Source organism: Tubulanus polymorphus, chromosome 11 (assembly GCF_964204645.1).
Source record: "Tubulanus polymorphus chromosome 11, tnTubPoly1.2, whole genome shotgun sequence".
Taxonomy (NCBI): domain Eukaryota; kingdom Metazoa; phylum Nemertea; class Palaeonemertea; order Tubulaniformes; family Tubulanidae; genus Tubulanus; species Tubulanus polymorphus.
This window is the reverse complement of record NC_134035.1, coordinates 2148644-2199537: the sequence shown is the minus strand read 5'-3', so window position 1 is coordinate 2199537 and position 50894 is coordinate 2148644. Positions and strand designations below refer to the sequence as shown.

The following is a 50894-nucleotide window of genomic DNA, read 5'->3' as shown; positions in this document are numbered from 1 at the left end:
CAAAATCTGAGTCTATTGTATAAAGTTTCAAAGAATTGATTATTGATTCACTGTTAACAATGGATATTACAAATGAATTGCAGCTTTAACAAAGACTTTGAGGATATCTTTTTATTAGAGTCAAATTAATTTTCCAATACGCGAGAAAATACGATCAGTTCCAGTACACTCTCAGACATTCAGAGCACTCTCATTTGTTCTGCATGAAAAATGAATTCTACTCAGATGCAAATCGGCCGAACTTATAACAGTTACATTGTCATCATGTCTGTAGCGAACAGGTCTGGAATCTACCGTACTGTGTCACTGGTCATTCTGCTGATCCTGTTCCTTTTTGGAGCCTTTGGAAATTCAGCTACTTTCCTGATAATGATAAGTCGCAGATTTCGCAGTTTATCTTACGCTAACTATCTTATCATTTTGTCGTTCAGTGATTTCACGTACTGCTTCAATTTTACTCTGATGCCTGTTTTACAGTTTGTTCTCTTGCACGTTGACGATGGTCCTATATTCATGATGAACTCGGTGATCAGTTGCCAAAACTATGAATTTATGATGGCGCTTGCAGCCTGCAATAGTTCGTGGTTAATAGTAGTAATAACTCTAGAACGTGTGGCAGTTGTGCTCTTCCCGTTCAAATCTCGTTTGATATGTACACCGAGATTCGCTAGATTGACTTCATTGATAATAACCGCAATTAATGCGCTGTTTCTATACCTTTTTCCTACTTTATCAATACATTTTACCGACCAGTCTTTCGGATGTTTCCACGAATTATTCGACCAATTGAAACTGTTCGTCATACTGGCCATCCATATTAACTTTTTACCGTTAATTTTGATTCTAATATCAAATACAGTTATCATGATTCAGCTATTCAGAGGTTCAAAAATAGTTTCGACCGATAAGAAAACTACAAAATCAAAACGGACAACAATAATGCTTCTAACAGTTTCACTCGCATTCGCAATATTCACACTTCCAAATACTATTACTTCATTTTTGCCCATTCCACCGGAGCAGAGAGATTTTCTATATGACATTACAACTCAGTTTGCAACGTGTAACTATGTGGTAAATTTCTACATATATCTTTTACTGGGACGAGAAATTCGTGAATATTTCTGTGTGAAAATCCGCTGTAGAAATTCAGTCAAAAATAACCATTGATTTCAAGTTTGGAGTCATGTTGTTGGAGTCAAGGAGTTGATGCATGATAAGGTGCAGGTGCCTCGTAGGAGCATTATTTATTCAAATCTGGCACATACTAGAAAATAATAGTGATAACCGATTTGGAGGACATAAGGAAATAAATACTACGACGCGAGAGGTACTTAGGTTCTCGGCCTCTAGAACACCAGTTACTACAAACAATTCTTTTCTTCTTCACCATTTTACTAAATTCGCATGTTATAAATTTTGTTGCTATATGTTTTTAATACCTTTGAATAAACATATATAAACGTTATTTCTGTGAAGTAAAGATGAACTCGAGATTGGTTAAGTCAATATTTGAATCAATTAGAACGACAGAGGAAACACGGATAGAACAACTGAGGAAAGAGGGGAGAGGGGGAGAAGAGAGGGGCGGAGAGGAGAGGACAGAGGCGAGGGGAGAGGGGAGAGGGGGAGATACGAATGTTAATGATACGAGTGTTTAGAGAATTATCCAAACTATAAAAACTGATTCTGAAAGTGATTCACTTCACTTCGTTTTTCTAAGCATTTTTCAGTATTTTTGCATGATTGGTTTGCGCGCTCTCTAATTAGGCACGGGCCAAATTTTAGTCCGGTCCAAATTGCGGCTTATATCTTTGACAGTAGATATTTGTATAAGAAATAGTTGTGATCAATTTTGTTGGGGGTAGGGTGTTATTCATAGCGCCGTGAATTCACTAGATCAAAAGATCACCTGGCACGATTGCCATCCCCAATGAGGACTGTATCTCTCCTGTATCATCACGCACAAGCAGCGGAAATACTAACAAGCTGTCAGTGTACCGTACATCTCGGAATTATCACGTACGGTAACACCTTTTCCCCAAGATCTGTAGTGGACCATGGACTAAAACGCCTGTACATATAGGGCGAAATTGAAGCAAGTAGTATACCACTACCTCAAAGCTCGCCCGAATTGAGCAACTCCTTGCGTCACCAATATGCGGCAACGCAGTCATAGACGCAGTAAAATATCAAGATCAAGATCTGAGAATTGTTTAAGATTGAAGACGGCGTATTTCGAGGCTAACTTGTGTGAACTTTTCGATTTCAATAGTATTTTGATTTTCACACGCAGCAATAGCGCGTTGAATTTAAATCTTATTTCCGACAGCTAGAAATGAATACATCTACATATTCAATATCTTTATTGGGGTCTGAAAATGAACTAGATGGAACTCTTTATAAAAACTCGGTTGTAGTGATGATATCATATTTTACATTATAAGATCTATAAATAAAAGTTATTTTCACATTTTGCTCTCGTACAGGATTTTGAATAAAACTTTAACGTTATGTCTATCGGGAGAAAGTTGCTAACGAGATACAAATTGGAACGGATTAAATTCAGTCGTCCATCGATTCTGAGCAAATTGACCAGTGAATAGAACCATTCAATCTTGAACACAATAGAGACATCCTTACAGTTTCGCTGATATTCATTGAATTCATTCAGCAATTTGTCTTCACTGAGATATGAACGCAACAACTTACGGAGGTCTGTTTTGCCCGGAGAGACCGAGTCGGGAAATCATTTCGATGTTGAACATTTTCTACATTGGACCGATTTGTGTATTTGGAGTCGTTTTGAATATCGTGAACATCATTGTTTTACGCGCTTTTCAATCTCCTATCGTATCGTTTCACTTGCTACAACTTTTGGCCGCTGCTGATATTCTGTATTTGATATGTTCCTTTTTCTATTTTGCTGTAAGATTTGCGGCATACTACTTTCTGAAAGGAACTATGGTATTCCGCCTCGGAGGAGCGAATGTCTATCCCGCATTTTTTATACCATCTTTGTATGCTTATGGGACATCCCTACAATTCAGGAATATGTTTATTCCCGCTGTATCGGCCGACCGAGTGATCAATTTATATTTTCCATTTTTTGCTCGACGTTGGATCAGTAAAGCAAAATTCAATATCGTCTTTGTCATTTTGTTACTGGTTGCAGTTATTTGGCGCTGTCACGGCGCAATTACTGCAAAATATGGCTACAGACCAAACATATGTGACAAATCACTAGAAATCTATGCATTACCCAAGTCAGTTAAAGATAATGTGCGATATTACGTTGCTGTAGCTTTTGGTCCGATGTTAGCGCTGATAATATTCAATTTTCTAATCATATTCAAAGCCGTTAAACTCACGTCGAATAAGACCGAACTCGGCGCTACACGGAAAGAATCTAAATCCGTTTCGCAGGCGACGACTACCGTTTTAATGATCGTGTTTCTGTTTATTATCTGTGAAATATCGCCCTGTATCGATAGACTGGCTTCTTTAGCCGGTAGTAAGGCTGCATGGCGAGGTACGTTGCGAAAGTTTTCACTAATGATGTCGGTGAACGATTCGTTTCTGAACTTTTTCGTTTACGTCGCGGCCAACTCGAAATTTCGCCGTATACTCTTTGATTTGGTTACACGGACAAAACATCGTCAGAAATAAGATTTTTGATGACGGTTTACACAAGGCCTTTTCCGTATTTTAAGCTTATTTCAAAGTGGGATTTGTACGCCTTATGATGAAGCATGGACGTATAAACAGTAGTTCATACGTCCATGGATGTTGTAAGTGCACCTCTGTTGGCTAATGAGAGAGCCCACACATGAGGTCAGGCCTGAACTTTTATTAATAGTTTTAAGACAAGCACATGTTAACTAATATATATCATTTAATGGAAACATTCGATGTTAGAAATAATTATTGATATAAACGTATAACACGCTGAAACGAATTTTCTTAATAGAATTTAAAATATGCACTGTTTATCCATGGACTCTGAATCTAAGAGTCCACGTCTATCTAACACATGAACCAACTCGGGCAGAAACAAAAGAAATCATTTCCTTCCTGAGCTCGGACTTTCACTTAACTCGGATCAGTTTTTTGCCGGTCCAACTTCACAAGAGCTAGGTAAGGTTTGCTGTAAGTGTATATATGGACTTTCTGCGAAAGTAGAAGCTTGGTTGACATTGTTTATTAGGTTTATAAATATCAAACTAATCGGCTGTTTGAAAATGCATTAGAACTTCTTAAGCCCTGCGATTATGTACGGTTTTGATGAAACCAGGATATAGAGAGACTCCTCTTTACTCGGTTGCGGGCAGTTCGGTATAAACCGCTCAAGTCAATTAATCAAGAACCTCTTAACCATTGATCATTATGGTTTGGATAGCACCAGGATATAGAGAGACTCTTCTTTACTTGATAGCGGGCATTTTTAAAATTTTCTATTTTTCTAATTCTCAACTCAGTGTTACATTTATAGTTCTGCTTACACTATACGAGGTAAGGCGCAGTTTCCGAGACAAAAAACTTACTTATTTTAAGGTGTTTTTATGGATGGATTCGACTGACTTCAATCTTTTTAATCTTGAATATTTATACCTCAAAATATCAATGGCTGCTTGTCCGAATACTTAATTTGTGACAATATACATTTATGAATTCTAATGACGAATCGGAAATGGAAAATCCCAACGCTTATGCTGGGATTTCCTGCGCTCATTGAACGGTTCACGAATCTAACATCTAACATCTTTTTTAAGTAAATGAATAACAAATTAAGCTAATGATCTACACATTTATCATAGTACAGTGCTTTGCGGTGACCTTTTACCAATCGAAAGATAATCATATATACTATTGTAAAAGAATGCAAGATCTCGCTTACGACATGACTATATTTTATGACCTAATCCGTAATCGGATACATTTCATGGTTTTATGGCTTTAATTGAAACACAAACACAATGAATAAGAGGAGCCTCTGTTGGTATTTTTATCTATTTCTCCTGTTACGGCACAACATGTTCCGGAGTTCTTTTTTGAATGTAGGGTTTATAAATGAAAAAACTATAAAATTGACGATACCGGTAAAGGAACCGATGTTCCGTGTACAAGCATACAGCCACGGTCGCTTGTACAGGGCCTTCAGAGCTTTACCCTGTGGTGTGACACCCTGATAAACATGTATCATAGCAGCAGGTCCCTTCAGTAACAGGTAGCTGAACACAATTGAAAGTACGACGGCGGTTGCCCGGGCATTGTGAGATTTAGGAACACTGACATTTCGTTTAATGGAAAGGGCGCTTTTGGAAACTACAATCAGAATACCAATATTGAACATTGCTATGATTGATACAGGTATTAACACACCGTATATGCCAATGCTGAATCTAGATAGAAATTTCTCCAGGTTATTTCTCCTCCAGACTGTTTCATAACCGGGTAATCCGTAAGGGCAACTGACTGGGACCAAGTCAATACTGGTCATTGGTTTAAATGCAGGAAACGGTATGAACAGTAAAACTCTCTGAAATGCGGAACAAAACAATACAAAGCTGAAAATTAATGAAAAGTTGAATTTGCTGGTCCACCGTGGTGCTCGGAACGGATCGTAAACGTGTAAGAATCTATCAATTGTAAGCATCGCGATCATCCATGGCTCCGTAGTCACGAGCACCGAGCCGACTCCAGCTGGACCAGTCAGGAAGAAATATGGAAAAATGTTGCCTTTGTGAATGTGAAATGCAAGCTCACCATGAGCAACTAGCGCAGCCGCAAACTGCAGTGAGGTACCCAAATAACTCGTAGAAAGCGCCACTGCGTCAAACCCAGCCCACAACTGCATGAGCCAAGTGGAAGAGTTAAAGCCTTTGTTCGATTGGGCTCTAGCAATGCGTCGATAGACAAATACAGTGATCACATCCAGTATAACACCTAAAATTCCTGTCGGTAAAATTGCCACGGATGTTATAATGATCGGCGTGAACGGCTGCAGCGGACACTGATTGGAACTATTAGCTGTCATTGTAGCCACCACCGCCGTATCTACGGTTGAATCGATAGAGGCTGAATTCACGACATGCCTGGTAACGATTTTACAATCATGAAGCGATCATGATGATAGTTTTAAGCACACTGCAATCATCACGGGAACACTCATCAAGGGCATCTCACTTTTTGTAAAATAGATACATTTGAAATATATTTGAATCGACGTTACGTTGCATCATGTAAAATGCTCGTCAAATGGAAAATCCGGAAAAGGCATTTGATATTTTGAGGAAATATTTGAAAACAGTAAAATTGTACAATTAGATATTTGAAATGAACGAAAACGAACTCTTTAAAAACTCGGTGGTAGAAATGATATTACATTTTGCATTTTCAAATATATACTTTCATTAATCTCTTGTGCAGAAGTTTGCCGAGTCGAATAAAACGTTTGCGTTATTTCTATTTGGAGAAACTTGTAAATGAGATACAAATTTCAACGGATTAGATGTCTAGTCGTCCATTGGTTCTGAACAAATTGGCCAGTGAATAATACCATTCAATCTTGAACATACATCCATGCAGTACCGTATTCTGAAAGGCTGAAATTAATTGAATTTATCTTCAGTCTCACAGTCTGGTGAATTATGAATTAAACGCTGATGCAGATTGGTCGACCATTCAACAGTTACCTGTCTCTAATGTCTGTGGCAAGCAAGTCTGATAACTCCCGCACCATATCATTGGTCACTCTGCCTATCTTGTTTATGTTAGGAGCCTTTGGAAATTCGGCTACTTTTCTCATTATGCTAAGTCGCAGATTCCGCAGTTTATCTTACGCGAACTATCTGATCGTTTTATCGATCGCTGACTTTTTGGTTTGTATCAGTTTTACTTTGATGCCTGTTTTACAGTTTGTTCTCTTGCGCGTAGAAACTGGTCCGAAATATGTGATGATTTCACTGATCAGTTGTCAGATCTACGAATTTACAATCGCACTTGCTTCTTCTACCAGTTCCTGGCTGATAGTTGCTATATCTCTAGAACGTGCGGCAGTTGTTCTCTTCCCGTTCACATCTCGTTTGATATGTACACCGAGATTCGCTAGATTTGCCACATTGACAATTACTGCAGTGAATGTACTAATTCTATGCATTCTTCCTACTGTTTCGATGCATTTCCCCAACTCCTACTTCGGTTGCTACTACGACCTATTTGACCAAATGGCTGTTTTCATCACTTTCGTTGTCTACGTTTGCTTTTTTCCATTGACTTTAATAATTACATCTAATTCCGTTATAGTATTTCAGTTGTTCAGAGGTTCAAAAATAGTCGAGAAAAAAACTACTAAAGCAAAACGCACAACAATAATGTTAGTAACAGTTTCACTCGCATTTGCAATATGTACCCTACCATCCTCTATTATTGTACTCGCACCGATCTCTACAGGACGGAAAGAATTTATCATCGATACACTTACTCAGTTCCAGGTTTTCAATTATTCGATTAATTTCTACATCTATCTTTTACTGGGACGAGAAATTCGTGAATATTTCTGTATTAGATTTATACGTTGTGGAAATTCAAGCAAACATTGATCACTTTAAGTTTGTTAGTTAAACCACGCCAAAGCGTTGCTATTCTACTTAAATAAAAATATGGCGAATATGTGAAATATACAAATATCTAGACAGGTCGACATTGTAATCAAATGTGTTCGGAATAGAAATATAGGAATCGTCTGGTTCAGATTGCCCGTAGTACTTTTAGATGTGCATCTTTATAGAAATTCGATATCCCCGTCGAGAAGGAACCAACCAAACAATCAAACCAGCAGAGATTCCTTTTTTATCATATTCGTCTCGTATTTTTGTTGTTATCAATCGTTTTTTTTTTTTCATATCGTGAAAACTTTACGTTTCCCGCACAGGTTTTAATCGCATTTAGTTAAATATGTAAATCTATCTAAATGAATTCAATGGTAAAAAACAATAGAACTTCTGTGCGTTTTTACAAAAGCCAATTCACCAATTTCGTCGTTGTGTCGATCAAGAGGTGACGATAAAATGACACGCACTCGCCGTGGGTCGCAAAGAGCAAGCGTGCTAACCAGTTGACTCATAGAATAGTCCACTCTGGCTAGCAGCGATACAGCTTCTTCGATATGCGTAACAGTTAATTCAGTTAATGACGGTCACCCAGAACTAATAGTCATTGATACTTTGACGGCCACAAAAATCTCAAAGCTTGTGGTATCGATGGCATCTCCAATGAATCATGAAATTTGACGAAGATGTATTACTGCCCATTCTAGTGTGTTTATCTAAAATCATTATTACGCTTTTCAAAGAAAATAGTAACATTGAGGACCCGGACAACTGTTTGAATCACCTGATACCCATAGAAACCGGTGGCCGCAGATTGAACGAATGGACAGAATCTGTCAAAAGTTTTTAATTAAGCAGCAACTCTAAGAGATGAATTCCATTTTCTTTTGGTTTGCCCGTTTTTCCAAGTACTCAAAGAAGTAAATATTTCCCAAGTTTCTATTGGCGATACCCAACTGACGTTACCATACGGCTGCTACTAATAGATTCAAATAGAAAACTAGAAAATAGAAAAGAATTCTTACTTTCCTTCGCTTGAAATTATTCTTATCATATTAATTATTAGCATTCGAATTAGTTGATGTAGAAATCTAATGATTACGTTATTGAGATGCACAGAACGCACTACGCCATTAGTTGAGGGTCTCTGAAGCCACGGGTAAAGTTCAAAATAACGATTATCGATATCATTATTTGTCTGAATTTCTGCAGCATAATTTTGAACAAAAATATTCGCGAATTTCGCGTCCCAGTAAAAGGTATATGTAAAAATTGATTGAAAAGTTACTCAATAGGAAAAGATCGAATATGTCTAAAAGAAATTCTCTTCGTTCTGCGGAGATTGGTATTAGAATAGTAATAGCAGTTGGAAGTGTGAATATTGCAAATGCGAGTGAAACTGTTAGAAGCATTATTGTTGTACGTTTTGATTTTGTGGTTTTCTGGTCGGAGGAAACCAATTCCGAACCCCTGAATAACTGAATTATTATAACAGTATTCGAAATGAATATCACCGCTAACGGCAGCAGGTAAGCATAGACGACGTACGTCATAAAGATCATGAATTGGTCGAATAACTCGTAATAACACCCAAAGTGGTCAGAAAACTTGATCACTGTAGCTGGAGGAATGCATATTACTAGTGCATCAACTGTGACGATAATGACAATCGCGCATCGGGCGAATCTCGGTGTACATATCAAACGAGATGTGAACGGGAAGAGAACAACTGCCGCACGTTCTAGAGATATAGCCACGATTAACCAGGAGCTATTCGGCGCAGCGAATGCCATAAAAGCTTCACAGATTTTACAGATGACCAGCGACTCCATCATAAATACAGGGCCGATGTTTAGCTGCACGAGTATAAACTGCACTACTGGCATCAGGGTAGAACCTACGCCAACCAGAAAATCACTGAGAGCCAAAGCGATAAGATAGTTAGCGTAAGACAAACCTCGAAATCTGCGACTTATCATTATCAGGAAAGTAGCTAAATTTCCGAAGGTCCCTAGCAGAAACAAAATAAGCAAACTGACTAATGAACGCGTGCGATAGATACCCGACTTGTTAACCAATGACATGAGAACGATATAAGTGTTGTAAGGTCTAGCAATGTGCAACTGAGTGGAATTCTTCATTATTCACACGCGACATTGATGGATCTTCCGTGTATTAAAGTGTATTAAATGAAGTCACATATTTGCGTAGGCATTGATTTCACTAATTTAATCTCTGAACATGAATTTATTGTCGTCTTAAGATTAAATCAATTCTCTGAAAGTTGTGCGTGAATGAAATAATTTCTTACCATTCACTGCAATAAACAGTTTCAAATTGAACCTGACGAGGTAACACGGTCAATATATTGTTCAATTTAAATATGCCAGGGCTATAGTATGCAACATTAATTGCCGTTGAATCTACGCGTATTAAACTGCAAAACATTTATATCTGTAGTTGTTAAACTATTTTCAATCTCGAGAATTTTTAGAATCTTCTTAAGTCGTTGGATCATAAGATGCTATATGATATAGGGTTCCGTAGTGAAATTCCTAGCTCAGAGAATTGACAAGAACCGTGGTTGTTAGTTAATTCAGTTTATTGAGCCGACCGAGCTGTTGTGAGAGCTAGAACAAGAGAGTCTAGCACAAGAGAGAGAACCCTCGAATGAGTCCACGACAAGCGTATTTATACTCTCAGATGGCCACGTCAATTGGACAATGACCATCTGGATTAATCACGAAGGCCATATTTACTAATGTAGAGTTTCAAATATGTGCTCAAATTTCCGGAGCATATGTTTCACTGTAAGCTATCTAGCTCATCTTCTATATATCATATACTTGAAATCTGATCATCTAGCTCGAACCGGCACATTCGACCAGCCATAAACCTAGGGCCGGTTAACTTAACTCAAAAATCATTCAGTTTGAGTTCGCATCCGGATTAAAATGTTCGGACGCTATAGCAGAGATTAAAGGCGGCGTTTTCGTTATCATCATCTAAACTAAAACAACAAATGAAATTTACGCGTATCCCGATGTGAACACGACATAATGATACACCAAGCACCTGTGAGAAAATCCACATATACGCAATCGATTAATTCGTCATTAATCTCATAATATTTCATGTCCGGCTAATCTTTCAACGATAGCGATTCAGCATAAATACTGACTGACCACGGGTAGATTATTGTTACTTGTTGCACCAAGCTTCTCACAAGATGACGTCGTGGATTGCAATAATCGTTGCGGCAGCCGTTTGCGCAAATGTCTACTCGCTGGTACGTACTATAGGTCGTGTTAAAGATGAAACTAGGGTTCATATAGAACCCACAATATCGACGATCAACAACGAAAAGAAAATCTATAATAATAGTGTTTCGGTTAGATCGTCCATTTTCAGATTTTTGTTCAAAATTTAAAGATGGCTGGAGCTAACCGAAACATCAATACAACTGATTCTTAAATGTCGTAAACATTGTCAACGCCTTTTATAACGCCACGGCTTTGACCAATAAAAAGTGAAATAAAATTGAAAGATTCTTCAAGTTTGGCGTATAAATCATCATTTCCTCAGTATCAGTGAAGTTGACTTATTAGGATAGTCGAAAAGTTGGATAAACTATTAGCTCAAGTAAACATTTCAGACTGATTTCCCTTTTTTCGCAATGTGGGATTTTTTACCTAAATATCATTGATAAATTTCTGCGCATTTCAGCTACATGATAATAATAATAATGATAATAATAATATGTGTCTTATATAGCGCTAAATACAGCCAGGCTGTTCAGAGCGGTTTACATTTTCGGTATTATCACCCCGGCCAATGATGATTATTTTTTCGATTGTTTTTCAGAATAAATCCGAATTCGAGGAATACAAACGTAAGTTAACAACGGATAAATAGTATAATAACAAAGGACTTTTTCATATAAATGTCTTGTAGCTAACTATTCAACTTAAAGCTTACCAATTTCCAATTTGGACGAATTATACAATTTTTAAAGCGGTTTTCTCTATTTTCCCTTGAACAGCGATGAGTAATTTTACTTTTGTTTCTTCATTCGATTCAAATGCAAAATAAATATGAATTTTTTTTCACGTCCCGGAATGCAGAAATACGAACTGAGTACAGTGAGGCTGTCAGAATTTCTACATCGAGTTATTCTGAGGAAAGTTAACTACTGCTTCGTGTCTTGCAGGAACTCATTTAGAAGAATTTTCTGGGAAATTTGAAGGAGATATGGCCGGAGTCCCGAATTCATTTAGAAACGCGGCTAGTCGTTTGCGCAAATGGACTAATGGAAAGATTTACTACGATATGTCACAAATGAGTGCGTATTAGAGAAAAAATACTTCAAATTTACTTCACGTCAATTCTGTCCAATTTAGCTGATTTAACATTTTCTAAATTATTATCTAAGGTACCTCCGCTCAAACACGTATTCGCGGTGCTCTGAAAGAACTGCAGGACAAGGTCGGTTCGTGCATCGAGTTCATAGAAAGAACAGACCAAACAAATTACATCTCGATCTACAGCGGTTCCGGGTAAACCATTTAGTTTTTTCACTTGTTTTGCTGCTTTTTGCGAAGCTCCTAAATATGAGATGTGTTTAATGAAACGCTGTTGTCAATATGCTGTAGTCGCTAATCGTTTCGCTAAACGAGTCACCAAACAAGCGAAACAAGCAGAGAATGCTTCTTTGTTTCCCGTTCATTTCGTGCACCAAAACCTGGTGGTCTATAGTGGTTAGATACAAGGCTGGCAGACGAAAGATCCAGGTTCAAATCCCAGGTTCTAATTCCTAATAAAGAAATAATAAGAAATAATCACGCGTTACCAATCGCTTTTGTTTAGATAGCAAAACATATTCAAATCGAAAATTCAGTTAGTGAGTCGTCTGAATGTTTGTAGATGTTGGTCGTACGTTGGAATGGTCCGTAATAAACAGATGATGTCACTGAAAGAACACGGATGTCTCGGAGCCGGAACGATTCAACACGAATTTCTACACGCTCTCGGATTTCAACACGAACAATGTCGTTCCGATCGCGACAAATACCTGACCATCAACTGGGAGAATATCCCCGAAGGTCTGTAGATCATTATTCGATTTTGCAGTTAAAGTGACATTCGAAAAACTCGTTTTAAATCTGAACTCCATTTCCAGCGAAGAGACACAATTTCAACATAGATAACACCAACAATCAAGGGCTTCCATACGAATATGCATCGGTCATGCAATACGGGAAATACGCGTTCAGGTATGTGGAGGATTTTATCACGGGGAGATTTAGGGAGTCGTCTCGGGAGTCTGGACCCCTACGTTCCCTTTTCGTCAAGATAGATATTGTTAAAACATGTTAATTTGTCACACGTATCCTCTCAGAGATTGCAAACTTTGGAATGTATTTCTTCAAAAATGTCTTACTAAAACAAAGGGCGGAACCCCAATAGAGGCCTTTGATTTGGCTGATTTATTCGAGAAATTCTCTTTCATCTATTCCGGACCCCGGCCTTCCAATTGTCATTTTTATTCAATTTGAACGTCATTTATAAAATCTTATTGAAAACACCATATGAAATAACGACATCATCACGGGAACGCTTCCATTGGGAATTTCATATTCTGATCAACACGTTTATTTTCATAGCTCTAACGGAAAACCTTCGATGACTCCTAAAGATCCCAACGCACGACTCGGCATTCGAAAACTGCACAGTCGTGACATCAAAATGGTACAGAAATTGTACGGCTGTTCGGTAACCGATGGAGGAGACAACGGGGGCAACGGGAGTGGAGGCAACGGCGGAGATAACGGAGGATCATGTGAGTTGAGTCAAAGAAACCCGGATACATGGATGCGTTTAGATGTAATGAATGATAATTCATAGAAAATATTAGAAAATTAGTAAATTAATAAGACTGTCATAGGCTTAATATTTGAAGGCTGCCAGTTCCGACCGCACATAAGCTGATAAGACCCGCATCATTGCAAAATGCTTTACATGAATGTAATATTGTTAACGCTGTCGTCACCGACAGGAAAAATATCAATCTTTGATCGATATCAGTCCACGTTTTCCCTTTATTCAGAGATCGATGCTTCATCGCTGGCATCATTTCTAATCTAATTACGCTTTGATTTATCGCAGCTTGCGTCGATGCCAACTCATCGTGTAGCGGATGGGCCAATTACTGCAGCACCAACGCTTACGTAAAGAAGAATTGTAAAAAAACTTGTAATCTCTGCGGGTGAGTTTAAAGACACGATTCAACTCAAGCGTTTACAATCGTAAAACAGTTCGACCAAATTTCATTACGCACACATCACGAAACAAACATAAAACCTGAATGTTATTGATGTTCTTTAGTAGGAAAAACCATTTACCAGAAAAATAGTTTTCCCATTGTGCGAGACATAAGAAATTGCTATAACCTTGCTATATACTGCTATAAGCTATAGCAAGAAACGGCTACTGACCTATACTGTAACTGTACTGAACAATCATGGATACTATTTATTTCAAATTTAGTCATCTATAATCATGTGTATCATCTAAATCTAAATTTCTATTTTCAGCGGAGGTTCAGGAGGAGGATGTAAGTAAAAATCTGGTTTCAGACTCGTAGTCATTTACCATACAAAACTTGTAAAACTGTCCGATCACACAATAAGAATGATTGTCTACGATGAGTTTCCTATTATTTTCAGCGTCATCGTGCAAGGATACGAACGTCAACTGTTCCGGTTGGACGAAATATTGTACTGAAAGTACTTATATCAGTTACATGAAAAAGAATTGCGAGAAAACTTGCGGCTTCTGCCGATGAAAATCCACCATTTTCAAATATGAAATAAACGAATGAATCGATAAAGAATTAGAATCGTGTTTTCTTGATAATTTCGAGGAAGAGACAATCTTATTTACACCTTTGTCCTTATCAATTTAATGTTGATCGGTTTCTGCAGCGCCCAGGACAAACTCTTTCTGTTGCATGTAGTCTAAATAGTTTATGGTACTGACTTGTTTCCGAACTGGAAACATCGGAATGTGTTGGCACAACAACAGCCTTTGTGAACGAAAATCCAATACTACCTCCGAATACAAACATTTCACAAATCTCAATAAACCCTCTTCTCATTCCATTCAGGATTATCTTCATAATCTAGTTCGATAATATCCTATACATTACTAAACATTTCGTAACCTGAGTTCCTAGTAAGATTCTCTAACAATTAACGGATTCATTCGCAGTCGACAATAATTAAGTAATAGTAACGTTGATTTTATTTATCTCTTAACAAAAATATGAAAGCTACCACGAAATAGGACATTATTATCAATTCATTCCAGGATAAATCATTATCAAATGTTCGCGAGGTTATCACGAGTTATTACGGTTGTTATCCTCCAACAGAGATACGTTTTGTACCGAACATTAACAGAGATACGAATTAACGCCCCCCCCCGCCCATTTAGAAATAAAGATTGATTGCCTTTTAGAACTCCTGGCTACGGACCTGTCTATCTATGTGGTTGAATAATGAACTGATGTTATTTTTACCTGTGGTTTCGCTGTGTAGAACTGATTTCCGACCAGTTCAGATGTGTTATACTATCAAATATTTCACAATATACGATGAACTGTTGTACGACATCGAGTATTGATATTTAATTTAGATAGACCTACGTTTATTCGTGACACAATAATAAACTTTCAAAAGAATCTGAGTAAACTATGTGAGATTTCTGAGAATCGATTTTCTATTCGCTGTTAACAATCAATCTTACAAAGAAACTGTAGCTGTAACAAAGACTTAAATGACATTTTCATATTGAAGTGAAATCAATTTTCCGATACGCCAGAGGACACGGTCAGTTCAGGAACGTTTTTAGACAGTTAGTTCAATCTCGGTTAGTCAGTACACTCGACAGTCAGTACACGCTTCCATTCGATCTGTATGAATCATGAATTCTACTCGGGTGCAAATTGGTCGTTCTTACAGCAGTTACATCGCTCTCATGTCTGTAGTGAACAGGTCTGGAATCTACCGTACTGTGTCACTGGTCATTCTCCCTATCGCGTTCATTTTGGGAGCGTTTGGAAATCCAGCTACTTTCCTGATTATGATGAGTCACAGATTTCGTAATTTATCATACGCAAATTATCTTATCGCTTTGTCTCTCGGTGATTTTGTGTTTTGTATTAACTATACATTGATGCCTGTTTTACAGTTTGTTCTCTTGCGCGTTAAAGACGGTCCCGTGTTCTTGATGAACTCGGTGATCAGTTGCCAAATCTATGAATTTGTAATGGCGCTTGCGGGCGTCAATAGTTCGTGGTTAATCGTGGCTATATCTCTAGAACGTGCGGCTGTTGTGCTCTTCCCGTTGACATCTCGTTTGATATGTACACCGAGATTCGCTAGATTTGTTACATTGATAATTACGGCTGTGAATTTACTGTTTCTATATCTCACGCCTATTCTGTCGTTAAGATTTACGAATCAGTCGTTCGGATGTTACTATGAGTTATTTAACCAAATAACATATTTCTCTATGATTGTCATCTACGTTAACATAATACCTTTAACGTTGATTCTAACGTCGAATTCTGTTATAATATTTCAGTTATTCAGAGGTTCAAAAATGGTTTCGTCCGATCAGAAAACCTCAAAATCAAAACGTACAACAATAATGCTTGTAACAGTTTCACTCGCATTCGCAGTATTCACGCTACCGCCTACTATTGCTGTGTTTTTACCGCTCTCCGAAGAAGTAAAAAATGTATTATACGACATGTTTGCACAGTTTCAAATGTGTAACTATGTCGTAAATTTCTACATCTATCTTCTACTGGGACGAGAAATTCGTGACTATTTCTGTATGAAAATCCGCTGTAGAAATTCAGTCAAATAACCATTGGATTCATGTTTGCTCGTCATAAACTCAAGAGATTTCCGATTAGTCCGGGGGGGGGGGGGTGGGTCGGTTGTATTCAAAGAATAAATCTTGAAATGACTTCTGCTTTTTTACAGTTTTCCCGACAGTTCCTGCAGCACCACTATCGGCTGGAGATTTATGATTTATATCTATAAAATTCATTACATAGAAAATATGTAGAGATCAGGTTTTATTGTTTTTTTTTTGTTTTGGTTTGTTTTTGTTTTGTAGTTGAGATGTTTTATTCACAAAATTTACAGTTATATTTATATAAAATATACAGCAAATATAACACAGTGTATTGGGTTATTTTACGACTAAATCTGGATGTGGGATGCAGGAATGATAAAGGCGAACACCCTTAATGCCTTGAGACACTCTGTATCTAATTATTCTAATGATTTCGAAGGGTTTCTCTTTCATCGTGACGGAATCACACGAGTTCCCTGATGAGATGTTGTGATCGTCGAGTAACATTCGAGAAAATGACAAAATGTAAAACTTGAAATATGCGTGAAAATAGAAATATAAATTTCGAGAAAGTTTGATACAAATTGATACAAACATCATTAGTTTGAGTTAACACATCTTTCGTTGCGTATTGGGCCGATTGATAGAAATCTAGGGAATCAGGAAACACTTTTTCTGCATAGGTTTATCGCTGCTGACCGAAATGATCTGCTAGCGACCAGATAGATTACGCAATTAATCGCCGAGTCGATCGGTGTTAGATTATCGGTAACAACAAATATAGACCTGAGCAGCACCTCGTCCCAACCTTTCTTAACGAAATAGTTCCATACCCTCGAGACGAGCGTCGGTAACTCGCACACTACATAAACAAATGTCGTGATTAAAACTAACTGCGTCGCTTTGTTTTTAGCTGCGGAAGATCTATCATCTTTTTTGGTAGCCATTGACTTTCGCAGCTTACTGGACCTATACAATGACCACAAGAGAATTACGTTGGCAAACAGAATAAACACGACTGGGATGGATATAGTTAATAACATAAACACCAAAGTGCTAAACTTGTCAATCGAGCGACTTTTGTAGAATTTCGGGTGACGAGGAAAGCTGCGTGGTGAACCGTTACATTGAGTCATGCCTATGTGCGCACCAAAATAACGAGGGACATAAGCAACAACAGAAATGATTATGATGATTAATGTAGAAATATGAATCTTTTTCCTGTCAATACAGCGCCGTGACCAGAATGGAAACAAAACGTGAAGACATCGAACTACCGCGGCGAGAACTATCATCCAATTTCGAATCGTTACCGTCGACTTATAGGACGCAATTCGAATCCAGTTCCACAGTGGAAACACCTCGTAGTCGTATCGACGAAACGTCAGGTCTCCGTAGATGGCTCTATGTATCAGGTGACGGAGTGGACCGTCTAGGAATGTATTTGTAAGATAGATTATATCCGATAGCGCGACGAGGATAAGAAGGTGAATGGCTTGCCCGCTGTCAGACAATCTCCGCAAAACAATGATACTGAAAATATTGAGAATCACACCGATTGCGAATACAGGAAAAATGAAATAGACTAGAATATTATGTTTCCGTACTTGGAGATCGAGTATCGGGCAAACGTAAGTTTCAGTAACACTTGCAGATGCGGCAGTGGTACCGGTGGTTGCGTTCCTGCCCATATCATAGGCTGTTCAGCGATTTCAAGGAGTGAATCGATGGGCTGTAATCACACGTACGACCTACAGCGATAATATGACAGTATTCGTATTGTAGTATACACTGTCGTTGAAGTTCTGCTGCTATTTTCGTTACTTGCAAACCTGATATAGTTTCATACATTGTGCGTCGCTTCTCTATTCACGCACCCCAATTCCATATAATGAGAGACTTAGTCAGTTATGTAACATGAATGAAGTAGAAGACGAATTGCATTTACTTCTAATCTGCCCTTTCTACGGAGAAGAACCGGGGAGATTTATTTCGAGAAACATACGCAGTAATCCTAATACTTCCAACTTTAAGTAAATCATGTAACATGAACATCCTCCACCAGTACTTATATAGAGTTAAAGTCAAACGGGGGTCTGTTAATTTATAACTCTAAAGATACAATGTTATCTATTATTTCCTGTACGGATAGTGGAAATAAGACCTCTTTCTACCATCCGCACCAATATACACAAAATCCTTGTATGCGGTTATCCGTCATCGTTGTTAATTATGTTATTATGTTATCATTGTCTTCTTCTTTGACAATAAAGTTAATATATTCATAAATGATTGCATGATATCCATTAGGTCTGCAGGGACACAGTCGTTCATGGAAGTTGATATTTCATAAATTACGTGATTATTTCTTTATTATTGCTGAGAATGCCGAATTTATCGACATCATTCCGCACAGCGCGTGAAAGTCAAAGTAGAAGAGCTTTTTTGGCTCGTGTGAAACCCGTCTAGTGGTCAGTTAGCAGGCCCGTAGAAAGGGGGGTTAGCTATCTCAATAAGATACACATGTATTTTCCTTCGTTATATCAACGGAAATCGTTCATACCTTGGCATCAAAATTGGCATTCAATTTTTTTGCGAGGAGAAAACTATTCTCACACAAGTTTCTAATAAAAAAAAACAAATTGATAATGCCGAAAAAGTTGCATATAGTTTATGTACTGATAAAATAATCGATCTCATGAATTCCAACATATAATTGTAGATTTTGCCATTGTGTAAGATATCTATGTTCAATTTGGCTAATTACTGTATAAGAATAACCGCAATTGTCGAAACATCCATCTGAATGTTGATTAATGCGTTTGCAGAAGGTCATCTCTTCGAGCACAGCTCGGAAATTACATCCTACATACAAATCTTGACTGCGTCAGCCCATTGAGTTATCCTCGTACCTAGATGTTACCGAGTTTCGTGAAGCATAAACCCTTTTCTGGGTTCGTTATATATTCAATGTCCGTATATGATATAATGTATGTATGTTTATAAATTTAAAAAATGGCATTACATTTTCAAAAACTTGCAACAAATTTTGGTAATAACTTAATGTGTAGTTTCAAGTCCGATATGTAAATAAATATAGTTTGAAAACTCTTTGTTTTTGTTTTTCCTTTTAAATTCGTTTAGTCTATGCATTGGTATTGCAGGTAGTAGAAAGATTGACGTCTTGACAGAGTAAAAAGTGATTTTTGATTATTCATGGAAGCACCGAAAATCTCATTTTCTGACGGCCTCTGACAACACGGTATTAAATATTGGTAAATCAAACTTACAGTTCTAAATGATTATTTGTTTGAATTTCGACAAAGTAATCGTGTGCAGAAATATTCACGAATTTCTCGTCCCAGTAAAAGATATATGTAAAAATTTACGACATAGTTACACAATTGGAACTGAGTGAACACGTCATAAAGAAAATCGGTCTGTTCCAAAGGGATCGGTAGGAATACTGCGATAGTTGTTGGAAGTGTAAACATTGCAAATGCGAGTGAAACTGTTACAAGCATTATCGTTGTACGTTTTGATTTTGTAGTTTTCTTATCGGTCGAAACCACATCAGAACCCCTGAATAACTGAACGATTATAACAGAATTTGATGTAATTATCAAAATTAGAGGTAGAAGATAAAGGTGAATGACAATTATGATGAAATATGTTAATTGGTCAAATAATTCATAGTAACATCCGAAAGACTGGTTAGAAAAATGCATCGACACAGTAGGTAGAAGATAAAGAATCAGTACATTCACTGAAGTTATCGTCAATATGGCGAATCTAGCGAATCTAGGTGTACATATCAAACGAGATGTGAACGGGAAGAGAACAACTGCCGCACGTTCTATAGATATAGCCACGATTAACCAGGAACTATTACAGGCCGCAACTATCATTACGAATTCGTAGATTTGACAACTGATCAGTGAATTCATCAGAAATATCGGACCGATGTTAACGAATAAGAAAACAAACTGCAAAACGGGCATCAAAGATAGGTTGATGCAGAACATAAAATCCCCGATCGACAAAACGATCAGATAGTTAGCGTAAGATAAACCCCGAAATCTGCGACTTATCATTATCAGGAAAGTAGCCGAATTTCCGAATGCCCCTAACAGAAACAATATAGGCAGAATGACCAATGACACAGTACGGTAGATTCCAGACTTGTTCGCCACAGACATGATGACGATGTAACTGCTATAGGTTCGACCGATTTGCATCTCAGTAAAATTCATTTCCATGTCTTGAGTGGACTGGACCGACTGTCGCGTCTGACTGTCTGACTCACACATTGTGAGATTAATTAATCATTAATCAATATATTCTTGCGCGAAATAAATCTGCATTGATAAAGCCTTATTCATGATTCACTCAAACTCATGTCGACACATTTAGAAAATCTATTTTGTAAAATCTGGCACAATAGTCGCATTAGTGAAAGTGTATTGCGAAACTAGTCAATATTCCATTAGATATAATTTACGAACACGGGTTTACAAATAGAATTTGCAGAAAATAGGTAGAAAGTTAAATGCGAAAGACATACCTGTAAAATGAAGTTGTGAACTGTTAGTAGTAATATGGAGATACGTAAGCTGCTCAATATATAGCTTATCTCTTTATAAGAACATCTTCCAAGGCCTGGGATCGTGGTGGGTATGCGGTCAGTAAACGGCGTTACGTCTCACTTACACCGGTCATCCACCATGCCCCAATCCTGGCAGCGATCCGAATCGTTCAGTGATCCTGTAGTAAGTAGACTTGAAAGCCACGAATAGTAAAAAGGAAACTCAAAACAACGTAATTGATGACCACGAGCTACTTATTGAGAATTTCCCAAAATGGGAATGAACATCATCATACTATACAGTCAACATTTAAGTGGTTGAAAAACAATATTGCAAAATAGTTCACTTCGACCGTTTCAAGTTTGATCACCGGACCGCTGCCGGAATCGAACAATAAAGTTAATTTAAATTGTAATAAAGCTAATGTTTATTGCATTGAATAAAATTTGATTGACGTTTCATACGTTCATATACGACAAAAGAAAATTTATTGAACAAAAATTTTTTCGACTGCAAAACCGTCCGCTGCTGAAAATGGGGGAATATTTATGGGCCATCAAGAACGGAGACTTAGAAAAAGTTGAAAAAGAAGTCGAACAACTTCTACAATCGGTAAATCGTTTACTATTTTACGTATTTTGTCTTGTCAATCAATTCAATCAATGTCTGATCGAGTTTTCCGTTTTTGTTGTTGGAGTATTCCAGGAAAAATATACAGGCCTGCTGCTGCTGCTTCGTAGGACCAACTATCTACAAAGTGGATATTTATTTAACACCATATAGAACGGCAAAAAAGTGTTAACTTCCGCTATTTTACCGTACATAATTACTATATATTATAGTTTTAACTAATTAAAGTAACATTAAAATCATTTTATTTGGTTTAGGGTTAGGGTTCCGATGGGTTTAGGGTCTAACGACCCAGAGGGTTAGGTAGGATTAGGGTTAGGGTCCGTTCTACCCCTAGGGATAGAATTAGCCAATCAGCGACGACGTAAAATATCCACTGCCCAAAAACAAATTTTCATTAAATTAAAAAAAAACAGGGATGCTGGGGTTGGTCATTGATACTGGGTTTATTCATTCACTATCAAGTGTGACAAGTCCCTGTGAACTGGACTGGAGAAATGTAAGAAGACATGTATCGGAACTAGGATTAGGAAATGGCCCGGCCCTAGGAAATGTTAAATCTATTGATCTGTTCTGTCGTTAGGGAGGTACGGTGAACGACGATTTGGAAAGTGGACGCGTTGCTCTCCATCTAGCCGCCGACTACGGACAAAAAGAAGTGCTCGAATATTTAATAAGTAAAGGTGCTGATATCGACGTAAGTGGATCTGCCGCTAGTGTACCAAATAAATTAACGCATTCAAAAATTTTCCTCAAATTCTGTTGAAAGGTGGCCACTTTAATTTAGCCTTGCTTTATCCCTGACATTCACTCCATTTTCCCTGATTTTACCTGCTAAGAATTCGATCAAAGACACAGTCAAAAAAGTAAGTCAGAAGTTGGGATTTTTAAATTTACTATCTCCAGCACTTTCTGGAATTAATTAGTCAGCATTGAAAAGGGTTAAATAAATTCCCTGACCTTTCCCTAATTTCCAAGTAAGTGGCCACCCTGGCGTAAGCTTTACAACGAATTACTAGATTTTAAAGACGCTGTTTTGAATTTCGTTGCAGAAACTAGACAAATACGGAATTTCGCCTCTGTTGGCTGCGATATACGAAGGTCACACGTCCTGCGTCAAGCTGTTGATATCAAAGGTAGCCGCGAAAATCGAGTTTTTGCCTTGTTTCCGCCTTCACATTTCTGTCGTAATCGTAGTAGTTTTCACCATAATTTAGAGTTATTTGATATAGAAAATAGAAGTCAAATTGAAAATGAATAGTATTCTGAGATTGAGGGTTTTTTGATATTTTTGGGCGGAGTTGAACTCTTAACCCTTTCAGTGCGTCTACACCGCAGTGCGGTGTATAAATCAGTGATGGATTTTGCTAGTACACCGCGCTGAGGTGTATTGATTTAATTAGTAATTATCTCTCTTGAAAGATGGCAGCACCTGTCAAACGTAGTGAAATATTAGTAACTAATGATACACCGCGCCGCGGTGTAGACGCATTATAGTGCTATTCCCGTTATTCAACAGACTACAGTGGAATTTTCCCAAATTTTCACATTTTCTCCAGCACTATAGGGTATTAATTAGTCAGCACGGAAAGGGTTAAAAGAGTAGAGACCGCTCTCAAATAGTAGTCAGTTGTGAGGTCTGACTGGGTCGACCCTTCAGAAATATTTGTGATGTCGCCCTGTTTCATCGTTGGTTTTCCTATTTTTCAGGGTGCTGAATACAAGAGCGTAAAAGCTCCGTCTGGCGATTCGTACTACGACTGCGCGGAGAAGGACGAAATAAAGGCTTTGCTCAAGTAGTGCGCGCGAGACACGACTTCAATCACGTTTAAACTTATATACTCGTTTAAATCAACATTTATCATATAACGAACTCTGAGTGTCTCATTTCGTGTGTGTATGCGACTTAACGTCAGTAAAGGAAGGACGTAGTTTTAGTTTTGTATCACTCGGAATTCCTGATATGCACTCACTATTACGCGGCCTATTTCGATATACATTGGAACCTTATTGCATTTTGAAAAAAACCGAAAATATCGAAAAGTAGCTTTAAATCTTTTGCGTCGAACGAGTAGGTCTATCCAATCTTCAGAGATTAACTTAAAATGAAAACGCAAAATGAAATGGAAACGATGAGGTTCTAGATAGTCGACGCTATTTTCCAGTCTTGATGGATATCAATGAGAAAAGATACATAACTCTGAAGGCTAGTTAGAGGATACGATAGCAGTCGTTTAAATTGATAGATTGGGTTTCTTTAAATGATACTAACAATGAGGTTCCATTGTGTATAGTAGAACACGTGGTCGGATTTTTTCGGGACTGGAAGTTTTGAAATGATATGGAATGCTTGTATTTGTTGAGTTATGCTATTAAATGAATAATTAGTGCGTTATGTCGGGTGCTTCATCGATCATCGTTTCTTAGAGATGTAGCCTAGTTGTCCATCTTACGATCGCGTGCCAACTCCTGATATTCTAGGGGCGCGAGATTGATGTCAAAAGTTCGCTTTACGCGGATCTCATCTCTTAAGGCGACGTTTAGATGATCAGTTTTGAAATTTAGGAATGTTTCGTGAATTTAGAAAAAAATTGGTAGAATGGTGACTAAGAGTTGGATTGTCTATGGGTCCGGGATGCTGATTAATACTTGATTAATTATCACACGCTGCGTATGATAGAGATTTTATTTTTAAGCTAGTATATCTCATCCTACTAAACTATAGTAGTACGATATGTGTAGCAATTATGTGAGTAAATCATGGATTTTTATGTCATAAAAATTAAGATTTATCAAATTGCGGAATCATGTATATAATATCATAGAGAAGGATATTTTGGACCGTTTAAACAACAGTTCCAACTTGCACTGTCTTTTCGTCCGGGTCTTATGGTCCGAGTAACAATTGGATCTGAATTTGGATCTAATCCCGATGTCATGTGCAGTACATTATTGTAAAATACAATTGATTGATAACATCATTACAAATAATCCGTAACAGAACTTCATGAATAAAGATGATCAGAAAAAATATCCAACTCAATCGGAGTTTACTTCAGTACTGTTTATGGATGGAGCGAATCATTATAATTTCATTCATTTACATGTACAGTACAAGTCCTTTATAGCGCCACTGTTAGAACCAATCATTCACATGTCCTTATAAAGAATTTAGCATTATAAAGAATGCCATTTGCGTTCGAGTTTGCATATTTATTCCCTTAGAAGTGCATTAAAAAGAATGGCAGTATAAAGGACTTGGTTGGTACATTTACTTCTCTTAATTTTACATAGGTTGTGTGTGTTCGTGACGCTAGTACGCTTGAGAAGATTAAAGAATATCTGCATTGTTCATACACATCATAATAATAATTATAATATATCTCGGGCGCTTCTTGTAACGTGTGCATGTGTACAAATATTTTTGTCGATAGAATTTTCACAGAATTAAACGATAATTAATTTATTCACAGTACGATTCGTGTCGTTTTGTTGTCTAGTTTTCTGACTTATAAATTGGTCCAAGTTGGTCTTTTTTATAACTCGCTTATCCAAGTATACCTTGACAACTTATCCCAAATGATTTTCACGTATGCTATTTTAAGTAGAATTTTAAATATGAATTGGTACTCAAACTCTCAGAGTTGCCACTTCTCCGGAATTCCGGATTTAAAAAAAATCCAATTTCATTTTTGGGAGAAGTCCAATACTCTGGACACATTTTAATGGATGACTGATTGAATGACTACTTGTAAGGAGGTTGACTGTTAGTGCTGTGTTAGATAAGTTTTAGCGGTAATCACACTTACAACCCCGCTATCGCACTATCCAGAAGTATACCGGAAAAAGATGACTACCGGCAACTGCAAACCGTAGGACTGAAGAATGTGTGCCCCGTCATGCCCTAGACCGAACTCGTTCTAGAACATGGCCCCTGCAATGGTCAATCAAATACATCGATAAGAAAAGTTGGTGCCAATTTATATATCCGATGCAGTTGTCAATCTGCTGTCCGTAGACTGCACTCACTTGGGACAATCTGCTGTCTATACAATACAAGGCTTAGAGTCCAGTATCTTCCTAATATACGTGTACACGATAATAATACAGACATTAACGTATTTAAATCCACAACCAACAAGAACACAGTCCAGATGATGACAATCGCAACAAAAAAGAATCACAGTAGTACAGTTTGCTTAGAAGAGTTTCGGGGAAAATTTATTTTGTAAAAAAATTATCATCCCTTAAACCGAATAAACAATTCACACGTGTACATTTATGATGGAGCAGACAAAATTGAACATTTTATGTTACCAGAACTTGAAATACCTAAATTATATATTTACATAAATGCATTTGCTTCACGCAGAAAGAACAAACTTCTTCATGATCACTAAAGTTACGTTCTGGCCAGCAAAAAATAATACAATCACATTCACATAATCGGACACAAAATAAATACATCGTATTATCATCAACAAAATTAGTTCGAATCCATTATCATTACAGATCTTCATCAATTTAAACATCTGGAGCTGCAGTTGCTCGAAGGTCGGTTAAAAATAACTGGCTGATAAATACCATAGTGACAATGAACTTTTGACTGTCACTACGTCAACTATCCACTGGTTAAATCTAACCAACTTTTGAGCAACTAGCCCTGGGGCTGGTTTAAGTTAAAATATGCTTTTAAATCATAAGACTGGTCTTAAATTGTTATACTGGCTATAATACATAAGTGAGCTTAGCCTGGTCTTAGATTGGCTATAGAACCAAAGTCAGCGTAGACTAGTCTTAGGGTGTCTGATTGGCTGCAGAACCAAAAATGAGCTAAGCCTGGTCTTAGATTGGCTAATGAGCCGGAACCAAAATGAGCTTAGCCTGGTCTTAGATAAAATCTATGGTGATATACGAAATTTTAACTTAGCATTATTAGAACTTAAACGAGTTCACAATAAGACCTTCGACATAACACAGCACGTAAACATTTTTAGGTTAGTGGGTAGTCAAAATTTAGAACAGCTCAGATTTTGAAAACAGGGCACTGTTCTGAAAAGGGAGGGGTTCAGCCCCTCTTGATCTACCACTGCCAGTACCGAGTAAGGCTGAGTGTACTGATTACGTTGAATCGAGTTTAATCGCTATCCGAACTGCTGCTGATTTCGATGACTTCGGTTTCAGCCAGCTGGGTATGAAGTGGTGGAGTGTGCTTACGTTGTTCGATACGGGCGCCAGCACTCGCTGATATCGTCACTAATGGAAGACTTGAAGGTACGTGTTTTACCTGTAATTAAACGAATAAAACATATATCAACATCATTTACTCAAATCTTGGAGTTATCATCTTGGAATTATCAAGGACTTACTTTCACAGCCGACGAGGCAGGAGCCGTTCGTGCGGTTTTAACATTCGTCGCCGCCTTAGACGAGGCGGCGGCGGCGTTCGCGATGGAAACTCGCTGCGACACCGGCGACATGAACGGCTGAACGCTGAATATCTGCTGCCCTGTCGAGGACACTAAATGAACGGGATTCGTCGTCGCGTTGAATTTATTACGCACGACGCCCGACGAGCTTCGCTGTGAGATTACTTTAATCGGTCTCGCGCCACTCGACGCCGCGGCAACCGAAGCTCGTACTCTGACGGTCGACGTCGCCGCCCTCATCGTCGTCGCCTGTTGTTGTTGCTGTCGGAATTGTATCGCCGATTTGGTAATCTGTTTTAGTTTAGGTGCCGCCGCTCCGGGCGATGATTTACGTATGATAGAAGACGGGTTGGAAACATTTATTCCCTGCGCGGTTAATTGCGCCTTCATACCGGACACCGGTAGATACGCGACCGGGCTTCGATTTTTAACCGATACCCCCGCCGTTTGCTTATTGACGGTTTGTTGCTGCGGAAATCGCGGCGACGTGGAAATTATTCCCACCGGTGATGATTTTCTGTGAGCTTGCTGCTGCTTCGCGAGATTCGTCGAAACGTTACCCGTGGACGACCGAGCGATGACGGTTTTACCGCCACTTGAAATGATCGCGCCAGCGGGTGGCGTATTCGAACTGCGCTGACCGGGCGTTACTTGCACTACACGTTGACCGGCCGCCGTTTTAACAACGCACATTTTACCACTCTGTACTTTCTGCGAAAGTAACCGCTGACGTTGCTGCTGCTGTTGCTGCTGTTGCTGTAGCTGCAGTCGACGTTGCTGCAGCTGTTGAGGGCTTATCGTCTTGCGTTGCGGTATAACGTTCGGCGCCGACCGCGATTTCGATGCAACGATACCGCGTTCGCGCAGCGCGACCAACGCCGGCGGTTCGGCATCCGTCGATGTCTGCGTCGCGCTTAAAAGCTTGATGAACTCCTCGGTCGTCATCGGTCGTTGTTTCTTCGTCGTCGTCGCGCTCTCCATCAACAACGGGTTCATGATCGATTCGACGATTTTCTGAGACTTTTCTGACATTCGATTCGATCTGTCGGCTGCAGCAGACGACTCAACCTTTGATTGGTTCGGTAGCTGCTGCTGCTGCTGCTGCGGTTTATTCGCCAATGCATTAAACACGATCGGATTACCGGCGACTTTCCGTTGTTTTTCAGACCCGTCAGCGTTTTTCGTAAGTTTGACTAGTGGAGAACCGGGACGTTTCGTTCCGCCCTTAGGGACCACCTGGGCTGGAAATTTTGCTGGCAGAGAAGTCGATAAAATCGAAGCTGCCGGAATTTCTTTAGCTACAGTTTTTACGGTTGGTTTAGTTTTCGTTATTTGTGGTTGCTGTTGCTGCTGCTGTTGTAGCAACGGAAGCTGTTCTTTCGACGCCTTCGTAATTGAAGTCGATGAGGATGGATTGTGCGTGTCTGGTGTTGCGGATAACTTTTCCTGAAATAAAGCAAAATAACAATATAACACGTATTCAAATCAGTTTTGAAGTTAGCAAAAAGATTCTTGGAAGAAATGACATGACAGGCACTAAGTTCTTAAGCCAAGGGCACATAATATGAAACTGAAACATTTTTCTCATTTGTTTCATGACCGAGTGCATCACTCCTAAGAGGAAACATAGTTTCCAGTTGTTTCTTGTTTCAATGTTTGCGATAGCAGGCGAACTAAACATCAAAGGGCATAAACACAAAATTCTTGTTGTGAGCTAGGCTTTATAGTACTGATGATCTAACCATGGTTTTCTCAAAGCCAGAGAAATTTCATTAAATTCATCTCAATTCTATTCAATGCAAACCAGATTCAATGGTCCATCGATAAAAGTATAACGAGCTTATAAATTACCGAAGGATCTTCATCTGTGGATGAGCTTGTTTTCGGTCCTTTGTCGCCAGTGGTCGCCTTAAAATGAGTAAACACAAGTATAAAAGACACACTTTCACAGTGCAAAATAAATGCGCAGTGACGGTGAAAATTAAGGAATTAAGGCATAGAAATATACTGTATTTAGAGCAGTTTTCATAGAGAACATGTACGCTAGGACATGAACACAACCTTGAGGGCCCAGTAAGAAAGGCTGGAAAGCTTCAATCAATATATAATCATTCTCTAAGGACGGCTTGTGGTTGATTAAGTGATTCAAAATATTGCAAAACCCTTGTATAGGTACTGACCTGGGGTTTGATCGAAGCCTGTTGCTGACAATAACGAATAGCTTCCTCCAGAACATCTCCATCAGTAGGAACCTGCTCAATGAATATTCAAATACATGAAAACCACGACGTACAAGTAAGTTTTAAGCCGATCTATTCGAAAAAGAGGATTTTAAGATAATACTCACGAGATGCGGTTTACAGAGTTTAAACGCATTCATCAATAGAGAATTGACTTTAACGACGCCTGGTTTTCCCTTCAGGGCGATACTCCAGATTTTATACGTTTCCATGAGGAACTTGTGCAGCGACTCGGAATTCATGACGCTAGTAGATGTTTGCGGATTGCAGCCGGATGTTTGTTTCATTTGTTTAACGCGAGTGCCGTGAGCCGATAAACACCAGTCCAGCGCTAACTTAGAAAGAGCAATGCGTTCGGCATCGCGTAAATACTTCCTGAAAACCGAATAAATATAGATTTATGCGCTGTATGTATGCAAAATTTTGTTGATAACCCAATTTATGCAATTTCAAGAATTATGCACGTAGTTAGAAACAGAAACTTTTTGTTCCTCATCCCCTATCCTTACAATGTTCTTTATGAATGGCCCCTTAACTTAACCTCAATGAAATTCAAGTCGGATTGAAAGCAGGTATGGCTGTTGTATCATTCGTATCTTCAAGTTCACATGAAGAAATATGATACCGAAATGAGGAGACATCTTTTACAAGGAATTACAATAAGACTTACTTCGTGCCCTCGGGTGTTTTCTGAAGCTGTTGATGAATCCAAAGTAACATCGAGCTGTCCTCCAGTTCGAGTAATACCTCTAACAGCAACCATACAGCTTTATAGAGGTGTGTAGCGAACGTGCCGCATCGATCAATGTCATCAATCGGTATACGCCAAACTCCCTGAATATTGATGTGAAATATCGATGATTATCAATTGAATTAACACTCTAATCCATTGCAAATGGGTAATAAAATACTTGCCCCGAACTTAAAATTTTTCCTAATATATTCAAAATGAAACCACAATGAAACTGATATCTATAATTCTGTCATCCCTCACATCCACTGATTCATTGAGTATATTTATTATTTCTTTCTGTTGCCCATGGTATTCCAGCTAATGATTGTGTCAACAGGCCGAAATATGTGATATCTATCTGATTTGGTAAACTATAACACAGATGTTCAACATGAAACTATTCGTCATAAATGCACTTACATTAAAGAAATTGGTATGTTTTCTTTCGTGGAATAGTCCGGCTGCGGTCATGAATGGCACTTCCTGCCATTTCGGTGTTCCCAACAGATAATCTCTGGACATCTGGAGATTCTGTAAGATATTATTATAAAAGATGATTGTCAATTCCATCTATGAAACATAAGGAAGGCATTAATCTTAACTAGTCGAGTACTGAAAATATGGCCCTATATTTAGTACCTTGTTTGTGATTGATTTAGCGTGAATGAAAGCCAAACGATATTGAGATTTGTAATGAGTAGGAAACCGTTGCAGACATAGCTGTAAAGCGGCCGCACACTTATTCAAGACGGCCTTAACTCGTGGATCAGCTACAGTCGGTCGTTCTGGATCTTTTCTTACAATTACAGCAGAATCTTTCAAAGTATTTGTTTTAAAATCTTCTTTCTTGGCACTTTCTTTGTTTTCCTGCAAGCCTTGCTCTTTTTTGGATGAGTCATCTTTGGAGTGAATGCTTTTGGAATTTGTTCCCTGAGAGACAAGTTTGTTTGCTCCCTCATCCATGGAGACTATCTCAGTGTTATGAGCACCTTGTCCTGCTTCACCTGGAGTTGAATCTGTCTTTCTTGCAGTCTCCACACTTATCAGACCACAATCCATCTTATTCTGGTTACCAGAATTCATACTATCTGATGAAGATCCTTTTTTAGATTGATCTTCAACAACCTTTGCACTGGATCCAGTTTCTCTTTCATCAACTTTTGTTGCTTCTATGCCAACCCATTCTTCAGTAGATCCGGATTTCTTATTTTCATCCTTTGCTCCTCTCTCTCCAACAGATTCAGTTTCATCTTTAGTTTCTCCTGAAACAACTTCTCCAATAGACGACTTTCCCCTTTCTTCAACCTTTGCTTTTTCAACAACCTCCTCATCAGTCTCCATCTTTTCAACTTTAATTTCTTCAACAACTGATCCAACAGGTCCAGTTTCCATCTTTTCATCTTTTACTTCTTCAAGAACTGATCCAACAGGTCCAGATTCCATTTTCTCATGTTTTGCTTCTTCAAGAACTGCTCCAACAGGTCCAGTTTCGATCCCTTCAACTTTTGAATCTTCAGAAACTGCTCCATTATGTCCAGCTTCAGTTTTTTCAACTTTGGTTTCTTTAATATCGTCACTAGCACGTCTACTATCCATCTTTGCAACTTCTTTTTCTGTAACAACTTGCTTACTGGGTCCCGCTTCATTACTTTTAGCTGTTGTTTCTTTATCAACAAATTCTACACTAGATCCGATTTCCATTTCATCAATATCTGCCTCTTCTTGCAGTTTCTCTCTATTTCCAGCATCTTTTTCTTTACCTGTATTACTATTAGAAGTATTTTTGTTTATAGTTGATATGTTTTCTGCTATGACCAATTGATCCTGTGACTTTTCACAAGTTTTTTCAGTATCAGCATCAATGTTTTGTTGTAGTTTTTCAGTCAATTTCAATTCGTCATCAACCATCCCAAATTTAACTTCCGATGCCACCTCATCAGAAATAGGTTTCATATCTATCTTACTACTCAAAGAATCGATTGATTCTGATTTATGTTCTTCTGTTACTTCTACTTCAAGGCTGGATATAATTTTCAAAGATTGTTCCTCAATCATTTCAACATTTTTGCTTGGTTGCAACACAGAATCCTCTGCTTCTGTAGTCATTTTAGCGCAAGTATCGATCACTTCATTTGATGGTTCTTTTTCAAGTAGATTTGAACTTGCATCTTTCACAATGTTTTCTATAACTGTAGTGTGAGGTATAGGAATAGTTTCATCAGCCACTGGTATTTTCATTTTAACAGTTTGTACATTTTGGGATGGGTCTTTAGAATCTGTTAAACATGGAGTCTTGACCGCTGTCAGCTGAATATTTTCTTCATCCATAGGAACATGTTCATCAACATCCTTAGCACCTAAGATTTTGAGATTTTCTTCTTTTTTATTGGCTTCACCTTCCAACTTAAATTCAGTTGAATCTAAAGCATCTGTTTTTATGGTAATTTCACCTTCTGCATGCAATCCTTCATCATTCGCTGGGGCCTTGATCATTACTTTTTCATTTTGTGCGACACTGATACCTTCTTCAACAACTAATGAAGAAGCATCACCAGTAGCTACTTTTCCATCAACTGCGTCACTACCAACTACGGCAAGATCATTCACACCAGCTTTTTCATTAACAGATTCAACCTCCAGATTTTTCAGGCTAACAGAATGTTTCTCTTCCGATTCTAATTCAGTGATACTTTCAATAACCAAGACAGAATCCTCTAAAATCTCAGAGCTATCAGGCTCCGGCGAGTGCTTGGTATTTCGATCAGCAACTGAGGCATTTGAATGTTCGCACATAACCTCTTCAACATTTGCTACAACCTTATCACTTTTAACCGTTGATGTTTCGTGACACGCCTCATTTTCAGCGATCTCTTTCTCAGAATATTCTTGAGGCTTCTGATTGGCTGACGGATTTTCTCCAGAAACTGATTCTATCACTGAACGCTTTTTCGTATCGCTTGTTTCGAGAACGATTTCGATGCCTTCAATTTTCGTGTCTTTTTCATCCGATTCAACCACGCTTAAGCCACTGGTTTCAGCCATTGAATCTTTTGAAGCGCTACATTTTGAAACTTCAGGCTTTGCATGAGAATCCTCTTCTTGAGGAATTTCTTTATCAGTTTTTGCGGAAAGATTCTCACCGACTTCAGTAACCTCAACTCCGCTAGTTTTAGATACATTACATTCACTGTCAAGAGTATCGCTGATGATTACGACAGAGTCGGACTTCTCAGTGTTTTGATCTTCGAATATATCATTTTGAGTATCTTCCACAACTTCAGATGTTTCCGGTCTCGGCGATGACGAACAAAGAGGTAAATCATGAGGCTTTAATGATGATATTTGGCCTACTCCCTCCGTAAGTTGCTCCACGTCCTCTCGGTTCTTTGTATTTTCATCACGACCGTCATCGGATGGCTTAACCGCGTCGTTGTCGTAACAAATTTCCATTGTGCTGGTAGTTACATCATCGACGGTCGATGAAAATAAATCTGAGGGCGTTGATACATTGAATGGTTGAGGTTCGCTTTCTTCGCTGCTTGGAATATCTGTTGATTTTGTATCGGTGATATTATCACCATCATCCGACGATAGAAGAATTATTGTCTCCTTGCCTTTAGGCGGTAAATCAGTCGACGGTATAACGTCATGAGATTTTATATCCGAAAACGACATATTGTCATTCGATGTTTGGCTCATGCTTTCGTCGGCATCTTGGCTGGAGCTGAACAAACAGATACTCTGAAATGATTAAACGAGAAATTCTATGAATCATATCAAGCATTACTTGTGAATATAACGTAAAGAATATTGTATGTATATATTAGATATGTATATATTAGATATTATATTGTTTTCTCTCTTCTCTTCATTGTTTGTATTGTTCACCCTTTCAGTTTTTTCTCTCATTCACAATCATATACCTTGATTTATGATGAATAAATAAATTTTTGAATTTTGAAATTTGAATTTTTGCATTAGTGCTAGTACATATTTACTAGTTTAACGTAAACGAAAACATCCTCGTACTATTTGTATGTTCATCAATTGATCAAGTTTTATCATCAATAACTTACATGCATAGTGTCTATTTCTACTGGTGGCATTTGCCCAGAAGTAAACTCTTTCGATGGCGGTATTAGTTCTTTCTTGGAATGATCAGAGTCAACATCGCCCGGAACTACTGGCGGTTTTTTACCGACAGATGGCGGTGTTACGCCTTGAGCAGAAGCCAGACCCACAAGCTCCGACATCAAATTATCGATTTCAGGAGAGCTGTTGTTCGCTGTTGTGAATGAAATTAAAGGAATTGAAATTATGTAAATCTGTATCTCAGGGATATGGTATTTCTCGTTCTTGTATGATACAATATGACGACATTTACCTTCTTCCTTCACTACTGAATTCTCTTCAATCTCGACTTCCATGGCCTCTTGTACTTCTTGTACATCATCTGCTTCTTTGTTTAACAAACTTATATCAGTTTTTTCTTCAGACATCGGTTCGGCAGAAGCTGGAGTTGTCTGTTTTTCCACGGGTTTCTCACTGACTGGATCGAGTAGAGACGTTGTCTGGGAGGCTTCGTTCTTTTCTCCAAATAATTGACCATCATTACTGGTCTCTTTTTTCGGAACAGCTTTTTCTGCGTTCGATACAATATCGGTAACAGCTGCAGGTTTTACATCCTCATTGTTTGCCATCGGTTTCGAAACTTGTTCCGGATTCAGATCGGATTCTTTCACTTTTCCGTCATTCGATTCTACTTTCGAATTCTCGCGATCGTCTTCGTCTATCGTAGTTTTCCATCCGTCAACCTGACCTTTAACAACCTCTATTTGGCCTTCGACTTCACCCTTCTCCGGCGGTACCGTGTGGAAACTCGTATCGGCGCTGTCTTCTGCCGAGCTTTCGCTACTCGTCACATTTTTCTGCCTCGAGTAATCGTGGTCCTGTGGAGCAGCGTGTATCGTAGGTTTGCGACCAGGTGGTGGAGTTAGCGGGCCGATATTTGACGAACTACTCTCATCAGTTATTGCCAAACTGAAATATAATGAAAGATAAACTTGATGAAACACTCTGACCGTGTTGTAATGAAAATACGATTCAAAAGGTTTTCTTCGGCTAGGAGTTTACTGGACATTTCCATTATATACTACAAGTCATCTTCAGGAACACTGAATCTTCAAAATATCGAAATAAACTACACTCAATGAAACCTTTTTGACTCATTTCTCTTTTTGTATCATGGGATTTTAAAGTATAATGATAGACAATTCTTCTTTATACAGTATTGAAAAAAAATGCTATGTAAGTTATGAATGCTTAAAACTACAATGATTCACACACTGAGGACTTTCTATATTGACTTACCAGTTTTTTAGTTCATTGCCTAACGCAAATGGAGATGTAGAACATTCTGTGACAGTTTTCTCAAATAGAACAAGTTCTTCTTCAGTCGGTACTTGTCTGACCAGGTATTTAGCAATCGACGTATGAATACGGAAATATATCTATATTCAAATTAGAAAACCAGTCAACGATTACAACAATTATATTCATGAACCACTCCTCAGAATTAGGATTATCAATAAAATACCTCGAGAGACTCTACTGCGTAGTGAGGTGTAGCCACATTCATATAGTGAATCTTTTTCGGGTATCTTGCCCCTTCTTCGTGCAAGTATTCAGCTGCCTGAAGAGCAAAATACATAGTTCCATAGTTTCTTAGCCCTTTGAACCGTGAAATATATATATAACGTATGATTTACAACCAAGGACTCATAAGGGGCTCTTGAATCACTTATAGAAGTCTCATCAGATCAGTTTTATATCATTCAGGGGCCTTGTTATTATTCAGGATCCAGTTCCACCGTTCTGAGTTCAATTTGACTCTTAGAGTTGAAACATTGAAAATGAACTGATTTTAACTCATAGTTAACTCTAACTCACAACTGTTGAACTGGGCCCCAATCTCCTTCAACGATGTCTAAATCAGGTCAGAGAGTTAAGTAATTGCGAAGTGAACATCAATATAAACAGGCTCTGAAATCAAAAACCACTTCATATCAACGAATGTTTACTCACAGCTAAGTAGTGCGTGAGAAACTGTTTCGGAGACTGTTTTGTTTTCTCTGCAGCTTTTCCGAGCATGTAATTCAACAGCCACAATTCATCGCCGGCCTCGCCTTCGATTTCATACGCTTTATTATAGCACTTTAAAGCCAGTTCCATCATGTCGCTTTGTTTACTCGTAGCCAGACTGCGACTTTCTTCCGTCAATGGAATCAAGTTGTTCTGCAAATACAGATAATTAATAATCTCAATACTGTGTGATATATGCTTCCTATAGCTACATTCACACCAGGAGTTACATTCAATATTTAATGTTCGCACAACAAAAACATTCGAGACTTTTTTGCGGCTAATAAGATACGGCATGATAATACCGCACGCTTATTGAGGTAGTTTTTGATTGGTCTCTGATCTGTAAACCAGATGGAAGTAACCGGTAGAATTTTTAATCCTGATTTGCTATTCTTAAACATTAAATCGAAAAAAATTGACACCTGCCTACGTATGGAATGAAATTCTGAACTGAAAAATAGCCCCCCTCCTGCAAGGTGGCTATCACTTGTTTATTGTTCATTGAAAATATAACACTTAGAAAGCATGTTATCAAATTTCATAAATACTGAATCTAAAAAGACGCTAAATACAAGACTGATGTCAGTGTGCTAACACCTGTTGAGCAATGAACTGGAACCGAATTTCCAATTATGTACTTCGATTTAAAAAAGAAAATTCTGTAAATTAGACCGCCGAGCAAACAACTATATCTGTACTTCGATTTCCGATTTCAAAATCAAACCCCCTGTTTCGCTCCCGGCAGGTGTGGTGGGTCTGTAAGGGACACTCAATCAAAAAATCTAACGAAATTCACAAACCAAATAAACAACAGGGACAATCCCTATTCTAACACCTGTTGAACATCAATACTACCCGGTGTATTGCGCAATGATTTATTGACCGACCTGTTTGATTTGTCGCGAGAAATAAGCTCGTAGGCTATACGAAAACGAGCCGTACTCGATCCACAGTTTACTGTTAGTAGAATCGACCTCGAGCGCTCGCTTGAAACAACGTAGAGCACTGGCGGCTACCTTCGATACGGACGCCGGCTCCGACTTCAGTTCATTCTATACATGAATATAAATCATAATACGCTGATCAGAAATCACACAATTATTGAATACATACATGAAATCTAAATAGACAGTTGAAGAGGCACAAGGGACTAAGCCATAGCTGTCACGATCATGATAAAAACTCGAGTAAACTGAATTGGAAATAGGCTACAAAGCGGGATAAAAAAATAGAAGACTAAAGTAATGCAACCACTCGCGTCCAAATAACGACTTACACTCAAGAAATTGAATTGGAAACATAAATTGGGACTTAAATTTTTGCGTGTGATGAATGACATATCGCAAAATATTACATAAAATGCGTGCGTATAAGTACCGAATTCAGTTTCTGTTCCAGCCTGCTGCTCCTCGCTAGCGCCATACCGGCCCACGAGTCGAACCTCTCTGGGTTCAGACACAAATCGTGCAAATAAAATTTGATCGCTTTTCTGAAATGACACGACGACACAAGTCTTTTAGTACAGACAACTCAGTAGCTTCACCTAATATCATTAAGAGACAATTCTATAAATCGTACGTACCCCTGTTCTTTGTTTTTAAAGTAGTAATCGGCGAGTAAGTAATAAATTTCATTGATCACAGGCCTGAAAGATAAGATACAGAAGTTTTCTTTTGCTGACATGTGACATAGACCTATTTTCTTTGATTGCATACTCGCAGTCCAGACTCACAGCGGGACAATCACAATTTTTCAGGAAATATAGATATTATTTCCTTGATATTTCCGTCAAATTCTATTCTAACGATGCTAGTACTTTCTATACCCCATGATTTGAATTCAATTTAGCACAATTTTTGTTAACTTCTACACTCAGAATACACATCAGTCCATCCATCAGATAATAAAGCAGTTGTTTCATCTCACACACAACACACTCACCTGTCATCTGGTTGATGTTCTTCGGGGAAAGTGGGCGGAGCTTGCGTAACGCCGTCGATGAACTGAGATATAGAATCGATAGTAATCTGCGGCACGTCGGTATTCGGTATGAGTAGAGTTATCCTACGCAGCAGATTCTCTAACTGAAATCAACGAACATCATCGATCACCACAAATCTGAATTTGCCTTTGTTAGATCAAATCAAATCATGGTTCCCTCAGTTATATTAATCAAAAGTTCCCAAGTTTTTTCCAAGTATTTCATGGGTGATTTTTTAATTTTCCCAAATGAAAATGAACACATATTGTCATGTTACAGTCAACATTTTAGTGGCGACTGGTTGATGAATATGATTTTCAAGGGAAATTGCTGAAGAAAGTTGCCCTTGGCAAATGCAATGTGTGAAACGTAAATTAACTTCCCAAATATCTTCCCTGATTTGAAGAACATTTTTTCAAATTCCCAAATATTTCCAAACTGGGAATTATCATTACAAAATTTCCAAGTTTTTCCCCATTTCCCTGTGTTCTGTGGGAACCATGTGAAATAGAATGAATTTGGTGAAGTTTCCACTCTTTCCACACATCATGTTCTATTAAGACTTACATCGGCGGAAACTGTGCTTGTTTTGTAGCTGTCGAATTCGGGGAGCGTTTTCGGTTTGAAGTAATAAAACAACATCACAGCACTTTCCCACGACAACGTTATCTACAATCAATGAATAAAACATGGTCAATATAGTGCTGTGAAGGTATGAATACAGTTTCAAGAATATAAGTTAAAACCCGTTAATATTTTCCTCAAAAACCTTCATCCATTTAACCTCTATCCATGAACGAGGACAGAGTACGTCCATGGTATACCCAACTCAAATTCTATATAATTGATATATGGTACTTATGAACCATTTAACTCTTTCAATACCAACTTCAACGCCAACAACGGCTGCTGCCAAACTGACTTAATTTCCCCAAATTTTTAAACTCAGATATTGGCTTTACCTTAAAACATATACTTATATGGTCTGGAATCATTTTCTCGTCATGAACATATTACGGTATGTCAGAGTGTGTTCAAAATTTCCCAAAACAACTCAAATGGCATCCATGGACGAATAGGGATGAAAAGTGGGCTGTCAATCAATCAAAACGTACCTGATTGACGTTATGATCCTGTAGATGGCGTGCTTTACCCTTCTTATTCGGATGATTATACAGACAATAGATACACTGCTCGAGCGCGAGTTCCAATTCCTCGTGGTGCGGATGTTGATTCTCGTTCGTGTAACCTTTCACCATCTCCCAGATTTGATCGACGAAGAACAACAACAACGCTCCGTCGGAATTCGTGCACGACGAATGCCTGCAACATGAAAATAATCAAAACAGTTTTGTGAAAGGAATGACTCCTTGTCTTTCTACAAAATACGCAAAAAATGGCAACATCAATGAGAAACACCGAAGAGGATGATGACAGATCCGTGTGATGATAATGATGATGATGATGATGATGTATGTACTGGTAATATATTGCAGTTGTTGGTACTAGATGATGTTAAAACGAATGATTCAAGGAAGATGTTATATGCAATGATTTACGCACCTCCCGAGACAATCGTGAGCCATGTTCAAAAACAGAAATGACGACGGAAGACTGGGTTTCTCAGCAGACGTAGCAACAGCAACAGACGACTTTTTCTCTTCGCTGAAATTCACATCAATTCATTAAGACTTAACCAACCCGAGGGCAGATCTGGGAAAATTTGAAGGGTCATGTCTAATGGTCAAAGAAACACCCTTTTTCTGATATTCTATAAAGACTGGCTGATTTTCAGAGGGGTTGATGTGGAAATGAAAGGTGTGACCACCCTCTAAAACCTGTTGTGGAGAGCACTGATGAACACTGAATTAAGTAGCTACAAAGACATTCACAAGGCTTTTGACAATAGAATTGCATGTACATGTACTTGAAATCTTTAGACTAACAATTTGAGGGGCCCTTAAAAAATTTCTGGAATAATACAGCAACTTGAACAACCTGCTCCCCTAAATCCAACCTTGAAACCATTTCAGAGCACGTGGTAAAGATAACAACTTACTGTAGAATGAGGCGATAAAGAATAATCCACGGATGAACGGAACCGACCGCCATGTCGGTCGACGACTCGGGAATGTCTAAAGCGATTTCAATCACTTTCAATAAATTCTTCATCAATCGACTGGTTTTATTCGCCGGCAAAAATTCGATGACCTCATCATGAGAAATACACCTACGTATAACAATAAGGAAACGCTTTCAAAATATACCGGTATTCATCAGTGATTTCAGCCGAACTGTTCAGATTTATGATAAACATTACTGGATGGTCTGAAATGGCCTTTTTTTTTGTAATTTTAGTGAAATCAGTAATGAACATTATCATGTTTGTGTATTTTCTAGGACAATAGCTCAATCAACAGCACAACTGGGTTTCGTGGCTAAGAACTACTACAGATCCTCATGCATCATAATTCTTTTGTGTCCCGGGAAGAATCCTCTCCCCTAAACGCTATTGAGTTTTTGATTTTCGTCTATTTCAACTCAGGCCTGCAAGTTGATCGACTTCAGCGCAATGTCGTGTAGCATATACTAAGAATCAACTGAGTGAATTGCCGATGAAAAGGTTTTAACATATTTCAACCAATTTTCTTCTCGGCTAGATTCAACGTCACTGTTAAACGTTCCAGTGACCCCCCTATTCGTTAGTCAGCGCTGTGCGATGAACTTACTTCTCGAGGCCGTCGAGTAATTGCGTCATCGTTGTGACCCATTCTATTTTCATACTCGTATCATTCGACAATGTATAGAATACGAGAGCTTCGTTGAAAGCCTCTTCGCCCCATTGTAAACATTGCTGAAAAAAAAAACACAAATTCAATATTTGGACAAGGTGCTAGCCGGTTTAAGATGCGGAATCTTTCTTGAAAACTGGACCCAGTTCCATATTCATAGGTTAAGTTTGACTTTATAGCGTTGAAATCAGTTCATTTCCAATTTAGTCGAATGAAACACTCTAATAATCCATGTCAACTGTAGATAAATTGTAAACAAATCTTATGCGTTCAAATTTCAAAGATACATTGAGATTCACAGTTCCACATCATCAGGTGGAATGAATCATAGTCGTGGAGCTGTGGAACATGCGCCTGATCAATTTCACGGTTTTACATCGTGTTAAATGCGTCATTATTTACCTTGAAATCCCCGAGTTTCATCAGAGAATCTTGTAATAACAGTAACTGGCCATGACGTTCGGGAATGTTACAATTCTCTTCCGATGCCTTAAATGAATAGAAGGAAGAGACATCATTTTTAGAGGGAATATCTACAGTTTATATAAGTGCACGAAAAAAAAAATTCATCAATGGATAGTTGACTGGATAAACACAAACATCAAACAACAGTAAACTCCGCCTTATTTGGTAGCGTTGGGCGTGCTGTTAGTATTGCATCGAGTTGAAAATCAGTAAATATTTTATCCAGTTCAGAATTGGGGAAACGGAACGTTTTTCCAAATCAATTTCAGTAGAATTCATTGAGCTGACTGTGTACCGAGTAGGGACAAGTACATGTATACTCAGTATACCGCGTCTTGCCGTAGCAATGCAACGGATATAAATATTTCACCAGAGTTGACAATCAGGGAATAAGAAGGTCGTTTTGAAATATCAATTCTAATAAAATTCCACACGCCACCAGAGAGGTTTACTAATCTGACCGGTAAAAACTAGAGAGGAGTCTACTGTATCATCATTGTCGTACCTGATTGTGTTTGTGTAGTTTTTCGTTGAACGTCGGTAGAATCAGATCGACGACATCTTTGTACTGTTCGAGGGCGTACAGTTTCTGTACCTCGTCGAGAGACTGAGATCGTCGCAACGAGTCGAGTTGTTTCTTGACTTCGTCTTCGTTTACGACGAATTCCGTTTTACAGTTGTAAAGTCGTACGATTTCGCGGCCGGGTTCGGTTTCTCTGGCGTGATTCAGCAGCGCAGTCAACTGAACAATCGATAAAACAGCTTGTTTAAAAGTTTTAAGATACAGTTTAAGCAGTAGATATATTAGAGAGACTGTATTTTCAATAAGAGCCAGGTCCCAGACCCGTCTGTCGTTTGTAATGTACCGGTATATGATGTATATGATGATTTGCAAATTGATGATTCAGATTTTGAAGGATTTTAAATTTAGATGTTATTAGACGGCAGGTGCAAATAATATCATAAAGAATTCATTGTTTATTTTCTTCTATTCTTCAACAAGAAGTTTTGTCTCCTCTGGACTTAAACTGCGAGTGCTACATCAATTTTGAAATACCCTATATTGCGTCTCAAGATTACCATATTCTGACCTGACTTGTCAATTTGTTAATTAAAACACTGAGAGAAGTAGCTAATTTTTACCCCCCTCTCACAATGGAGGTATATGTACTTTATGAATGCCCCTCCCTAATACAATGAACACTGACCTGATCGAAAGTATTCAGCGCTGCATCGACTTTGCCTTGTAACATCAGAAATCTTGCTTGTAACCAGTTCACTATGAAGAAAGACAAGAAACATTGTTCAATAGTGCCGAGATTCAACAATGACTCGATAACCATTGCTAAAGTGAAGAGATTCAACCATGACTCTATTGCCATTGTAAACCAAAGTATTTGACCATCATTGATAAAAGCCATTTTGAAGACGCACCTCTAACAGCGAATTCGGTCCAAACGTCTGCCATGATATCCATGTAACAAGTCAACTCGGCGATGTAGTGCATATCAGTGACGTAATGAGGGCCCGGAAAATCAGGTCCTAATTTAAACGATGGCATTCCTGGGCTTCTAAAAATAATATCATTTACATAAAAAATTCAGTGAAAAATTCAAATTAAGAATTTGATGGTGAATGAAATATCAGAAAATCGAGATTTTCATTCAGATCATTGCATTTCATGTCTTCAATGAGGGGGCACTCCCCCTCTCTCCCTTTCTCCCCCTATGTCCTTCCCTCTCAGATAAACTTCGTCAAACACTTACTTCTTATGTGATTCGCTCGGTGAAATGCGAACTTTGTCGTTCGTCCAGCGATCCAGTTTCAGTTCGCACCAAACGAGAATCATCTGAAATAATTAACAACAATTTCCACTTCAACAACACAATCTCCAACCATTATTACAAGCGCAATATTGGTTTTTCTTTCCAGTGAGTTGTTTCTTTTCCATTCTGATTGATTCAAATCAAATAAGTATTCACTGAATTGAAATAGAAAATACACATACCAAACTCATTTCTCTGACGCGTTCGTAGCTGACATCTTCTCTACAATGGGCAAAATAAAAATAACGAAATCAAGCCAATGGTCTAAGATTTGGGTCTAACTTCATAGGAAGATATCAATCAGCAGTGTGGACCCTGTTCCCTCTAAAGACATTTGTTATTTCACGATTCTTAATTTTGTTGTTCAAGCTTAACCTACGTTCAGGACTTCCCCACGAATATCTATTTAATTAAATTACAATTATACTTCAATATCTCCACATTTTCAAGACTTCACACTAAAATGGTGAATGTTTGAGCCAGTAGTTCCAGACTGCAGTTTGATATCTGGATTAACAAGTGAAATGAAAGCTGTCTGCAGCAGCCTACCCGAGATAAGCAGGATTTGAGTAATGTCTTCTGCTGCACGAGTACATTTTCACATACACATCTACTAAATCTTCAGGCCTACAAAATATATATATATATATACATATTCATTAATACACTATTGATAGATTGCTACGATAGCTGTAGATTTGTAAGCAGACTGTTAGGCCCATCTTCATATGAGACATGACATGAGTCATTACAACAATAGCTGCAGATTTGTTAGCAGACTGTTAGGCCCAGATGAGACAAAATTATTGAGTCCAAGGGGGTCTTATCCTTAAGACTCGTTAAATTGGCTACGGAACTAAGATAGTCTTAGAATGATCTAAGCCATAACTGTACAACAGGCCCTAGGCCCATCATTCTATATTTAGATGACGAAAAATCACAAAAAGTTGCATTTATGGGAACCAGCTTTTTAAAAGCTGCCTCCTTTTGAGCCTACAATTCACTTGGGCCCCATGAAGAGGCATTTCAAGAATGATGCCTTCACACTCATGTAGCAGTTTCCTGCAGAGAGGTCAATATAAATGCTATTCTACTACCAAATTTAGGTCAACATCACCAATTCAATTCAATTCAATTCAATTCATACTTCATTGATCCTTGTCGAAACATTACAACATCAGATATACAACAATAAAGTGAACACATTACAATTACAGTTACAAACAAGAGAGACAAGTTGAAAAGGAGAAGAAAGAGAGAAAAAAAAGAAAAAAAACATATGTAACAAAAATACGATTTACAAGTAATGAAAAAAAGGAACATTTACACGTTCATGATTCGAGCGATTCCCGTTTAATGAAGATATTATTACTACTACAGTAATAGTAGTCGCCACTACTACATTGTATTGTCTGATGATTGGAAACCTGACATTCAGTTTATTGTATAGACACACAAGCTCCATACAAACAGACTCACGCATCATAAAGAGAAGCTATTAAACTACCGTACCATTTCATGTTGCGCAGTTTTGCTAACGCGATCAGGTATTCCAGTAACAACGAGACGATACCGCTATTCACAACGTGTTTCTCGAGGAAATCTTTCACGCGTTTTTCTTCATGCGTGGAGAAATCGTTGATCGAATCCGCAGCATTCAGGGTTTCATCTGAAAACATGAGTTCATATAATCAGTATCACTTCACACCACAAGCACGTTGAAAGCAATTTTTCACTGAACAAGAGAATTTTCACATTCTTTCTCAAAAAAGAAATACCAAGAATTTTCACACATAGTTTTTCCAGATTTTGCTACACCGAAGTACAATAACATCAAAGGTTACTGATCAAAATCTTGACGGATTAAACCTGAAATTGCTTAAACTTTAACAAAGCTCATGCATAAATACTGAGCTCAACGACATAAACACATAGGGAATCAAAATATTTTGGGCAGACACATCTTTACGATTTTACACATTTTTTCACGATTCTTTAAGCGGATTATCCATATTTCTCATCAATCTGGCCCCGAGATTACAAACACTCTAACACTCTGTCTTGTATCAGGTCTACGGCTCTGAGACAATGCTGTAAATGTCATAAAGTTGCACGACTACAGACACACTTACTGTGGTGAGGTTGAGCGACTGAATTGACTGCCGGTAATGACTGCACCTCCTCATCAGCGTCATCGTTTACGGTATCCATTATTGATAATAAACTCGCTGGCAGATATTTGGCAATCATTTCCGTGTAGTTAATACTTTGAGCGCTGACGGACTGAGTGTTTCTCACCTACGCAATGAGTAAAATATACAGAACTGAGTTAAGTTCAGAGAAATCTTTGTATATGGTAAATCAATTAGAAGAGGGCATTCTGGCAGAATTGCCCTTTGGTAGACCAGACTTTCTGATATATCTCTAATTGTAGAAGCTTTCACCAAAAATAAGAATATTTTGACAAGAAAAACAGTAATTTAATTGAAAATGAACTAGTAATGAGCCCTTAAAGAGTAGAAAATACTCTCAAATACACAGTATTCATAGTCAGGTCTGCCTTTTGACTGGAAGAATGCCCTTTTCAAGAATTTTCGACAAAATTGTACACAAATTCAAAATCCCTGAATTTCAAGAAAAGAGTAACAAGTCCCTGATTTTCTCTGCAGGGAAAATCGAATCTAATTTCCCTGATCTGTAGAACCCTGAAACCGTCATCAGTATATTTACCCGAGCTGACCGACGTTTCGCGAATCCATCGTCGAAATCTTCCAATAAATAGCGCTTCCTCTTGGCTCCGCCTTTCGGACGACCTCGACCCGGTTTCGTCGACTGATCGTCGGAGCGTTGACCGCCGACTGCAGACGCCGACGGGATCGTCGGCGTTTCCTCGGCAATCAGCGCCGCCATCTGCGCGCGAGATAAACTGTGTAACACGGGTTGTTGCGTAGCGTCGCCCCCTGCTGGCGTGTTTACGATTGACGGAGTTGATGGAGTCGTGAATTCACTATCGACTACAGGTTTAACCGATGGTGTATCAGTCGGAGCCGATGACTCTTGATCAACTGCAACATCAGCGACGCTCGTTTCACCTGTAAATTGAAAACATCATTGATTTACCCTCATTCTGAATGTTGAGATTAAAACTACCTCCTGAGGCTAATAAATGAGGGAAGATTGCGATAAAAAGTAACTCATCACGACCTCAATTTCGACTATGACTTCAACAATAAGCGTGTGTAGTGAAACTAGCCCCTGTTGAGTAGTTACCTGATTCAACGACGGGTTCACTTGGTTTCTCCGTAACAGAAGGTTCTTCAACTTTCGTCGCCGTGTCCGCGTCAGTAACTGGCCCTTCAACCGCTACAGCAGCCACGTCCGTATCCATCACTTCTACTCGATCTATCGCAGACGATTCCTCGTTTTTCTCCGCAGTTTCTTCAGGAGCCGATTCGACAACGGGTTTCGCAACGGCGTCTGCCTCCTTGCCGGATCGGTCCGCATCGACGGGTCGTGGTTCGATTACGAATGTGGATATATCTACCGTTCGACCCATCGGCTGCCCGGTCATCTCAGCAGTGTTGTATATTTCCAGAAGACGTTCGCCGAGCTCCTTCCAGCTACAGAATAAAATATAGCTATACAATCAGCTATAACAATACGACATTGAGACGAGGATACATGGCATTTCATTACAAGTTTGGCATCATAGTGATTTCATAGAACGTTAGTCAATCCAGGGTCCATGGGTTCGAATCCTGGGTCCATGGGTTCGAATCCTGGGTCCATGGGTTCGAATCCTGGGTCCATGGGTTTGAATCCTGGTGGAGATTTCGGTCGAAGGAACTTCTCTGTCCCATTTCCACTTAGTAGATTTTTGGTCGCTAATACTGCCGCGCGTTGGTTTAGGTTGAATAAAGAAATAACGACGACAAACCTGTATTGTTTTAGCGGAGAATTGAGTTTTAATTTCGCAGGTTGCTGCCGACAGCTCAGTTCGTGTTGTTTATTCCTCATCGCTAAAGCTTCGTCGAGGAATTCACGACCTTCTTCGGCATCGAGCTCCTCCTGAAACTCTTGTATGTCGCTGAAATTAACGAGATGAAAGCTGCACGAGTCTGAATTTTGTGTTACATCACACACAACGCAAGATGGAAAACCTATATTTCAGTGTCGATACCTTTCCCAACACTATTACTACTAACTGGGACCAAATATGGCTTCATGCAACTGATTATGATGATACCGTGAACATTTCAGTTTTACATCCACCCTTCTGTAAATCAGCCACCCCTTATGAAATATCTCCTACCCCTACCAAAGCGGATATCAATATTCTATCTATGCTGATAATTGCTTTGAAATCCAAAGAGCTAATGTGAAAAATAGAAGATTACACCAACCAAAATTAAGCTTAAGTTTCTGTATTTTTAGGGGGGTTTGAAAGCCTTGCTTCTTCAGCAGTCACGATGTCCTACACTTAACGATGAATGCAACCCCTTCAAAATTCCACCATATTCAGAACACTGAATTATTTGCCACTGTCAGTTCTCTATCAAAATTTTGAGCCCTTTATTACAAGCATTTAGTTCTGTCAATTAGGTGATATTCAGTTATCCACCACCCTCGATTATCCACCTAAGACATTGCTTCCACATGAGTTGACTGTACGTTCAAAGGTCCTAACGCGACAAAACGCTTACCAGATTGCGAAGAAGTCATCGGTATATCGTCGTATTGAAGGCTGTTCTTTATGAATACGTTGACGAAGAGTTAAAGCTTTTAAATATCCGGGATCTCGCTCTAAACCACGACTTATATAATACAAACAACCTGAAACATTTGAGGATGTGAGAAAAATCGAAACATTTTTCAAAATTAAGCAAAATAATCATTCACCTGTTTCTCGTTTCATGAAACGATTCAATATTAAAATCGCGCAAAGTTTTGATTGTTCCGATTATTGTAAGTATGAAACAATCCACAGCATCTAAACCAAATATTTTGGTTTGCATGAATCTCGGCCCGGCGATGTACAGTCATTTATTCGAGTGATGATAGCACTGTAACTTACTTGTGTAATTGTTCAAAGCGTAAAGAACAGTAATCGCGTTGTCTAAACATAACCAGTGAGTAGGACTGCACTGCAAGCCCTGTGAAATGAGTGAATGAACATTCATCAATTTCAGCGATGAAAATATTTCATTAAAATCTAAACTTTCAATAGTTCTCCTTCCAAATATTCATTTATGTACGGTTATATAGAGTTCAACGATGTTTCATTGAATGGAAACTATGCAGCTCTGGATGACAATGAATTAAATTAATTAAACTAAATTTTGAAAGACCCACAAACCCATCAGGCTACAGGAACCCAATAAACCAAGCCAACTACAGGTACAGGCACCTCATTAACCAACCTGGCTACAAATGCCTTACAAACCCATCAGGAACCCCACAATCCCACCCGGCTACAGGCATGCAATGAACCTGACCCAGCTACAGGCGCACCCCATAAACCAACCTGGCTACAGTTGGCTTACAAACCCATCCTGCTACAGATGCTTTCAGTAATTTATGAAATTTCAAAAAATTAAATACCTGTAAGAATGCATGTTTAGCCAGCAGGTAATGGTGCTCTTTCAACGCCGCCACGCCCATTTTATACCAAACCGTAACATCTGTAGCGTCTACGATTACCGCCTGTAAGTACGCGTCTATCGCTTGTCGGTAATCGCTGCGCTGCGCGGCGATACTCGCGATGTTTTTATGAGCCGAGTATTTCAGCGGTAGGCCCGGATGAACCAGTTTTCCGATGTCATCTTCGAGCGTTTTGTCCAGCAAAACTTCCGCCTGTGCGAATAAAAAATTTCAGTCAAATCAGCCGAGGAACGTAATTTTCTAAATCTTACGATCTAAATCTATAAATTTCAGGCCCAGTTTTCAGTTGTCTGTTAACCCTTTGCTGCTCATGAGTGACACCTGCTGTGTGTATAATGTTTTATAAATGTCATGCATCTATCAATTTTGAGCTTAAACCCGCGCAGAGGAAACATTAGATAACACGTGTAAGACAATTTTGTAAGAAACTAAATTGGAAATTGAAATATTTTTTTCGAAAAATGCAGTATGTCCTGCGCAGCAAAAGGGTTCAGTTTAAAATTAGTCCCATTATCAACGATAAAAACCCTAGAGTCAAATCTCAACCAGGAGCTGACTAATGATTCATAATCATTCTGTAAAAAGTAAATTTTTACAATCTCTTGAACGGTCACAAGGCCTAATGTAATAGATAAATGTCGAATTGCGAGTTTGAATACGAACCTCTTTGACGAGTCGTGAATTCAGTAAGTTATTGAACTCGTGTTCGGCTCCTTTACTTTCACCTCGGATCAGTAAACTCAAAGCTTTGTTGTACATAGACATCGCTTCAGCCTCCTACAAAATGTGCACAATTTCAAGGGATCAAACGTTAAGCAGCGTTTAATGTTGAGTTCATTATATCAGTCCTCTGATAAAACATGCTACAAATTAATGTATCCAGTATTGGCACCGATCCAAGCCTTTATTTCATCCCAAAACGTATCAATGTTTGACGCTGAAAATCGGTAACTGTTTTATCTCAGAAAGTCGTTAATTCAGTTGCTTCATATGCAAATTTCTATCCTTTTAAATATGGTAACAACCGAATAAAGTAAAAACAAATTTGAAATCCCAACTTTACCGATTTAGTCTATTTAGTATATAACTTCAAAAATTTCAAACTTTTTTTCTAATTTCTATTTCTCAAAATTTGAAGAGTTTATAAGGATTTTCTGACATTTTGCTCAAATTACAGAAGTTTCAAGAACCATTAAAAGCATGCTCCTATGAGAAGGAGTTTTTAAGTAATCAAGGAGTCGTAGGAACACTGGTCGGCCTAACACGTACCTGTACTTCCTTGGTTTCCGTTTTTCTGAGTACGCCGTCATAGTTACTGTAATCATCAGCGCTACTGCACGAGTCATTCAACGCAGATATTCGTATCTGAAAATATAGAAGTCGTCTATTAATATTGGTACCAACTCTGACGATATAACTAATACCGGTAGGTAACATTATTCCCTTCAAAAATATAAAATTCTAAAGTAGATACACAAGACTTACGGCTTCAATAGCTCATATTGTTTTTACTACAAATTTATGTACCTTCATTGATTTCAAAGTAGGCCTATGTTTTTTTTTTCTCAGAAAATTGATTTCTTTCTTAGTTATTTTCTTTCTTTGTTATTTGATCTTTTCTTAAAGTCTTTTTCTCAGTCAAATATTGGCCGGTCATTAGCCTATAAATATGAATCTCATGCGAGCATGTAACACTCTTCATCAGCCTCTTGCAATCTACCGGGTAAACACCGAGGCCGAGTTTTATAGTTTGATGTTAACCAGGGGGAAATGAATTGAGTTAGCCCCAGGGTTAAAGTTAATACCAGTCTATAAAAGTTTGACACATCAAATTTAACCGGAACTTCGGATACTTACCATATCGTCGCA

The 50894-nt window shown here is 38.4% G+C and overlaps 3 protein-coding genes across 3 annotated transcripts; 2 read left to right on the top strand and 1 right to left on the bottom strand.

Annotated features, from left to right (window-relative positions):
* The first annotated feature begins 11430 nt into the window (after window positions 1-11430).
* LOC141912845 (high choriolytic enzyme 1-like) lies at window positions 11431-14454 on the top strand. Its single transcript, XM_074804262.1, has 9 exons — window positions 11431-11502; window positions 11821-11952; window positions 12043-12166; window positions 12534-12712; window positions 12790-12883; window positions 13274-13449; window positions 13776-13875; window positions 14204-14223; window positions 14336-14454. Exons 1-9 carry the CDS (start codon window positions 11445-11447, stop codon window positions 14452-14454), a joined length of 1002 nt encoding a protein of 333 aa, XP_074660363.1. The 5' UTR covers window positions 11431-11444.
* A 7137-nt stretch (window positions 14455-21591) lies between these two features.
* On the top strand, window positions 21592-25235 carry LOC141912586 (myotrophin homolog). The gene is made up of 4 exons (XM_074803875.1): window positions 21592-21736; window positions 22338-22451; window positions 22807-22890; window positions 23465-25235. Exons 1-4 carry the CDS (start codon window positions 21659-21661, stop codon window positions 23552-23554), a joined length of 366 nt encoding a protein of 121 aa, XP_074659976.1. The 5' UTR covers window positions 21592-21658; the 3' UTR covers window positions 23555-25235.
* A 738-nt stretch (window positions 25236-25973) lies between these two features.
* Window positions 25974-50227, bottom strand: LOC141912887 (uncharacterized). The gene is made up of 37 exons (XM_074804308.1): window positions 50201-50227; window positions 49689-49802; window positions 48966-49217; window positions 48439-48517; window positions 48068-48197; window positions 47302-47451; window positions 46635-46984; window positions 46095-46456; window positions 45497-45662; window positions 44844-45033; window positions 43547-43586; window positions 42973-43027; window positions 42747-42817; window positions 42044-42280; window positions 41476-41562; window positions 41011-41135; window positions 40341-40511; window positions 39845-39946; window positions 39397-39604; window positions 38849-38950; window positions 38242-38384; window positions 37883-37945; window positions 37678-37789; window positions 37188-37352; window positions 36241-36450; window positions 35753-35848; window positions 35527-35666; window positions 34541-35196; window positions 34233-34441; window positions 30796-33897; window positions 30577-30687; window positions 30094-30257; window positions 29531-29798; window positions 29364-29435; window positions 29035-29091; window positions 27124-28629; window positions 25974-27041 (listed from the first exon to the last, which is right to left on the bottom strand). Exons 1-37 carry the CDS (start codon window positions 50225-50227, stop codon window positions 26892-26894), a joined length of 10242 nt encoding a protein of 3413 aa, XP_074660409.1. The 3' UTR covers window positions 25974-26891.
* Window positions 50228-50894: the final 667 nt, after the last annotated feature.

Coding starts and splice junctions, on each gene's coding strand:
- LOC141912845 (XM_074804262.1), top strand. CDS start 11,445: ATGATGATTATTTTTTCGATTGTTTTTCAGAATAAATCCGAATTCGAG. Junction 12,884..13,273: donor TACGGGAAATACGCGTTCAG/GTATGTGGAGGA, acceptor TTATTTTCATAG/CTCTAACGGAAAACCTTCGA. Junction 14,224..14,335: donor CGGAGGTTCAGGAGGAGGAT/GTAAGTAAAAAT, acceptor TATTATTTTCAG/CGTCATCGTGCAAGGATACG.
- LOC141912586 (XM_074803875.1), top strand. CDS start 21,659: ATGGGGGAATATTTATGGGCCATCAAGAACGGAGACTTAGAAAAAGTT. Junction 21,737..22,337: donor TCGAACAACTTCTACAATCG/GTAAATCGTTTA, acceptor TTCTGTCGTTAG/GGAGGTACGGTGAACGACGA. Junction 22,452..22,806: donor GTAAAGGTGCTGATATCGAC/GTAAGTGGATCT, acceptor ATTTCGTTGCAG/AAACTAGACAAATACGGAAT.
- LOC141912887 (XM_074804308.1), bottom strand. CDS start 50,227: ATGCTTTTAATGGTTCTTGAAACTTCT. Junction 48,518..48,965: donor CTAAACATGCATTCTTACAG/GTATTTAATTTT, acceptor CTCATTTCACAG/GGCTTGCAGTGCAGTCCTAC. Junction 47,452..48,067: donor GATGACTTCTTCGCAATCTG/GTAAGCGTTTTG, acceptor CGTTAATTTCAG/CGACATACAAGAGTTTCAGG.